Below are 70,331 nucleotides of genomic sequence, written 5' to 3' on the forward strand. Positions count from 1 at the left end.
CTTGTTATATACCACCAGAGTAACTGTGTGCATGGTTTTGTCTGCACAACTRTCTTTGGATATCAAGTTTTCTGGCCTTTCATGATGTCTTTTTTGTCATCTTTCTCCTCAAGCTATGGCCATCTGTCATCATCTGAAAGGGACACCTATGTAGAGATGTACAATTTCTCCAGGAGCAGGTTTAAGAGGCATGATGCCCATTTGCCTAGCTAGGCAACATAAATATGTGGTTTCCTTTGGCGTGGAAATATTTTCCYTTAGGAAAATATTTTCCATTTACAGTACTTTCTCTGAGCAAGACATCATCCTTGAGATGCAATAAGGTGGCAGCACTCCAGGGAGTTTCAATTCGGAGGAGATGGTAAAGAATTTGGTGATTTTTAAAARTGCTGGAGGAGGTGCTGTTCCCCTGGAAACTCCTGTGAGGTAGAGACTGTAAGAGAAGTGAGGAAGTGAGCATTTTACCTGTTCCAAAATAACCCTGTTGTGTGCAGGAAGATATTAAAAGCACAATGGAAACAACTTATGGGAAGAGTAGAGGCTGGTGCCTGCTAAAACATTCACTTTTTTTTYCCCCTCCAGCCTAAACAGTAAATAAAAGAGACCAAAGCAGCCTAGTTCTTATTCCAAAAAGAAAGGAAGGCAAACAGTGTAAATCAAGAGTAGCATAAATCAGATGCTTACACTAAGTTTTATTCACCTTAAAGGAATACATTGGATGCAACTGAGTTGACTGGGATGCTGAGAAAACTGGTGCAGTTAGTCTGAGTTGTGCTAGGATCGCAAAGCACCTTGCAAGCTGCTTGAAGGCACATTCTTTTCCCCAGGCCCAACACTGAGGGAACAGAAGGGCCCTTTTCCCAGCTGGGCTCTTTTCCCAGTTCTGCCCTCTGCGGTGCTGTGCTGAATATACTTGGTGCTGCTGAAGGATGAGCCCAGCCAAGTGTTAAACTTTGATTAGTCTAAGCAGGGAAAAAATGTTAAACACTTCTTAAATTTTCCCTGAGGATACTGTGGAATTAAGTCAAAAGTGCGTATTGGTACTGCTCTGCCTAAGGCAGTGCAAGTGCCTTCTCTGGTGAATCACTAGGTCCCCAAAGCTTTTGCGCTTCCTAAATGAACTTGGAGTATTTAGAGGGAATCCTGCCAAGTACAAGGACAGTGTGACACCACCAGGCTGGGTGTCTATTGCTGAGGGTGTGGGGTATTGCCCAGAACTCCCTAGGATGCTGCCATTTGGGATCTAATCTCCAGTGTTTGACTTTTCACTGTGCCTAATTCACCTCATTTTCTGGCTGTTGTATTTTCTAACCTTTCAAAAAGTGTTTTCTCAATCTGTTGCCTGGTAGCTCTGGTAGCCTGGTAGAAGATTGAGAGAGTTCTCATAGCTAAAGGGTCAGCATGAGCAGGACATGGCACAAGGTGGCTCTGGAGAAAAAGGAAGATCAAAATGGATGGCAAACTGCTGTTACCTTGATGCTAGGCACAAAGTTTAGGAACAAAAATTCTGCAGGACRAAGATGAAGGAAATGGGGCCTGTGTACTTGGATAAATCTAAGGCTTTCCTGCAGCTATAGCAGCCATGTTGCTGTGTACTGGATGAAGACCAGGCCCAGCTGCTTTAATGTGAATTGCCTGGCTGCTTTAATTGGATATGGGATTTTGAGCCTGAAAGTCAGCTGTGTGACAAGCCAAACATATTCAGCTGCTACCTCCTTTACCTCTGCTTGCCCYGTGCTGTGTAGATGGCATATGTGTTCTATGCATTAGGATCATCCACGGAATTGACAGATACTTTTTTTGACATAGGAGGAACAAGTAATTTCTTATGTTTAAAAGTGCTGTTCAGACTCTGTGTGAACTGCAGCAAAGGTACTATGGCTTCACTCACTTCAGCCTCTTCTCTGGGAAATTCTTCCCAGGTAACAGCAACTGGCTAATAACTATAGAGCTGCAGGGCTGCTCAGCAGCAGCAGGAACCACTCCTGGATATCTTATAGTCTGTGATGTGACACTTGCCTTATGCAGTGCCGTCTGTGTCCCTCTGGACCTGCTGAGGGACACTTGTCTTATGTTCTGATGACACATGGAGCTAGAGGATCAGTTTCCATGAGGGAATGTTTTGAACTGGAAAGCTACTAGCATGGCTGTAAAGGCAGCTTCAGACAGGTCCTGGCACACTGGGCTTCCTGCTGCAGTCTATGCTGAGGCATTGGTGGGAGTGGTGATTTCCTGGAAGATATTTCTGATCTGCAGCTTCCCACCCCCTTCCAAGAGGATTCCCCTCAGTGAGGACCACTTTTGTATAAATAATCCGATTTGGAAAGGAGCAACAGTACCTGACTTGAGCCACTGCTGGAGCAAGAAGGACASGGTCTGGAGTACAGAACTACCAGCAGAAGCTGCAGTGAAACCTGCCAGCTCTGAGCCATTTATCAAATCATGAGGCARGATGAATCAATAATATATTGAGCTGGGGAAGTTCATCTGCATCCAGAGAATCATAACAAATTAAAAGGAAATAAAATCAGTACAATTCCACAGACTCTCATTTTCACAGTGGAGAGTAATTAAAATCCACAAGCCAAATTCAACACTGGAAAAACTCTCCTGAAGCCAGAAGCAGTGTACAAGGGCATTGTTTTTTCCAGATGCCAACTGCATGCTACAAAGAGCAGTAGGAACCACAAAGTGAGCAGAGGAACAGGAAAGGCCAGGAGTGAGTCATTCTGTTCCTTGTCCTTCACCCTGAGGAACTGCACTCCCTGCCTGCTGCTTTTGTGCTTGAGGGGGTTGAATCTCAGAAACTCTGGACATTTGCACGCAGGGCTCCCGTGAGTCATGGGCTCCATGGGGTCTGCTGGCCTTTCCAAGCCAAATATGCAGAAGTGCAGTTTATCAGTCCTTGCTGGCATCCCTCTCCTGCCTCTTCATTCAGCTCTGAGCCCCGCTGCCCTTTCTTTTCCCCACATCTCAGCACTGTTCCTGCTATATCCTCTTTTGCATTTTACAACCCCCCTTCACCCTTTCCTGACTTAAGGAATAGAGGCTTTGGACAGAATCATTTTGGGGAAATCCAGCTAGCAAAAGGTCAGATGGACACTCAGTGTTCTTGTCCAGCCTTCAAGTTTATAATGAACCTCTATCTCTCGCAACCCACACTGAGCATTTCTTCCATCTATGGAAGTCCTGCTGAGGCCTGGGATTATGCAGCTGCTAAGTACTGTGTATGGCAACTCCAGTCTGCATATATACTTTGTTACTGGGGTTTTTTAAACACATTGATAACACTGCAGGTATGATCCTGCCCCTCTACTCAGCTCTGSTGAGGCTGCACCTGGAGTATTGGGGGCAGCTCTGGGCTCCCCAGTATAAGAGGGATGTGGAGCTTCTAGAGTGGGTCCAGTGGAGAGCAACAAAGATGATTTAGGGACTGGGACATCTCTCATATGAGGAGAGACTGTGTGAGTTGGGCCTGTTTRGCTTGGAGAAGAGAAGACTGAGAGGAGATCTGGTCAATATGTATAAGCATGTGAGGGGAGAATATAGGGAAGAAGGGGCTAAACTCTTCTCAGTGGTGGCCAGTGATAGGGCAATGGGCGTAAGTTGAAACACAGGAYGTTCCATCTCCATATGAGGAAGAACTTCTTTCCTGTGAGGGTGACAGAGCCCTGGAACAGGCTGCCCAAGGAGGTTGCGAGTCTCCTTCTCCAGAGATCTTCAAAACCTATCTGGGTGCCACCCTGTGCCACRTGCWCTAGATGTCCCTGCAGGAGCAGGGGGTTGGACTAGATGATCTCTAGAAGTCCCTTCCAATCGTAACCAGAGATAATGCAGTGTAGCTTGACATTGCTGCTTTACAAAGGGAGGAAGTCTGGTCCYGCAAGCGGAACCAGAGGCTCAGCTGTATTTCTAGATAGCTTGGCCTTGTCTGCTGCTTGGAACAATAGCAATCTCTGGGCTTGGCTGTGCCTCAGTTTCCCTTTCAAATGTTAAATCACTCTGTTAACATTCGCTTCTGTAGCACATGCAGWTCTACCAATAAACGGCATACTACTTCATACATTTCATTCATACATTCTTAAAAGCATTTAACATACATATATTTACAGTCACACATATATTCACAGTCATCACAAAATAYCTTATACCATTTCATCAGGAATAAGTGCCTGCATCTTTTAACACATTTCAGCAAGGGCTGCAGAAAGCCTCTGGAAGTTTGTGACTTCAATAAGTGCCTGTCTCGGGGCAAACCTCTCTCATTTCTCTGCCTTCCATCAGAACACAGCAGGCTGTCTTTCAGTACAGAAGGTCAGGATTCTYTACAGGTCTAGGACACCTTAGTAGAGGAGGAGCAGTGTGAGCTTCTACTGTGTCATTCAAGCGGGTGTGCTCATTTGGCAGGTGCATTTACTTTTGGTATAAGATTTGAGGGATTAATTAGAGTCAGAAGGAGAACTGAAGAAAATAAGAAATGTTTGAGTAAGAGGAAGCTGTGTTTTAATAGACCCTAAGAAGGGAAGAGTATTTGTCTGCTTGTGGTGGAATGGGAACRTTATTATTAATGATGTACTGTTTAATATGTGTAATTTGTCTCTGCTGTTACCACACTGAGTTGATTTGTATCACGCTTAGATATTCTCAAAGGACCTACTCTTTATGGTAATGTTAGCTTGATGTATAGTTGGAAGTTTTGTTCTGAATGTGGTTTTACTCAAGAAAGGCTGTCTTAATGTGCTACWGTCTTTACATGAGGTGAGATGCAAGTGCTCTTGTGCTGTGAAAGTGGTCTGAAATTGCCTATTAAAAAATGCAGACTGTACTAAACAGTGCAAAGGAGGTAAACATGGCCTGTCCCTTCCCTGAGGAAGAGCTCTTGGATATCCTTCACGTAGSAGGAATCAGGAGGACTGATTCCTCCTTCCCTTAGCCACCCCCAACCAAGTCTGCCTGTTAAACTACCAGAGTTAGAACAACTCATGAAACTATTGATCCTACAAGAGAAGCAGTGTGATTGAGTCCTAGGGCAAAGATGAACATGATTTAAAACTTTTTTTAACTTGTCTCTCACCTTTTAACTTCCATAGCTATAAGCTGGGAAGGGAGAAAAAAGGCTTGCAAAGGAGCCACAACACTGTAAGTGACAACACCTCAATATATGGAAGACCAATATACCCAGGCACYGACGCTCTATTAGTCTAGTGGACTCTGCTTTAACCCAATACTGTTTGTGGCTGCTACTAACTCTGCTCCAGTCACACTTGCAGCTGCTGTTTTGCCTCTGGGCTTCTTTGCAGGGTGAGTGTCTCAAGTGGGATGCCTGAAATGCAAAGATACTCRAGAAGAGCAAGAATGTGACCGGAGCGGGTTGTAGGCAAACTGTCCTTTAGACAAGCTACAAAGTCAGCAGACAAATGTGTCACAGACGGCCAGACTAGGAACTGACATGTACGAACTCTGCACTAGGTCTGAATGAAGGGTTCTTCCCTTGCTGCCAGAGGATCCTTAACTCCCTCCTTGGGGTTGGAACCTTGCCATGCTCAGGCAGTCTTGCAAATCACTTCCTTGTGGTCAAAACCACTGTTGTCTTTTCACTAACCATCTAGCTTCCTCAATAGGTCTGCAGAAGCAGTTGGGCTGCTCTGGTACAAACAAATCTGTCTTGACAGGACTGTCAGTGCTGCTCCCAGACCCCAGGGAAGCTGTGGGATGGGTTGCGATGTCAGACTGGCACAGCCCTACAGGCACTGCAATGTCTGGTTGCTCTGCAAAYGCTGCTGAGGAACCATGCGTGTGAACTCCCGTGAGCATCGGCTGGAGCTTTGTATTCCAAAGAAAAAAACATCTTTGCTTATGTCTGTCTTTAAGAGTATTTCAGCTGTAGGCGACATATGGGTGTAGATGCTTTCTCTAGAATTTTTTTATTTTGCAGTATTTTTCTAGGAAAATACTAGCTGCTGCTGCTTGACCATCTGACTACAGTAGGAGATAAGAAGATTTCAAAATTGTCTTTAGTTCTTTCCTGGAAGCAACTCCTAGGATGAGGTGCTGTTTATTCCCAGACTAGGTTTCTAGAGAGCAAAGCAACTGCCTTAAATCTAGTGTCTACAAAGTCTGCACAGGCTCCTGAATTATTGCAGACCTGAGTTGTTCCATAGCTAGAACTAATAATAGGAGACAGTGGAGGAAATTCTCTTTCCCCTTGTGCTTCACCTTGAAGCAGCTGTTAGCAAAGCCAGAAAACTCCTCTGCCCCCCAGTGTATTTAATGCAGCCTTGGCAAACGGACTGCAGTCTGTCAGCTCATGAATATGGGAAATGCCTAATTCTCCAGCAATTTTCATTACCTCAGCCTGAAGGTCTTTCTGTAACTAGTTCCTGAAATCATGTATTTTTCACTGTCCTTGAGCAGTAAATCCTTGCTTCTCCCATTAAGTGATGCTGGTCTCTGTTGCAGTTACACAGACAGTCCTGGGAGCCTCCCTGAGCAAGGCTGGTGCTGCTGACACTGCTACTGATCCCAGCTCTCCTGCGCAGTCCCTGGAGCTACTCACCCTTTGCTGCTGTAACTTCCACCAGGGCAATTTGAAAATAATAAATGCTCGCACTGACCTGGGGCAGGCTGAATAGCTATAAATTTCGGCTGATGGGCTGTCATGCTGTGAGCAGTAATACAAGCAGACATGGCAGCAGAGGAGAATCCCCTATTCTGCGGAGCTCCCTGTCTCCTTTCCTTTCCTGCCTTGGTTGTGAGYTGCCCTCTGCATGCCCACATAGACCAGCGCCTTGCTGTGCCTCCCACCCATTGCTCCTTCCCTTMCATGTATGTGTCAGTCTATTTTTACTCCTTCCCAATCTCACTGATGCTGCCAGCCCTGCCCATCTTCCTGGAACTTGGAGCTACTGCTGTTCCTATGGCCACCAGGCAGCTGGGCTCCTGTGAGCTGCGAGGCAGCTGGAAGTTGAGCTACCTCCAAGGCAGGAACTGAGGGGACTCTGGAGATTCCCAGCGTATGCCAAGCACAAGTAGTGGGTGCATCATCTGAGTTTTAGCTGGTGACATGCGGGCAATAAAGTCTCTGAGCTGCGGGCAGCTTTACCACCGTGCCTGTGTTTGACCTTGCTGTATCAAGCACCTGTGACTGCTGAGGCCACAGTGCTTTGGACAAGGAGAACGTGCTTGTACATGGCAGCATGAGTTGGGCAAGGCCTAATGCTGGTATCAAGCGCTAACTGCCTGCACAGGATAGGTCTGTGTGAGAACTCTTCTTGGGGGCCAAAAAAGTAGTTACAGTAACACCACCATCCTGACTCAGTTGCCTGTAAGCTAGAAAGCAGCAGAACTTTTTTTCTGTTTCTTACCCAATATTAGGATTTTCTTGCTACGAGGTAACTGCATCAGTGTTAAGTAAACAGTGGACTGGGTCTTTGAGTAGTTTGTTCTCTTTTGTGGTTTGAAACTAGCCTGTACAGAACTAGCAACAGGAATCATCTTGACAGTTCATTGCTGTTATCAGAACATCCCTTCTAGTTAGTCCTGTTATAGGGCTGTAAATGCAATAATTCTATCAATATTATGGAACAGCCATGCTGCATGTGCATTAGCATAAATGAGTGCTAATGTGCCAAGGAGCTAATCTGATATGACAGTAATTGGCTGATGCCCAGCAATGGAGGCCCTGAAGCTACGCTCGCCCTCCTCAACAACAACTGTCCCTCTGAAACACTGGAGAGAAAACAACTTGGGAGGATGTTAGTGACTCCAACCTCTTTACATCTTGTCTGCTAGTTATAAATGATGATGCTTGCAACTGCAACACTGAAATGTCTGTTTATTTTTTGGTTAGAGTGTAACTTGAATGCCTACAAAGTTAGATCTTTATAAAGAAGGGTCTCCAGAATACCTTGCAAAATGAGAGCAGGTTGGCCAGGACTCTCCAAGCACCCATCCAGTTATTAAACACAGAAAAGATGTAGTCACATCAAGTCTGTCTTCCTTTCCCTTACTTAAGTGACTACTGGCAGGTATACAACATCATCTACTCCTCAGTAATCTTGTTCTAGTAATCTCAAACAAAACCCAGCCCTTGCCTGGACCATAACCAAGTGGACGCACTCTTAAACAGGCTAGCATTTGGCATCTTCCGGTTTATAGTCACATTAGGGAGATATATATATGTATTTCCTTTTGAAAATATGGCCCTTAAAGAGAGCTAACTCTTTCAGGACAGTTCTTTCAAGCTGTTCTCTCTTGTGGGAGGAAGGCTGGTAGAGAAGACATGCTGGAAGCCCAGATACCCACTACTTAGCTCGTCAGCTCCGTAACTGTACGATGCCTTGGCTAATACAGGCTCATCCATGATGGAGCTCTATGGTTCTACATCAGCACAAATCAAACAATAATCGGAGACTTCTTTTCGTCAGCAGCTCAACAGTCTAGCAGTAAAAACCACACAGGTTTAGACATGTGCAGTAGTATCTCAAAAATCCTGATGCATCAATATCTGTCAGTGCTCAAAACTGCTACTGGAGCAGCTAGTGAATTTAAGAGACAGTGTTGGTAGAGGAACTGGGAAGGAGTACCTTAAGCACGGTATTTAGGATCTGTGTGATCCTAATTGTGGTTCTGAATTTGTCTCAAAGTTTTTTAAGGCTCCGATACGCTTTTCCATCTGTAAAACGTGATCAGTGAAACCTCCCCAGCTGAAGCAGGGCTCTGACTATTAACTGAGGTATGAAGCGCCTGGGGAGCCATGAATGGAAGCCACCTGCCCCTCAGCCCCTATGGCAAACCCTGGAAGCTCTGGAAGTTACCTGCCCCTCMGCCCTTATGGCAACATCACCAAGCAGCGCTGAGTGCTGCTAATCACAGAGCTTTCCTGAGCCACAATGAGCTCAGAAACGGAGGTAGTCCCAAAGCACGCAACCAACAGCGTTTTGCTGCAGTGTGAGGAAAAACGGTAGAAGCTCAGAGAAGCCCCAGGGAATCCTGTGGTGCTCTGCGCTGTTCTCAGAAACCCGGTAACACGTCCACCTCCGCGCACCCAACCCCGTGCCCTTGCCAGCAAACCTGACTGCGCACTGGGGAGAAACACAGCTCAGGGCTGAGATCCGGGCAGCGACTCACGCTGAGGAAGCCAGTCCAGGGGTGACGTCTTCGCATCCTGCTGGGGTGCTTGGGCCCCCTGCGCCGCGATTTTGGGCTGCTCATGCACACTGCATCCCTGCTTGCTTAGGACAAAAGCGGCACCCACGGAAGGCGCTCGACCTCGCCAAGGCGTCTGTCCCTAAAGTTGCCTCCGAGGCTGCTGAATACCGCCCGCGGGGGGGGGGAAAGGAACGGGAAAAGGAAAGGGAAGCACCGGGCGGGCTCGCCGCAGGGTGGAGGCGCCTCGCTGGGAGCTGGGAGCTGTTAGGGCTGTTACGACCGTTAGGRCCGTTAGCCGGCCGAGGTGTGAGAGGGGGCTCGGCAGCGCATCCCCCGCTCGCAGCGATCCCCGCGTCGGGTGCTGAAGCGACCGTTTCATTTCTTTTCTTTTTTAATTAAAACATAAAATATTTTGTTTTCAGCTGTGCGAAAACGTAAAACATTTTACGTTTTAATAATAATAATAAAAAGCAGCACCTGCTCCCGCCGCCGCGGGGAGGGGAGGCGCGCGGCAGGCAGGGCGGCCGCCGCCGCGCAGCCATTTGCCTTTGTTGCAGCGCGGCGGCCGCAAGGTGCAACGCGAGGCGCCTCCCGCCGCGCCGTTACCTGCGGAGCCGCCGAGCTGGGCGCCGCGTCGCCCGCCGCCTGCGTCGCTCATGGCCCCGCGGCCGTCGCGCGGCGCGGAGGCACCGGCCGCCGCCCCCGCCAGGCCCCGGCTTAGCCCGTCGCCACGGCAACGGCGGGCGGCTCGCGAGTAACGGCCGCCGCGCAACGGCCGCCGCGCAACGGCCGCGGGGCGGGGCGGGGGGAGGGGTCTCGGCCGCGGCGGAGCGTTTTTCGGATAGTTTTTAGTTCCCTCTCACATTCCCTGGGATCCTCCATTTTGCATATCCACTTTTTTTCATAGGTATCATTATCATATCAGGTGCGTTGGAAGTCCTTATAAGATCTAATCACCCCTTGCAGGTTCTTTTGTTTTAAATACTATGCGAGCGTGGCTTTGCAAGATTAATTTTGATTATTATCTCTCTGTATCKACCTGTAAGATCTTCACACTCCTTTACACATGACAAGTAGGCTTGCTCCAGCCAGTGGACCTCCTCAAAGCTAAAGGGATGGTAAAACCTGCCCCTTTTACCCYTTTCAAGAGCATGGAACTCAACTGCATTGTGCTCTGCATTTGCATCTCTCTACATSATTAATTTTAGGGAAAACAGTGCCAGACCAAACTCCTTTCCCTTTTAGACAGTAAGAACCCAGCAGACTTAGTAATTAGCATATAATAGCAGAGGGAGCTGGGGCTTCTTCTCTGTCTTGTATATGTGTATGTCCACCTTGCTCCAAGCAAGCAGGTTCTGTATTAGTTGGTACCATGTGTTCAGTGAAGTTTCCTGAYCGGAATTTCTCATTTTTATGGGTTTTAGTAAATGATCCAGCATGGGTAAAGAAATTGTTTCCCTTTAATGATGTAATCAGAAAAAGCAGAACTAAATATTTCAGATAGAAATAGTGTGGCGGCCTGGAGCTCCTTCTGTCTGTTCAACATTTGATTATACAGATGTCTTTCCTTTTTAATATAAAGGGATTTCAGTAACATTGCRCTCCTACAGCATCCTCCACTGAAGACTGACTCTTAACACAAATTACAAATAGCAACACACAAAACCTCCTCACTTAGCTGCACTTTAAAGAGGAAAAGACGGAGGCAGGGAAAGAATTTCCTCAAGGTCACGGAGGAATTCTCTGGCATAGCTAGGAAAAGGTTGCCAGAGTGGCAAGGTCTCAATCTTGGCTGTCACTTGCCCTGAAGCAGGGAGCCAGCCCTGCATTTGGGGAGGGGACATGGCAGGCACCTGTCCTTTGGTCTCCTTGGTGAACCTGGGCCTGTGCATCGGTCACTTGCTAAACGATCTCTTTATTAAGAGTTTTTCAGCGTAGTCAAGGATGCCTGGAGGGTGACTCGATGTTACTGTGCCCCTATGAGCAGTAGTAAGGAGAACTTGGAGACCTATTGCAATGATCTTTACAGCTCCCCATGCAAAGAGCTCATTATTTACCAGCTGTGTTGCTGCCTTTTCTTACATACACCGTTTTATAAACAGCCCCGATTCCACTACATGGGAAWTACATGGGAAGAGCCTTTGTTTTTCCCTTGTGCTCAATGTACATGGTATTTGGAGAGCTGACAGATAAAATAACAAGTGTCCATGTTTCCTGCTTCCCCAAGCTCAGTGCTCCAGTTGCAGTTCATCTGAAAGGCCATGAACCCCCTTGGATCTGACAGCCTCAGGCTCATGCCTGCATCTCTGCTGGAGATGAGTATCCCGTTGTTCACAAAGTCCAATTACGGCTAAAGCTGGGAAAAAGAACSATCTGTTTGTGTAAACAGATACTGCCAGAGGAAGCAGAGGACAGTGCTTTGCCTCCTGCTCTGAAAGGGCTATGATTTTTTTGGATGCATTTGCTGCCMTCTTCCTGCTTCATGACTCCCTGGTGACACCTGCACAGTGCAGCAATCATTGTTCCTTCTTCATCCATCAGAGGATTCTTTATCCATCAGAAGATGTTGTATTCCAGATTGTTGTTGCTGTAGGTGTAGCAATAATGGTCCTGCATCACTTTACTTAAGGGAGGGAAGAAACAAAACCACATGACAAATTGGTCCAATTTATAATGGCAAGAGAAACCTGCAATTCAGCGAAATCGCCCCCACAGGCCAGCTTAGGCTTCGTCAATATTTAATGAACGACCTGAATGCAGCTGCCTTGGCTGCTCCAGCCTCACCCCTGTCCCTCTCACCTCAGACAGAGCCTCAGCAGGACGTGAGGAGAGGGAAGGGGCCATGGTGCTCAGGGATCTCTACACGTAGGTGGCTGGTCCAAAGCTGCCCCGAGACTGGCATCTGACAGCTCCTTCCAGCTCTGTGTAACATACTCAACCACATTTATCTAGACTGCAGATAAACAACTTGGAACTTGAATTCCTCCAGCAAGGCAGCACCTTCCATCAGACTGTTGTTTGCTTAAAAAAAAAAAAAAAAAAAAAAAGTAGAAAATTGCATATTGCAAAGGGGAAGTTCATTATCCACTCCAACCACAGTGAGTGGCAGAGTGGCCATAAGTGCGATAAATGTCTTTTTGGTAGGATGCTTCTACAATTCACCTGGTATTTGACACTCGCCATCCGGGACTCATCTCCTTACAAAAAATACATTAAGCAAAGCATCTTTGCAGACATCSCTCTGTGCTAAAGAGCAGTGATAACGAGGGTGATTAGGAAGAAGCAGGCAGCACAGCGCAGGCTGTTCCCCAAACCCTCTGCGGCTGCAAAGCAGGGGGCATGATGTACACAACGTGTGCAAAGCACCAGTGTTTGGGAGCAAACAGCTGGTTTGCTGCAGTTCACCCCAGGTCCAGCACTAGAGCTCCCTAACGGCTGCAACTGCAGCTGCCGCAGCGTGCRGCGATTCCCCCGCCTCTGGGGACTGTAGGGCTGCCTTATTATGGCCAAAAACTAATAGCAGCTCTATGCTGAGCAACATGTAATTCAACAAATGTGCAAACGCACTGGCAAATGCTTAATGGATTGTTCTACCACTTAGCTGTCCCAGGAATGGGACCCAGAGCCAGGTCAGTGCCTTCCACATCCCAGCTCCCATTACAAAATTTAACCCAGAGCATGGCCACTCCTCTTGGCAGCTGTCCAGTTATTAACTTTAATGTATTGGCTGCATCTGAATGGCCTTGGGCTGCTGCCCACTATTTATTTGTTTTCCATTCATCTCTGCTAAAATTAAATCTCAGAACCTTCAAAAGAGGATGAAAAACAAACACTGAGCTAGCACTGCTGCCCACATACAATTGGCAAGAATCACTGCGGTTTTTATTTCCTCTGCAGYGAGGCAAGATCTAACATCCAAGACKCCYASAGTMTCTCACCTAATAAATACCTTTATTAGTAGTGCAGGCACCTCCACCACTAGCTCTGGCCTTGGCAGCTCTGTAAGCAGCAGCCTTTGGCCCTTCTATTGGGCCACAGTAACTGTGGARGCCCCATGCTGAGGGATTTGCTGGATTCCTGTCCGTGACAGTGCCTGCATAGGTCAGGAAGTCTAAGCTGATGATCCAGGTGGTCCTGTGTAAGATTTGGGCTGTATCTGTATTACAAGGCCCCGTACTAGCTGTTTAAAGTGCATTTTATTAAAAGAAASATACAAATCCAAGAATACCTTTCTTCTTCCTCTGGCTTGTGAGAATTATRTGATTCAGCTTCCTTAAACTGAACAGGACCTTTGTCCACTGAAAAGCAGGAYTGTGATTTCCTTTTCTTTAAAAACAGCCTTTTTTTCCCCTTTCAAAAATTTAAGTGCTCTTTAACAGCATGAAGGGTCCTGATCAAAAGCCAAATTGCTCTCTAAGCACCTGCATAGGCTTCCAACAGCTCTAACATGTTCTGCAGTGCCTGCTTCCTTCTCATTGCTGCATAGCTCACAGAGATCACAGGTTTGTTTTGCCTTCTTCTAGTAGTAATTCAAAATAGTTTTCATTTGTTTTTAATCAAGAGGCTGGTAGAGATTCCTAAGGCCAAGCTGTGCCAATGCCTGAATGCAGTTAGCTGCAGTGCAGGGCTCTGTAAGCATCTAGCCTAGCCTGGACTTGCTTTGTTCCTTTTTATGTCTTGGTTTGTTCTGTGAATGYAAAGTCAAAGATTTTACACTTACAATGACGCAATTTCTGAAATACTTTCATTTACAACCACAATACTTCAATCTACTGCAAAGTGGATAAGGATTTACTGTAGATGCACAGGAAGGCAGGTGGCAGGTTACAGAAGAGATTCTTAATAAGCTCAATAAAGCATACAGAAATAAACCTTTAGTCTTCTTCAGTGCTTTGTCTTAGCATCCAAGTGCTTTCCTTCCTTAAAAACATGTGCAACTCAATGCACAATGTAAGGAGTGAGGCTGGATGAGTATGGAACAGGTTCTCCTGCTTGTTTATGCAAAGGATTTCCTTCCACCCATATACAGAGTTCCCAGTTCTGCAGTCAGGGCTTCATCAGGAATGACATCACCCTCCACAAATTCATCTCCAAGCTTCTTCCACCATGGCCACCGGGTGTATTTCAACATAGTGATGTGCGACTGTTTGGCCTTGGCAGCTACAGGGCCTGACCTGCTCATGAAGATGCTGAGATCTTTTTCTGTGCTCTCTCCAAGCCCTGGAGCATCTGTAACCACAAGGAGAAAAGTTTTTAATGKTTAGTTTCTTATGCTGAAGTTTATGAATGCTTTAAATCAAGCAGCAGCAGCCCTACCCGCCCCCTCTCTCCTGGGTCACTCCTTTCCCTGTGCTGACATTAGTATATTATGGATATGTGCTAAAACAGGTAGGAGAAGCCATCCAAATTAAGACTAAGAAAAATAAAAAAGCAGAAAGGCAGAAGGATGAGGAAAGCAGGACTGCCTCGCTTGTGGGCAGCACTTGCAATCACCAAAATAGATGGCTTGTAAAGCTGTGATCCAGGAGGCAGAGGAGCTGCTGTTAGTCACTCTTGGTGCAGGGTGACATCATTGTAGTGTTTCCTGGTGCAGTGTCACTGCGTCATCCCTGCTTGGGGCTCCACTGCCCCAGGAGGCCGCGCTGCTGCTGCGTCTGCTCAGGGAGTGATGGGCTGCAGCGATGCAGCGCATGACAGAGCTGAGCAATGGAATTCTGTAACTTGCTGATTTTTCTCCTGCTTGGGTGCTCTCTGGTGGCTGCAGTTTGCTATTCTGCTCTTTCACTGCAGGCTACTTTCTTTCACTTGTCTGTAATTAAGGTGGTACAACAGTGAATTTCTCTACAAATACAGCCAGATCAGTGAAAATGAAGATCTGACTCCGATTGCATAGCTCGGATTTTCCTCTTCAACCAGAGAAGGTGAAAATATATCAACCACCTATTTACTTACAAAACAAGAAAAAAAGAAAAAGACAAAACAAATATAGTGTAAGGGGTTGTGTAAGATCATCTTCTTGGAGACTTTAATTACAGGATCGTTGCTTTTGTTGCAAACATATCAGAGAGATGCTTCCAACAGAAGAACAAAATATAACTTGAGAAGCAAGCGTATATACACATGATCTACAGTAATAAATGAGTAATCTCTAATAAAGAGATTTGTATCTCAAGAAATGGCATATGGCAAAGGAAGAAAAACCTTTCAGTTTTGAAATAAAATTTTACACTGTTCACAGTATGACCCTGTAATTTTCCCACTAAACAGTTTAATCCAAATGGTAAGTGTAAGCAAAACTATGACTCTAGAGTAATCACGTACTCATTAGCAGCTCCACATCAGTGTTGACCTGAGCCAGTAACGTCTCTCTCCGCTGTGCTGCTCTCCGATCCAGACTGCTCCTCAGCAGGAACTGAGCCAGCTTTTCCTGAGCCTGCACATGTAATTCTTTACTCATTTCTTCTGACATTTGAGAAGCCTGGAGGAAAGTAACAGTTCTTCACCATTAAGAAGTGGTTACTTTAAAGCTTTTGTGGGTAAATATCTAAATAAGAAATGCAAATGCTGTTCTTAATTGTTAACTTAATCATTTGTTCCCTGTGGAGCTCCTTCCAAAGCTATCCATCATCAAGTATATATAATTTTCCAATTACAGTTTGTTTTCACCAGTTTTATTAGATTAATGGTTAAATCCCCCAGTATCCTAGTACCTTGCTCTGGAACAAGCAAGATTAATATATGCATACCTCACACAGATTATCTTGATCAGAATTTATGAAGCTGAATATATTTCATCTCTACAGTGTGTTATGTTGCATGAATAATAGGAATAATGAAACGACTAAGAAACAGACCGGATGCAATTTGATGTAGTCATCCACCTTCTGCTTTAAAGCTAGTCTCTGCTCATCAGCCAGTCCTTTGGTGTCTTTCCAAGGAGAGAGCGCTCTTTTTTTCCTTCGTTTTTCTATGAATTTACAAGCCTTTAAAAAGAACAAATGAGAATATGATAATCACCCATAAGAAATTCTGGTTCCTCATTTTGTTYGTAATCAGGCAGTTAAAGAAAAAAAATCCTAGCACTGCACCTGCTAAAGCACAGCTTTATCTATAATATGGAAGAGGCTAGATAGAGGCAAAAGCATGATAGTCTGCAAGAATACTAAGTAATGAGCTAGAATACTAATATTCACAGAACTACAGAGGAGCTGAGGGTGAAAGAGACCTCTGGAGATGACTAGTTCAACGCCCCTACTCCTGCAGGATCTGCTAGGTCATGTCTCTCCCATCTTTTTTTTTTTTTAATTTTTTTTTTTTTTTAATCTCAAAGGATAGAGGAGCCTTCAGAACCTCTCTGAGCAGTATGTTCTAGTGCTTAATGACCCTCACAGTAATAAATTACTAGTTTACCTGAGGTCTGTAAAAAAATAAAAATCCAGCCTTTGGTTTCATACTGGCCGCTTCTATATTTTAGTTACAAGATTGTATGATACTTTGCGACTAATCTAAGATACTTGGGGCTCTTGGTCTATCTTCTGAACATTTTTTGCATAAATTATTCCTAAATTGCCATTAAGCAAAGTAAGCAATTGGTGCTTTTTGGAAATACTGTAATAATTCACTCAGTCCAATCTATTGCCAGAACAAAATTTATACACTTACTGCTCTCTGAATGGTGACAGCTGCTTTATATTCCTTAAGAGATTGCTTCTGTTGATGAAAATATCTTCTCGCTCTGTACCCTCGCCAGAATCTCTGGATAGTTAATGCTGATTTTTCCTCCATTTCCTGAATGTGCTTATCCATCTGACCTGAAAACATGACAAAAATCCAGAGTGGACGGTGATCTCTTAACAATTTACATCTTGACTCCTTCTACTAGCCCCTACCAGAAAGTTTGGGTGCTATCAGCTAAAAAAATCCATCTCCATTCTAAATAAAAGGCAAAGAACTGGTCGTGGGCCATTTCTGGARAGGAACTGGAGCCACACTGGAGCATTACAAGCACAGAAAACTGGATGTCTCTTTCCCCCGTGCTGTTTTTGAAGACAGCAAGTCTCATGCCATGTCTTTGACCCAGTTACTGCTCCCTTGAAGAATTAGCATGTTCTCCATCAGATAACTGGGGCAGAAGATACAGGAAGACTATAGAGCAAACATACATATAAGATTAGGAAATATATTTGGGGAAATGTTCATAAGGAGACACAGACAATTTAACCTTCTGATATAGTTTAACATAAATCATACTGGCATGGATTATCTCCAGCAAGGCCAGCTGTCGTTCATGGAAGTGTCTCATGGCCCTCTGTCTCTGCAGTTGCATTTCCTGTTTTAGAGCCTCATCTTCTTTCTGTTTTTTTAAATGTTGCAGCTCCTGTTTTCGTTTAGCTCTGCAATACACAAATAAATTAAGAATTTAGCTTAAATTTTGCTCCTTTTTAAAAGTATCTCACTTTACATCGAATGSACCAGCAGTACAGTTACCACAAAGTTCCTGCAGGATCTCTCCAAGCAAGTAGAGATCACCAGCAAGCTAAAACAATGTCCACACCATTTATAAACATGTGAACTTCTGAACTAGCTGCTCAATTTGGCATCAAATAAAAAGATAAATTAGGATAAAGTTGTAAGGATGGGGCATTCTCAGCCAGCATGAGCTGCATCAACATGCGTTTCACCTGCCTTCCCCAGCACATACTAATACTTTTGTACAGACCACAGAACTACATCCAAATGCTTTGATAGCTTCTCTTCTATCAGAAGAGACTAATTTACTATCTTGGGATATTGGGACCCCAGCTGGGCCCAGAGCTGTAAATTCTGCTCTCTAGCAGTTTTCTATGGACAATAAAAGGAGCTTCCTAAGCATTGGCAAAGGGGAATAAACGGACACAGCACAGCTCTAAGGGGTGGCAGGAAGGAAAACAGGGAAAAAAAATGCATTAAACTAGTAATAACATCCAGTAATTTTGATGATATTACATGCCCTTTACCTCTCGACTCACAGTTATCTGAGTTGTCCGTGTATTTTCCATCACTAGTATAAATTAGCTGTATCTTTCCCATCAACCATAGTTTTCCCTCAGTCTTTGCAGCTCAGTGGGGAAGAGGAAACAGAAGCTGTTTTATAAATGACATGCTCTGGATTTGAAGATGTGGCCCTAAGTAGTTAACAGCCTTCACCACAGTTTAATAGACCCTAATCCTTTTATGACAGTAATACAGACTTGAAGCATGCCCACACATCGACCTACAGACATAGATCATGATAGATGTGATTACATTTGAATGGTCCTAAGGAAACTAGAGGTTTTCAGCCCACACAATTGAGCAAATCATAGCTATAAATCTTTGAATTTTTAATCCAGACACCTATTATACTTCTAAGCAGAACAATGTCACAGGATCAAACAGGACTTAAAAYGACTTTTTCTTAATAAAACTATTAATACTTTTCCTCAGAAGTCTTTAGAAGCTCCATTAGGTGGAAAGCAATATTTGGTGGACTTTTCATATGTGCATCTGTTAAGCTACCAAAAACATCTGTTGGTATTTAAAAGTTTCTTTGATATCAATTATCTCCAGTGCAGTCTGTAAAATACACACTCGTTTCATTCTCCATTCCTCTTCATGATAAGCCATATTCGTTTGTTTGCACAAGGCCACACTGTGGCAGGGAAATGTCTCTGATCAGAAGTAAAACATACTAGGATGAGATTCAAGCTTCCTTCAGCAATTCATAGCACAGATCAACCTTCCTCTGATTATCTACTTACATATTTAAAACAGTTTAACTTTTGAGGCACACATGACTAATTAGACCTATTGACATTTTAACAGTTCTGTAATTACTTCAAATCCTTGAATGAATTTTAGGGAGAGATAACAAGCTCTAATATTCACCAAGTGGAGATTTCTAAAACCACAGAGTTTCAGAAGTGTTTATCTTGTAGCTTAAGAACCTCCATGGCAGCTGCAGGTGAGCTAAGTTTTGTGTTTCATCCTCAGCAGCATTTAACCATACTTGCTTTAAAACAGATCCCCACCACAGAGCTCCATAACTATAGCCTAATTTTGACTGCTAAGAATTCAAAGGTTCTCTGGAAAACTCGTCTAAAGCTGTGCTTACATCGATCCAAACACTGAATTTATTTTTCAGCATAATGGTCTAACTGCAGGCAGGAATTGGACAGGACAAAACCCTCGGCATTTTACAGTTGTTGAACAGTACTCTGTACATTGAGACTGACTAAGCCACGAACAGGCAGCTTAAAAAAAATGAAAGGAATGGAAATATGTTAACATTTTTAAAGTCATCACACACACCAAGCCTATTTAATGATTCAGGAACTACTTAAGAGACAAGCACTGAAGTCTGCAAAACTGAAAAGGAGACACAAGAAATTTAAGCAGCTAGTTCACTGCTGACAACCCCACCCCGTTTCCTTTCCTTTCCTTTCCTTTTTAAGACATTATATCCCACCCATACTGCAAGTCTTCTGGGCTATTATTCTGGCTTGCAGACTCGCCAGATGCCTTATGGGGGCAGAAATATTAACCCAGAGAAAGAACAGGGTGGAATAGGAAGGAGTCATAAGGATAGCGATGATCAAGGCAGCACAAAAACCAAAGTGACACGTCCTACTGCTTCCTCCTGCAAGTCTTCCAGAACCTAAAGATTACTCCTATGTAGTCAAATAACCTTTTAATGCCAGTCTAGACAACAAATCAAACTGTCTGCTCTCTAACAGCATGATCAGCATACAAATCATTTAGCCAAATCATGCTGTATGATTTAGTTTAGACTGGACACTGTTTAGTATGTGCAAAAAGGGTGGAATAAAAACTTATTGCAGAGTCTGAGCTTTACTTAAATTCTTTTACATATATGAAAAGAGCACACTAAATGTCTCAAAAGAGAACACTGTCTCAAAAGACTTAGGAAAGAGACATGTGCTACCATTTCTGCCAAAGTCCTACAAGATTAGGCAAGATGAGCATTTCTATGCAGCTTTATCCTTCCGCAGTGCTGCAAGCCAGACGATATTATTTCTCGCTGAAGTGACTAAGACTTACTCAAGATTTCAAGCATCAATGCAGCACACTGTCCTGATGGACTACAGTACTTCAGTACTTTCTTTAGCACTCTGCCATGACCACAGGACAGCTCCACATTTAATTTATGGTGGAATTTTATAACAAGCTAACTGTGAACATGAGTTCTGCCACCATTATCTCCTAGTGTTCTTTAGTGTGATTCAATGCTATACTGTCCCACAATATAGTTTCCTATATGATTTTTTTTTAAACAAAAAAAAAAAAAGAAAAGCAACACACCTAATGCACATAAAAGCATTACACAAGTAAGTTATTCTATGGAGCAGAGGAAGTTTGGCAGCTAGGAAAAGGACAGTTGGAGCTTTTGGCATCAGAGTACCAGTTTGGTATTGCTGGAAAAGCACACTGTCTGCCTGCTTCTGCAAAAAGAATCTGCAGTGAAACAGCTCATATTGACATTACAACACTTGCATGTTTCAAAAATAACAGCTGTCTGGAAAAAAAGAGGCATCTTCAAGACAGAGAACCTGTTGGTCAGCCCAACCTCATTTCCTGGGAGATGAGAATAAGTCCTCTTGGGAAAGCATTTCCAAGCACATGGAGAACAGGGAAGAGAATGGGAGCAGTCAGCACAGATGTATCCCAGGCAGACTGTGCTTGCCCAGACTGCCTGCTGTGATGAGATGACATCTCATTTCCCATCTGCRGCCAGAGGGAGCACTGGATGTCATTTACCTTGACTTTAGCAAGGCTGCCAGAGTCCCCTGCAGACTGGAGGGTGGGGCTGACACTCAGATAAACCTCAAACGAAAAATGGGTCAACAGAAACCACAGAAGCTCAAACAGAAAGTCCTGCACCTGGGACAGAACAACGCCATGAATCAGGACAGGTTGGRCACAGATTACCTAGGCGGCAGCTCCACTGAAAAAGACATCTACAAGGTTCTTGTAGATGGCAAGTTGAACATGAACCAGCAGCAGGTCCCTATGAAAACAAATGTAGCTGCAGTGAGCTGCACTAGTAGAAGTGAAAGCAGCAGGGCAAACGAAATCATTATTTCCTTTTACTCATCACTCATGAGGGCACAGCTTGAATATTGCCCATTTTGGGGCTTCCCAGTACAAGACAAATATTGACAAACTGCAGCCTGATCTAACTCAGAGGCCAGCCCACCTTTGAGCAGGAGGTTGGATCAAATGACCTCTTAAGATTTTCCTGTGAYTCTGTTACCAGAGGAAAACCAAGGTAAACCTTCTTATTGGATTTTCTCCTGCATACTTTTTACGAAGCAACGTTGTTTACCTGAAGCTCCTTTGTAAAGCAGTCACTGCTTGAGGTAGTTTTTTCAGTCTTTTCCTTGTCTGAAATCCCTTCCATGTAGCCTGGATTAAACAAGCTGCTTGATGCTGCCTCTGAAATGAATAAAGCAGGATTTTTTAAAAATTCATTGATAGAGTGAACAAATAAGGCAAGTTTTGAAAATGTGAGACAAARTGATAAAATAAATCCATTATAAACATATATAAATCACATATAACTAGAATTTCACCCAGAAAAAGCTTCAATAAAATTCAGCACCTGCATTTCTTCTTTTCTATCAGATTGTTCCAAGTACAGCAAGTCCAAAAGTTGACTGAGATCTCTGTCAAATCCTTTGCCAGTCCACTGCTTGCTTAGAAGCAGCTTTAGTCCTAGAAAACAGAAGGATTTGGGGGGGGGGGGGGGGGGGGGAGGGGAAGGGAGGGGGCACACAAGCATACAACACTGAGAAGTTGATCTTTTCTTTTCAAGATTTCAAATTAACATTTGTCAAGCCAAAATAACCATCTGATTCCTTGTGTAAAGGAGCGCTAGGCTGAGGACTGCCTCTGCCATTGCTTAGGGACTGTTTATTGCCCTTGTCCCCCAAGTCCAAGGCTTCTCACAAGTAGCTCTGACCATCAATGATAATCAGAATATAAAAGCACTAGCAAACATTAGAACTTTTTCCTGGTCTCTATGGACATGGGGGCAGACGTCCAGCACCCAGCTCTCCCTGGAGCAGCACAGGTACCTGCTACCCAAGCTCCATCAGTATTCAAACCTTCCAGGAAAGGATACAYCCTACATCACATGGAAAGATGTGAAGCAGATTGAAAGTGACAAAGAGGAACTAAACCAGGTAAAGTTACCTCCCTGTAAAGAAAAAACAGGAAGCAAAAATAGGGACAGCATCTTAAACTGTAATGAAAATGAACAAAGTTGAACAGGGCAGGGATCAAGCAGAACTGCAAGTTCCTTCTGTATTGGAGAGCTCTGAATTGAGACRACCCGGTGTATTTTTACACATAAATTACACATTTACACATAAAAGCAGAAGGAGAGAGATTAGGCCCATGCATGTTTACAAACCTTTGTAGCGAGTTGTGAGCAACTTGACAAGTTGCTGGGAAAACTTTGCAAGTAAAAGTAGCAGTTTTGTAGCCGCATTTCCTATGACAGGATTGGTGGCAGATGAAAGCTTATAAACAAGTTCATCCAAAACAGAGTGAAGAAACTTCTCATCAACACAAAGCAAGACAGGACTGGATTAAAATAAATAGAGATAGAGAGAGAAGTTATAAATGATGAGCTTTTCAACACTTCCTATTAGAAATGTCAGACACTGAGCAATTAGCTGCATCAGTGAGCAACCCAGGATGGAAAGAAAAGGATGTGAACAGTTTTGTGTGTATGAGWTGATATTCTCATGTTAATTCCAATTAAAATCAGAAAACCAATGTTACCAACTCATTCATGACTGCCAGTGACTCAGGGACTGAGGCAGTACTAGCACTCAAACGATTCCCATTGCTTCAATTTAATAATGRGATAAAGACAATAGCAAATTTTTCTTTTCTACAACACAGACTGTAGAAATGATMACAATTTTTACATTCAAAATTATTCTATTTTACAAAATGGTAATAAAATGATTTTTAAAATTCATAAAGAAAACAAGAATATAAAAGCAACTAACCTATTGACCTTCAAAATATTGTGTAAAACAGACATCATTATCATTGCTGTTTCAATGTCATCTGTTATTAACAACTGTAGGAAATGATCATTTTGCAAGACTGCAACACAAGAAAAATAAACAAAAAGTCAAACAATCTGAACCACTGAAGTAATGATCTTTATCTGTTTTTATAGCAGTTTTATGGAACCCAGTTTCTGCATACACACAGACTGAAGAGATGAACTGTATTTTAACAGAAAACAAACCAACCAACAGATTTTTTTGAAGACAGAGAATTACAGAGGGAAATTACAGTAAAATACATTAGGATATTGTTCGTCTCCAAAAGACTAAAAGGGTAACTCTGTAATATCTTTATCTTTAGTGGATCTTTTCCATTTTAGCTATTGTTGCTTCTGTTGAATAATGAACAATTCAAAGGGATTGTTCTAAGAGCATTCCAATTAAATAGAAGAGAGATGGAAATTGGCTTAAGACCTATTCTTCACAATTGTAGATATAGTAAATCAACTTTGGGGTGTTTTAYGAGTTTAATTTTCTCTTACCACACTCTGTTAGTTGAATATGCCCACCAAACAGCCAGCAGATGGCATCAGTTACTGTATGGAAACAGTGTAAAAAACCTTTTTTTTCTTCATCCTGAACAACAACAGAAAAAGAAGTAAATGTATGTCTACCTTGAGGACTATAGCTGATGTAGCAGGAAAATCTGTGTTTCTGGAATGAAAGTCAAGAAAAGAACCTGTAAATCATTCCAGCCCAAAGATCAATCAACAAAGTACACAAACAAAGCAGCCACTCTTGAAAATATCATAATAGGGATGAAAAAAAACTTGCTTACTCCTACAAAAACACTTGATAGCACAAGGGAGGTAAGTTATATCATAAATTAAACCTAAAAGATGGGAAATAAGCTACTTTAAGATTAAAGCACAAAATCAAATCATGGAAAGTAGCCAAAGATACAGTTCAAATGCAAAATGTTGCTAAGGGCAGGCACAGTGAGGCTTCAGATTCAGTTCTGTATTGTAGTTCTGGGAGTAAAACTCAAATCACTATTAAGCTAGAGCTTAATATATGAAACAGATTGTATATTCATTTGCTTGTGATAACACTTGACCAGATACAATGACCAGGAAGAATTCATGTTTTAATACATGAACATACGTATATGGAGAGTCAAAAATCTGTTCTCCAAGAGCAATTTACAGGCCACTGGAAACCTAAAGCCTTAGTGTGTGGGCAGGTAAGAGTCTTTTGATAGTTCAAACCTGCTGACAAATGCTATTATACAGCACTCAGACATCTTCCTCATTAAGTGAGCTCCCACAAATAAAACACTGGAGAGGCTAGTCCTATATCTGAGCTATAAGTCCAAACCATCTGTCATGGTTTTGCACTATATTTGGTTCCTTCTGACAACGATACACAAACAAAACAAAAMMAAMAAAAAAAAACCACTGTACTAAGTTAAGACATAATATTATCTCTTCTGTGTTTTGGCAATATATTAGTTTCTGGTAGCTATTTCAGTACTTCCCTTGACATCAAGGGCTTGTACAGAAATCAAGTGAGGCAGTGAGACAGATGTCTCCTGGTAGAGTGGGATTTCCAGAGCTCCATGAAATAAGCATCAAGTCTGGGTGCCCACTCACCCCTAAGACCACAAATTTTAAAAGCCAGAGCACTGACTATAACTCAGACTGCATTTGCATTCAAAAGTAATTGTTGGCCACAAGCATAACTTAAATAGCACGTAGGCTGAAATATGTAATAAGAAAATGTGGGGGAAATTACGTATTGTGGTAAGAATTGAGTCTCCTGGGATGTCTTCCAGGAAGTTTGCTTCTTAAGCAGTACATATACATGCATTTTAAAGGTATTGAACTAACAGAAAGTATGCTATTTTCGTGGTTTTTTTTTCTGAAAAGTGGTGATACATGTAGCACCCAGGATTTTATCCTGTAGAAAAATTTTGACTAAATGTAATAAGTCAGTGCAACAAAAAAAAAAGGAGACATTAAGGGGAAAATAAAGAGAAAAAGGAAATTAAATGAATTTTTCAGAATCTGTGAGGCAGTTATGGAAATTATTCTAAAATGTCTTTGTTGATTCTCTAACTCTGAATGCTTCAAAAGCACGAGGAAATTCAGCTGGACAAAACTTCGTTTCTCTTCAAAGAAGGGTTGAGTTGTGAGAAATTACTCATATCTACTAATTCACAAAGTGTCTCTTGGGGATTCCAGATGCACCAATGCAGAATCAGAAATTTAAAATTCGCTGCAGAAATTATACGGCAAAACTGATTTCAATATTTCCAACTTAGGATTTGCTACCATAAGATATCCCAAATCTTACTTTTTTTTTTTTTTTTAAATGAATAAAGCAGTAAAAACAGAGCAGCTGCAAAGACTGAAGTAATTACATGCAAATCAAAAACAAACAAAATCTACAAAACCTACAAAGATTGAGAGGCTCCCTTTTTTAAGGCATTTTTCTTCTAGCAATTCTCCTAGCAGCCTTTTTAAGAAACAACCTGCAAGTAGTAGCTAAACAATTCTAAACGACTGTATAGTAATAAACTATTTTTTGCACACATAATAGAACAAATGCTCCAAGACAACAGATTTCAATTTCTATGCTCCAAGACATAAGGAAAAAAATTGTAATTTCTGGAAAATATAATTTCATAATACAGTGTATCTAGAATAATATCCTACTTACAGAATAGAAGAGCTTGGAAAGTTTGCAGAGGTGCTCTACTTTTTTTAAGCTATAAAATTTAAATACCTTGATTGCTCGGATGAATCGTGCTTGCAGTCGTCTTCCCAAAAACAACAAGTTGTCTATGGCTGAAGGAAGAAATTTCTTGTAAAATTCCTCAGGATCTTCTTTCACCTCTAGTCCCACACAACAATGACTGAAATGGGGGGGGGGGGGGGGGGGGGAAGAGAGAGAAGAGAGAGAGAGAGAGATAGGAAAAAAGCTCAACACGGGTACAAGGCAACCTGAATAGTTCAGGACCTCCTGTTTGAACAGCTTTGAATTAAAGTCATGTCATCAGAGGGGAAATGCTTGACTGGAACGGGACAATTCAGCATTGAACCACAGTTAACTGCTGTGACTGTCTCCAAACCAGCTGCCTCAGAAGGAAGAGCAATCACGTGGAGGCTGGAGACTGCAAGCACCTTGTTACTAATTACAAAGTAATAGTTACTACAGCATGTATTGGTTTAAAACATAGACAAGTCACTTTCCCTTCCATCTCCATAGGATCCATTCAGGTCTGTTTCACATGAGAGCTTAGGGCTCTGAYGGTCATTAGGAGGAAAAAAAGCAAAACAGGAAGGTAGACATAAAGCTGATAAAGTGGATGCAGAGCAGGCAACAAAAATATGCACAAGAAAAAAATCCAGTTGTTTTGTCTGTAACTTTCCTCTACTTGAGGAGTGCATGTGTGCTAGAAAAGAGTTCCTCAGATCTGAGTTTTACAATTTTACATGGTCATTTCTGGAAGACCRTTCATAAGAAATGGCTCTGTAAGTTTCACAACAGGAAGATTTTTCATTCTATACTCTGCACTGAAACYAGCGCAACAAAAGTTTTCAAAGCTATTTATGAATTCTGTTTTCTGACATGTTATCTGAGCTTTCTTAGCTTGCTGTGAATGTGTACATGCAAAGCTCTGCTTACTAAAGCCCTCGGAAAGCAAAGTCCAGGCATGAAGCTGAGATTTGTGTAGTTGCAAAAGGACATTTTCACAACTAAAATTTCATTTTTCTCTGGAAGTTGAAATAACTTAGATGATTTAAGTATCAAATAGCTCTGGCAGTAAATCTCATATCTCTTAGTTAAATTTCTAACAGTACGAATTCATATTGTTGCTATGATATACAWAAAAGATGGCTAATTTTGTCATGTCTTAGAGTGTTGCTCTCAAGTTAACCCAAAATCAGATACAACTTGGGAAAAGCCTAGAARTTAATTCCGTTTCCTGACATTGAAAACCAAGATTAGATCATTGGATTTCAGTTTACTGTTGTCTTATTTGCTAGCTGTGAATGAAACTAAATTATGATCTTATTAAACCACTACATCAAGCTATCTGTTCTGCATTAATTGTATCTTCTATTGTTTTTGAATTTTAAATGGATATATTGACTCAAGCCAAGCTGTTAGTTATCCAGCTGAAGATTTTCACAAATGAATTTTAAATTAAAAAAAAATTGCCATTCAAAATTTTCAATTAATTGACAAGAACTGTGACATAGATGAGTACTGCTTACAAGAATAAAGTGACCCCAACACATAATCTGCTCCCACCAGTTTGCCCAGCTCAAGGAAACACAATGCAAATGAATTAAACAGGACTGATCAGGCTATACCTGACCCCTCTGCTCTTGACTGCTCGCTGCACTTTAACCCTGGCCTTTCCTGAACAACAACCCTCATTCTGCATGGGAGCCACTGCACTGCAGCTCAAAAWGAGAAAGAGGAAAGACCAGAAGGAAACAAGAAGAAAACTTCTGGGCAGTTTTTCTTACCTTAGTATCTCTGCTAGCCGGGCAGCCGTGGCCCAGCCTCCAGGCAGCCGAGAGTAGTCTTGTCTCAGGACCAGCACACAGTACTGCGTAAGATCATAGTAGTGTATTTCTTGCCTAATTTTTTTTGATTCTTTAGATCCCGAGGAAGCACTATTTAAAATTTCTGTGGGGAAAAAAAAGCAAGAAAAAAAGTTAAAAGGAGCATATGATTCTGATCCAAAGGAACGATTGTTTTTTAGAAAACATAAAATGTGTGAAAATGATGAAATGTGTACAAACACTAAGATCAGTGTAATTCTCAAAGTGGTAACACTGAACATTTTRTCAGCACTCCTACAGCTACAAGTACTTGTTAGATTGCATGACCATTAGAAAGGACACTTGAGCTTAGATTTCTATTTTTTTTCCAACATATTCAATATATTTTTTCAATATATTCAAGTAGTAAAGCATGCATTATCTGGGATGTATTCCATCTGTAAGAATGTCCTAGGCCAAATAAAACTACAYTGAAAAGCCAGGTGAAACATATAAGCTCCTTATAATTATATCCCAATTTAGAACAAGGCCTAATCTGTTTCCACTGTTTCCATGGGCAGCAGACRTGAGGCCAGGGGGCAGATGAGGGGTCTCACACGGGAGCTTGTGATCATTTTTCTGCACTAAGGCTTAAAAACAGGATACTACCAACCACTCTCAGCCCCTCTGGATCTCAACCCAAAGTGCTGGGTCAAGCTGTGAGATTCCTGCCAGCATTAGCACGGGTTTTACAAAAATGGTGTCAGCTGGGAGGGATGGAGGAGCTGCCCTCCATCCCCCTCCCCTCTCAACCTCCTCCTGTTCCCAAGCCCAACGTCCCCCATGTGCAACAGTCAGGAAAAGCTGCATCATCAGACCCATGGAGTTTCCAGCCCTCTGAGAACTATGGAGAAAGCAACAAATAAAACTACTGAATTTAAGGAGGCAGAATAGAAAAATAAAATAAAATAAAATAAAATTATTTTATTTTATTTTAATTTAATTTAAAATACACCTGTTCACAGTTCCCCATCTCATTTCTTTATTCTAGAAAAGCTGCCATTTACCCTTCAGCTTCAGGAGCAACACTGGGACGTCCTCATCTCTGCTCTCAGCCACCTGTCTGGCCAAGAGCAGCACCCTGGGGTCCGCGTTGGCCATAGGAGGCCGAGAGAGGCCCAGGGCCGCAGCTGCCCGGCTCCCTCCCGCTTCTTCACCGTTCCCTCCGGTGACCGGGTCCTTAACCTGCTACTTCCCTGCGACCACCCCCGTCTCGGCCTCGGGCCGCGGCTCTGCCCCGGGGGAAAGGGCTCGGGCAGGGGGGGGGCGCGGCCAGAACGCCCCGCGAGGCCGCGGGAGGGCCCGCGTCACCCGCCCCGGCCGCCAGGGGCGCCTCAGGGTCGCCCTCTCCCCCGCTCTAACGGTCGCGCGGAGCCGCCCCACTTGCGCCGCTCGAGGTGGGGGGGGAGCGCGGGAAGAGGAGCCCACGAGCGCCGCTTCTAACGAGGGGGAACCGCTTCCAACACCCCCGCCCTCTCCGCGCTGGTGGTCGCTGCCACTCTCCACCAATCAGAGCGCACCGCTGAGGAGGGCGGGCGACGTTTGCATATCCGCGTGCGAGCTCGCACCGCCCGCCGGCCCCAAGAGTGGAAGCCGCAGCGAGGCCCCACCCCCTCGGGCCAATCCGGGCCCGCGTCGCCGGTGACGCAACCCTCGCGGGGAGGGGGGGGCCGCCAGCGCCGGCCTGTGAGAGCGCGGCTGGGCGGGACCTCCGCATAGCCACGCCCCCTCCCCGGCCGGGGGCGGGGCCAGCGCGCGGCGCCGGGCGATGTTCGGCGGCGGCGGCGGCGGCTCCCGCCATGGTGTGAGGCGAGCGGCGGCGCCGCGATGAGCGGGGCGGCCCCGCCGCTCTTCGACCCCAAGGAGCGGGTGCTGAAGCTGGGCGAGAGCTTCGAGAAGCAGCCGCGCTGCGCCTTTCACACCGTGCGCTGTGAGCGGGGGGGCCGTTGGGGCCGTTGGGGCCGTTGGGGCCGTTGGGGCCGTTGGGGCCGTTGGGGCCGTTGGGGCCGTTGGGGCCGTTGGGGCGCGGGTCGGCCGAGCGCGCCCGGGGCTGAGGCTCTGGCGTTGGGTCCAGCCGGCACAGGCTAGAAGCGGCGTTCTTGACGGCGCGATCGCCGAGGTTCAGGCCGCGCGTTCCCCGCGGAGCGAGCTGTGCCCCTCGCCGGGTGCCGGGGGGTGGGAAACGCGCTCCCCGAGCGGGCAAACGGGAGCGCCCTTGGTGGCCGCTCTGCAGCCCCCCCAGGGCAGGGGCAAAAGCGGCCAGTGAACTGGAGCAAATGGGGCTCTTGAAACTTTAAGGAGGACTGAAGATCTCCCGGGGTGTCTCCTACCCTTTAGATTTCTTGCTGACTCTTGTAACTTGGTGATTTATTCTGAAACCTGTTTTGAAATCTCTCATTCAGGCCAACAAATGAGACATAGAAACTGGCACATCTGTCAGCACTATCACGGGCACATGCAAAATATCCTTTCTGACACCGGAGTTTGTGTTACAGATGAGTGGTGAGGCAGACATCTGTTGGTTAAAAATTTAGTATACAAGTGCACACATGAACACTGAGATCGGGATTTCAGTTTTCTAAAGCTTTAACCACCTGGTGGCTATATTTWACGGCAAAGATCTTTTCTAGTTTCCTATGAGAAGCTCCACAACTGTTTTATTCTCCTCCCTCTAAGATGCCGCTTGGGGTTTTGCCCTCAACACCGGCTTAGCTGGGGCTGCTGGCGGTGTCCTGAGCTCCAACGTCGCTGCTGCCTGTATGTGCCTGCCTGTGCACGGCTGCTTTTCTTGAGCAGCTCGTGTGTAAGTTGGAGCTTGCCGAGCCCCGGGCCGTGCCAACTGGCCGAAGGTTGCGAGCAGGATGGTTGAACTGGGAAGCTCCCCATCTGTAACGGAGGCCACGGGCAGTGGCACGTGGCGTGACGGGCTGCATGGCTCGAGGCGCTGCGGTGGGGACACTCTGTCTAATGGGGCCCCTTCGCATGCCTGGCCCTCTGTGTCTGTCCAGCTGCAACTGGGTGTCTTTTTGCTTAAAACTTGTTTTGAGGGATACTTTAGATGCTGGAAAAGGTAAAACGGAAAGGAATTCTTTTTTTTTTTTTTTTTTTGGTCATTTTGTTTATTGATCCAAAATAAAAATAATGCAACAGAAGTATTGGTAGGCTTCTGACATGCCCATTCTAGTAAACTGAAATGGGTGCTTTAGTCAAATATTGGGGATTCACATTGTCCTTTGCATTTACAGTTACTTTTCTATATCTCATGTGTTTGGACTGGAGTTATCAAGAGTTGCTACTTTGTTTTGTTTGGTTTTTATCCTAAAGCTCATTTTGTGAGAGTTTTTTGTCTTTATCCCTTGCAGCCTAAAAGTGCTCTTTTATTTTTTTACTGAAAGATGTTAACACTTAGACTGAATATTGACTTCGACCTTTACTGACTTGCAATCGGATCTGGGAAATGGTAGTACACTAGCCTATGCCACTAGACTATGCCTTAATAGACTTTGAATTTGCAGCTTTGTGATATTAACCCCAATATGCTTAGAAGATTCCAGGAAAGCCTGTAGATAATGCAGTTTCTTCTTTTTTAGATGACTTTAAGCCAGCATCTATTGATACATCCTGTGAAGGAGACCTTGAAGTTGGCAAAGGTGAACAGGTGACAATAACACTGCCAAATATTGAGGTGAGTTGGGTGTCTAGAAGAGCACCAGGCATAAGGAAATGACTTATTCTTATAAGTATATACAGAATACAGAAGGATATAAAGCTGTTTCAGAGCTACCTGTGTAGCCTTTAAAATATATTTTTAAAATTGCCTAAAAAGTAGATTTACAAAGGATCTAAACATTAAAGAATTGTGCTGTGACTTTAAGTGTTCCCTGTATTGGAAATATGCTGTAGCATGACCCCGACGTGTTGTGTACATAGAAAAACTTCATGTGGATGTTGGCAGTACAAGTTTCCCCTTGGTATTTACTGCTGTAGTGCAGTTCTAAAATGGGAAAGACTGGAAGGGGAAAATTTATTACCTGCCATCCTTCACTGCTCTGCTGATACTGTAACGGAAACCTCTTTTGGTGAGAGCCTCACAGTGAGCATGGAAATAAGGATTTAATCATTTTCCAACTAAGCTAAGTGAAATCATGTCCCTGTTAGTCACCAGCTACTCTTGGTCATGGTTAGCATGACCGAAATTTGAATTAACTGATGACAAATTTTTAAAGGTTGGAAATGATCGGTGGTAATGGACTTGTTATTGCTGTGATAGATTGTGTACTCTTTATAAGGAAAAGACTATTGCAGTAGCACTGATTGGACTCTTCTGATTTAACAGGGCTCAACTCCACCAGTTACTGTTTTCAAGGGTTCAAAGAAGCCTTACCTAAAAGAATGTATCTTAATTATCAACCATGACACTGGAGAATGTCGCCTAGAGAAACTTAGTAGCAACATCACTGTGAAAAAAACAAGGTGGGCGACTTGCATGAGAAAAAAATATCCTCTCCTTTTTGTGGAAATCATTTTATTGCTGAATCTAAATTGGGATTTTATTGCTGAATCTAAATTGGGATACAATTCCACTCACTTTTATCCCTAGCCCTTCTCAATGGAGTGAAAAGCCTGTAGTTTTGTTTGTTTTTCAGTGTACTAATGTAGCTTTTGAGTATTGACTAGCCTTTCTCAATACAGTGAAAAGCCTGTGGTTTTGTTTGTTTTTCAGTGTACTAATGTTGTAGCTTTTGAGTATTGGCTAGTAGAAAAAATAGGAATGGGTTTTCAAATTGAAAAAAAAAAATGCGTGTTGTTGAAGGAACTATTTTCTAATGCATTTCTAGGGGAAAAATCTGTTAAGTAGGTTGCCTACTGTCTTCTGACTTCTGTATGAGAAAATACATAAGTTTTTGAACACATTGCAGTAATACTGATGTTCAGTAATACTGAATGTTGAAAAGTCATTGGCACTGTATTAGAAAATCAAGTCTTAATGCATTCATATGTAGTTGTATGCCGGTATGAAAATGCACCTAGAAATCTAGTGAGGCGGTTTGGAAAACCATGACCAATAATTTCATAACATAAGGTACTATTTGCACCTTCTGGAATCATTTTAAAGTGCTTACTTTTTGACGCAGAGCTGAAGGAAGCAGTAAGGTCCAGTCTCGTATTGAGCAACAACAGCAACAAATGCGAAATGCAACTAAGATTCCAAACAATGTGAAAAATTCTCCACCAAAAGAAAAAATGTTTCCATCTTCTCCTATGGATGATATTGAACGAGGTAAGCAAACTCTATCATGCAAGTTCCATYGTTCACACTGTCTTATTTCTCCTGAGTTCTGTCTTCCTGAGTTTGAGTAAGAAGAGGATTTGGTTGTACTGTAGCACTGGAATCGACTTGGTCAATTCCCATTTGACATTACGCCTCACTCTTTTTCTGCACTCCACAGCTGCAACATATAGGTTACRGTGCTTTTCAGCTCAAAATACATTTTAAATTATTGGATGAGACTTATAAAACTGAGGTTCAAATGAAAGAAACGGCTAAAAGCCAGGATGAATCAACCCTCAAGCAGTGTCATATATGTATTCTTGAAAGACTGATTTAGTGAAATTCTCATATTTCATTGAGTCGGAGCTTTATTTTCCTTTAGAGAACAAGAAAAATGACAAGTGGTAATTACTTGCTGTATCAGTGCTGACAGGTGGCAGTTTCAATYGACATCTGCCTCCCAAGATATTCTGAATTCCATTAAACAGAATTCAGATGTGTCATTATGAGATTTTTTTTCCCTATTTGGTCTCTGACCAGAAGTCTTATACAAAATAAAACTGGCTGCCAACATATATCAAGTTCTTTTGTACTGCCAGTCCAGTTTTGTACGCTACTAAAGAATGCAGAATATTTAAACAGGGCTGGAAGTAACCTGTTAAGGTCATCTAGTCCATCCCTTTGTCCTAAAGTAGGATTTCTAACATGATTATTTACCTGTTCTTAAAGTCTGCTAGTTGCAGATTCTGTGTTCTCTTTGACAATCCACCCAGAGCTTTGCTSTCTTCGCAGTCAGGGTTTTTCCTAATACCTTATCTAATACCTTATGACATTAAGGCCAGTATTATTTTCATATTTATCATGCAAGTATAGAACAGGTTATTGCTTTTTTTTTTTTTTTTAAGCAGATCTTAATGTCCTCGAAGCTGCTATCATTCTCTGTGTGTGATGATACCAGCTGTTTCAATATTTCCTTGGAAACTTTCATTCTCCTCTGGATGGACTCTACTGGTCCAGAAGTTTTCTGAAGTTAGTGCCTAAAATCAGTTAAGTGGTTTAGCTAAGATTTTTGCAGGGCCAAGCAGAGCAAGAAGAATGTCACACAGGTTTTATTTATTTTTAAATGCAAAGAATCACTGAATTGCAGAAAGCTGAGACTGGCAGGCACCTCTGGAGACTGTTTAGTCTAACCTATGTGCTCGAGCAGGCTGCCCAGGATTGTGTTCAGTCAGTTTTTTTATATCCTCGAGGATGGAGACTCCACAGCCTTTCCAGGCAACCTATTGCAGTGTTTGACTAACCTAAGTGTGGTGAGGAGGCTTTCTTTTGTTCTAATGGAAATTCCTGTTCTTTCAGTCTGTGCCTGTTGCTTCTTCTCCTGTCACTGGGCACAACTGGGAAGAGTCTGACTCTGTCCTACTCTTGTCTTTACACCTTTCTATCAGATGCTTATAAATACTGATATGATGCACCTTGAGACTTTTTTTTTCTCCAAGATAAACTGAAGAAAAAAGTTCCAGTTTCTCCAGTTCTCTCAGCCTCTTTCCATATGAAGGGTGCTGTTGTCCCTTAATTATCTTTGTAGCCCTTCACTGGACTCGTGCCAGTCACTCTTAGGCCTTGGTATAATGTTTGTCACTTCTGCAGCTGCATGATAAGTTAGAACTATGTTTAGTGATCCACTGAACTCATGCACTTGGTGCAGGATTGTTGACTACTAAATTCCATGTGGATGTGTAATTGATTATTCCTACTTAAGTGTCCTACCCTGAGGTTAGTCCTTTCAGTCTTTTTTCTCTTTCTTTCTTTTCTTTCTTTTCTTTCTTTTTTTTTTTTTAAGATCGCTTTAAATATTTAAATTCTAAATTTATTTTCTAGTATATCTGCAACCATTCCTTTCCTGCTTGAAAATGTAAATTCTCTCTAGCCTTTTTTTTCACAATTCTAGATAGAGATCTTATTCCTTATGTGTTGGTATTAATTTTTGGCTACTTGCTTACAGTATGTTTTTTTGTTTGATTGTTTCTTTGTTTTGCTTTGTTTTTAATATAGTGAGAGTAGGAAGGAAGGGGAATTAAGTAATAGGGCTTTCTGCCCCAGACAGATAGGTTATAGATCAGTCACTTTGGTCTTTCTTCTCCCGAAAGCCTAGAATGGATAATCCAAGTTACTATGTAAAACTACCATCATCTACCATGGTTCAGTGGTCTGTTTCAGACTTCTTATTTTAGCAGTATCCCTGTACTTCAGCCCAATTATTGTGCACTTTTTCCACAATACTGAATATCCTCTATATACTGGACTGCAACAGGTATATGTCATAAATGCACAGTGTGCATTTATACAATGCACACTATACAATCTATACAATTCTATAYAATTGAATAGTATAGAATTGATCTATACAATTGTATCCTCTGTAATGCTTTGGTCCCGTGAGTTACTTCACCTAGAGTACAAGTTCATTGAGTCATAATTTGCTGTGTTAACTTCCAGGATTTCTGGTCTACCTCTTGTTGTTCTAGTGCTTTTTTTCCCAGGCTTATAAAGTGAACAAGGATKTGGTGAAATCCTCCTGCCGTGTTCCTTTGGGTCTTCTGTATGCTCAGCTTGGTTTTGAGCAAAATGTCAGGCTGTCCAAACACATGTTTTGATTGCARTGCTAAACTGCCAGGAGGCATTCTGAGTTCAGTGAATCACAGATGTTCAAGTTCATCTTGCAACTAACTTATCTGTGTGCTTCTAACTATTTTTTTTATTCAGTGGAAGGCATCTTCCAGATGCAAAAGCAAATACAGAAGACGTGCTAGTTGCAGAAGTCAAAGGGTGTGTGGGATGTTCTACTTGTGGAGTGTGGGTTAGCACTGGGCTTCACAGTCAAACTTGTTCTAATGCTTGGCTTGAAAGGGAGAAACTGCTCTCACTGTGGGAGCAGAAAACCACATTACAGGCCAGATGCTCACTTAGACCCTTTTTTCAGTTGTTACTGTGCATAAATCMAATGTTCTCTAGCACATACCTGACTGCTATTGACATTTTTGTTCTTATATTTCAACTATATTGAATGTTAACAAGAAACAATTATTTTTTTGCAGAGCTAAAAGCAGAAGCCAGTATCATGGACCAGTTGAGCAGCTCTGACAGTTCATCTGACTCTAAAAGTTCTTCATCCTCTTCATCCAGCAGTGAAAATAGTTCTAGTGATTCTGAAGATGAGGAGACGAAATCTTCTCTTCCCATGTCAATTCCATGTCTGCAGCCACAGCCTGCTGTATCTGCCATGCCACCACAGGCTGTCCCTGACAAAGATGCCAGTCATAACAGATCCCAGGAGAGTAGTGGTCATATGATGAATACGCTACGTAAGTATAAAGGCTGTTCTTTTCTTAGTACACAATTCCAGACATCGAGGTTCTGAAAGGAAACCATATTGTTTTTAAGTATGTCTCTGTTATAATTAAAATTGTGGGAAGTGATGCTAGGCCCTGATTGTTCAGTAGAGGTTTGAATTAGACACTGGGATAAAAGTTTCTTGGCCCCCAGAGACACTGAATTAAAGCTGATGCAGTTGAAAATATTTCCTAAGCTCTTCTGGCTTCCTCCCAGTTATATACATTGGGACTACAGAACAGTAATTTTCTATTGGAAATATGTGGACTAACAGGGCACTCCCAAAACATATGATTATAATTTCTTGGGTAGAACTATGGGAAAAGTACTATCCTGGTAATACCCTGATTACAGAAGAGACAGTGTATTTTTAGTTGCTTTGGTTGCTATTATTCATGGCATTGTTCCACTGGACAACATGGCAAAACTCTCAACATGGCATATAAAGGAAGGAGGCTGTTTGCTTTTAGGGCATACTATCTTATTTCACCTATTCAAAGAACTCAAGAAGTAATTCAAAGAATTGCAAACAACTGAAGAAGTAATTCAAAGAATTGTTGTTCCTTTTTTTCAAAAAGTGCTTACTAGGTAGAGAATTGTTTAAGTTAGGTACCTAAACAGAGCAGCAGGAGTATTTGGGTGGAGAAACTGTGAGTATTTAGCTGTGGTGACTCTGCCTCCTTAATTACATGCCTAGATCCAGGCTCCCAGTTTGAAGGGATTCCCATAAGTCTGCATTGCTAAGATCTTTACAACTTTATCATTTATATGTAAATTGGTTATAGTGCAAGCTTGAACTCTGGCAGTCTGCTTGTTTGCATTATCTATTAAGTAATATTTTTTCAGTAACTAATATTTAAATACACAAGTATCTGTGTGATTTATGTACTGCATTAACAGAGATAAGATTAGACCAAAAAATCCAGTGATTTCATGTTGAAGTTCTAAATGCTGTTTTCAATCTACTGCCACCACCGAGAACAATGTCTCCATGTTTAAAATTTCCGTAACTTTAATATGTGACTCATTTCAACCTTTATTCACAAATAGGATTCCCCACACAGTGTGCTTTAAATAAGCATCCTGAAAATGAGTCTAAGCTCTGTCCCCAGTGACCAAATCCCAGCTGGGAAAGTTTCCCCTGAGGAATTCCTGTATGAGTACTGGTGGCTCAGGCCATTAGTCCCAGTTGTCTCAGTGGGGAAAAGCGCTGCTTGACAACATGAAAACTGGAGCAGGGGAAGCAGGTGACTTGRTTTGAGAACCGTGTAGGCAGGTGTATCCTCTCAGCAGCACCGAGCCTCAGGCTTGAATATCTGAGCTTGCCTCGGTGTGTACCTTAATCCTCTGTACTTCTGTTAAGGTTACACATTCTTAACACCTTGTGTCCCAGCTTCCTGTGTTGGTAACACTTAAAATACATTTCAGTGAGGCAAACTTTAAAAAAAAAAAAAAAAAAGAGGAGAGAAAAAAAAAAAAGAAAAAAGGTCATTTTCAAGGCAAAGGTGTTGTTTTCTTGCTGAGAGAAGCTGGCAGGAGAGAGGGGAAAATAACGGGGAAACCTGGAGAAGCTGGATGGATAGCACATGGTTCTAGCTTGGATGGCAAATGAGTTCTCAGTCAGGATCCTCTCCAGTAATGCCTTTCCTCTCAAATACTATTTAACTAAAATAAAACACTGAAGCAGCAAATGTCAGCACAAACACTTTGCTCATCTAAGCCTGTTTTGAGCTTTGACTACCTATATGCATGCCTATAGAATCAGATTCATAGGAAGTAATAGGGCAGCTTTTTTTTTAAACCTTGTACATACAGAAATCATCATAAAATCACACACCTGGATTTCTCTAGGAAACGGCAGGGATGCCTACCCTCAAAATACTACTACTTTTTTTTTTTTTTTTTTTTCTTTCAGAAGTTAGTTACATAGGCTCAGGACTTGCATCATGATGTAATTGCAAGTTCTGCACTAATCAATCTGCTCTTAATATTTAATATGTCTGTAAATAATTTATTCAAACAAGAGTTTTTAAATTTTTTCTAAGAAAAAATCAGCATAAATTCACTGTTCTAGTGTTTTATACACAGCACTCAATGCATCTTTTCTTGATGCTTGGTGCTGATACATTAGTCATGAAATAAGCCAAACTAGCACAGTGAAAAATTTAGTGTGACAACTGGCAAGTGTAAAACATGATTTTTTTCTTTTAATTTCCCCAGTCTCCAATAACTTGCATGAATAAAGTTAAATGTAATATAGTCACTAATTCAGAAGTCTGGGAAATGTAATTTGCAATCTATTTCACCATCTTCATATTGCTAATAAGCAGTTGGCACTGTGAAAATTGAGTTAAAATTTTATTTTTCAATTTTATTGCCAACTTRTAAGTACAGTTGAGTCTACATGCTTCTTCAGAGTCCTACTTAAATGAATGCTGTAAGCTGAAAACCACCAGTTCTAGGTTGTGTTACCCTGCCATTTTTCTGAAGGTCTRTGTTTTTTTAGGAGGCAGCAATATAAAAATGGACCCAACAGTCTTGCCTGAAAACAAATCCTCATACTTTGTTCTGGAACTCAGAGTTCTTCTTTTTCCCATTTGTTGACTTTTAACGAGTATTGGCACTTTAACACTTGCTGCRAACAGCCTTCTTCACTGCTGGTACCTTGCACAAGCAGTGTTTGCTGCTTTGCTGCRGGGAATCACGTATCCCTTTTTAAGCTTTACTGATAACACGCTGTAAAGCAAAAGAAGCCTAAATGCAGCCTTAAGGATGTCAGTGTTACTTGCAGAAATTGTCTKCTTGATGACACTTAGCTTGGCCCTCTTGTTATGTTGGCTTGCTTTTGGGAGTTGGGAGCTCTTGGGAGTTCCTTTTTTACTCRCCTGCAAAAGTGATCACTGAAGGGTGCTGCAACTGAGAAAAGAGCATGTGAAAATGCTCTGACCAATTGGGTTCTGAAATTTTTTGGCTGTTGAGACCATTTTTGCACAGCCCTCAGATTGTTTTTCATGGTGGTTTGGCAGGAGAGGTGTGAATAAAACCATAATAGCTGGAACAAATTCTTTAAAGTGAGTGGGAAGTAGCTAGGTATGCTGAGAAATCTTCCTAGCATACTGCTATTTTTCTAGTTGGTTATCTGTTATCCTGGAAAGATTCCCCTCTCCTATCCCTTGAGCTTATGGACATCTATTGCAAACATAATGCATCCTTTCTTCTGACTTCCCCATTTTAAAATAAATATAGTCACCAAATGAGAGCTCCATGTTAAATTTCTTTTCATGTTTTGCTTGTTCACTTGCTCCCAAACCTGTTTGACATAGTAGGGCACTGATACATCTTTAAGTGGTACTTCAAAGAGCTGCTCTTGATTGAGACACTGCTTTGTTTTCAAGCACAGCCCAGTAGTATTCACATGCATTGAAAAACGACAACAAAACAACAACAAAAAGCCTTTTGTTTTCTTACAGAACTAGCAGTTTTCCCATTTAGGTAGTGTGAAGATGTGGGTAACAAATATAGGTGTTGCTTGCTGTGATCTGGCGCTATTAAATCAATGCATTGGTGGCTAATAATGTCTTTCCTAGAGGAAATGYTAAGAGTTTAATATCACAGAAATGCAGTCTCACAACAGTTCTGTTGCTGGGGAGGTAGGTTTGCCAGGTTACGTGTAGTCATTCACATTTGGCATGTTTTGATAGCAGTTTTTGCAAGCCTTTAATTGAAAAAGGAGCATTTGAGAGAAAAATTCTTGATAAAGATTAATGATGATTTTCTTTTTTTTTAAGGAAACGACTTGCAGCTGAGTGAATCTGGAAGCGATAGTGATGACTGAACAAATTTTGGGCCTTAAATGCATCACTTTTTTGCTAAAGTTGTCTTGGCATTTGTTTTGCACTAAGGTTAGATTACCAGAGACTGGAATGAATGTCATCAATTTTGATAATGAAGACATCTTAATTTTCTACTGACACAYCTGCAATTCAGCAGCATTGATATCTTGTCAGTGCTTTAGTTCTTTATCTTCCAAATTACTGTATTTACAGTAAAAATGTGTATGATCTGATTTTGATTATTTTTGCCTCAGCCACCTGTTGTACTTGAAGATTTGTAACAGCTAGTTACTTTATATAAATAGTTATGGAATAGAGAAATCTGATATTTAGGGAGGCAAGTTTCCTTCCTGTCTTTTAAATATTTAATGCTGACCTTGCAGCTCTTACTTGTACAGGGTGATAGGGAGAACAGCTAAATGAGGTCTGCTGTGTCAGCCACACTTTTTGTTCAGTTCACAGTTCATATCTTTAAGGAAACTGCTGAATAATGTGGTCCACTAAGTGCAGTTGCAGTTTACAATTGTTCAACACATTGCTGAATTCTTAATTTCATTGTATTATAGAACTTTATATTTCTCAACCTAAGATTCCTAAGGGAGCCTGACTATTCTCTGCCTTTTTATGCAGCTTGAACAGGCTGGTCTTTTTACAACATTTTTTGTATCTAAATTTAGATAACTGCAGAGAGCAATGAATTTCTTTCACTTAATTCTGTAACAGAAATCAGAAAATTTCTTTGTAGGAGTATAAAGTAATTTAATAAAGCAATATTTATCATTATGGGGCTCATTGACTGGTTAAGAATTTTACTTTCTACTTATAGTAGTCATGCTAGCCAACAAGACAACTAATTTAAAAACAAATAAAGTAGTAAAATGGTAACCAATGCACATTCCTCACCCAATCTGCAGGCCTGAGATGTTTGTTGCTCTTGCCTACATTGAGACAAGCACTAGCCAGAGCTTGTTAGATGATTGCAGCAACGCTGCTATGGAYTTTTTACAGTACCACTGCATTTTGTTTTAATAGATTGTATCCAAATGTCATGGTAGGAAATATTGCATTACAGAAGAGAAAGTGTTTATGTAGGCTTATTTTTTCCTCCTTTGAATTTAAAGGTCTGAAGAACCTCAGGTAAGAGTCGACCTTTCATCCTGAGACTAGGAGTTTGTAACTAACAGTGGCGAATGTCTGTGGGATGAATATTGAGGAGATAAATCTCTGTTCAGTCTTGCACAGAAGCCTCTTTGCTAGACTGCTGGTCAAATCCCAGCACAGTGACTAAGCTGAGGATAGAAATCTGTATCTAAGCCTGAATGTCATGGCATGAAATGCACGCTCAGTTAATGTATACAATAGATGGTACTAGACAAGCTTATTCTCTTAACAACTGAGAGTATCAGCCTCTAGTTCCATCTAGATGGATTAAGAGGCTGTAAACGGGTCTGCCCCTTACAAAGGAACTTTTGTTGGTACCACAAGACAAAAGTGAAATATTCTCACTCGGGTTTGTTTCCCGTGTGATGGCACTTGCCCTTGCTCCACATCAATTAATAGCATTATAGTCTTGCCACTTCCCAAGGTTGGTATCTTAAAAGGCAGATTTTATGTTAGGTTTATACTTTGATAAGTAAAAAGCTCAATTTAATGAGTTTGAATGAACAGGTCAGCCTAGAGAAAGGGATATCAGTCCTATGTGACAAGCACTGGAAGATTCTGTCATGGTTGAACCTTTTGCAGAGGAAGATTGTACCGACTCCCTGATGGAAGAGGACTCCTTTACAGCCTAGGAAGAAGATGTAGTCAGAGCCCTGTTGCTGCTGCTTTTGTGCAGCTTTGAGGCTCCAGCTTGAGTTCTGTCCTCGGATAATAAGAGGGCTTATCCTACTTGGAAGACTTTCACCTTCTTACCACCACAAGCCAACTTTTTAGGAACTGTGGGTTGGGAATAGCTTATTTCAGGAAATGCCATTTGAGGAACATTGTTGGTATTGGAACGCTGCTAGAGTGCACAGCTCTTGGCACCTGCTGCTAGTTAAGTCTGCTAGGGCAATGTGTAGAGCTGAGATGTTGTAGAAAATTTTGAGGCAAAAGAAAGGCCTGTGAACTTAATAGAAAAGACACACAGGAAAATAAGCTGAAGAAGTATTTGTTTCTTTGTGGCCTGTTCTGTGCTCACTGTTGAATTACTCACATCTCCTACTGGATGTGTCATTATGAAATGATAGCAGTCAGGAAGTGGTTGCAGGGAGTWTTGGAAGAGGATGAAGTGATGTATTTTATCAATAGAAGAAAATATCCATTTTTTTGTTTTGTTTTAAATTTTTTTTCAGACCCAGATTTGGAAATTCTTTTTCTATAAAATTAATTTTATTCCTTGTCCTGTAAGCTTAACTAGAAACAAGTAAAATTCTAGACAGTTGTGTCACAGCTACGGGTTCTTGTGACTACTGTAAACTCTGCCTATTTCAGAATATTCTTATCAAACATGTCTGAGTTTCTTGCCTGACTCTCAGCTACTCTGCCTTTGCGCCCAGCAATATAAAGCATATGCATGTGTGTGTATTTTTAAGTGGTAYGCACACTTAGAAAATAACGAAGCACAATTTTTGTTGTGCCATTATAGTAAAGTTATGTGCATGTTTTGGATTTCAGAAGCATCTGCATATTACTGATTAAATCCAAAACACCTTCTGTGCCAAATGCAACTGAGAATTTCAGTTTTTTGACTATTTCAGGGCTGAAGACTCCTACRACAGCAGCTCATCTGAGCCTTTTCTCTTTGCAGAACCTGATATGTGCAGAAATTTTCTAGTAACTACAGCTTCAGGTTTGCAGTGTTCAAAACTGGATAAGTCCTGAAATGGTAGTAATGTTCTTGACAGTTACAAATACCTTGCTTAATAGTTTTCAATTTTTGTATATAAACTTTGCACATCAAAAAGATCTCTGTCCTACTCTTGCTTTTTGCAGACTCTGCCTTTGGGCGGGTGGACAGGCTAAGGTGATCTCTTCAGAGCAGCCTTGACACCACTGTGTTCCATGACTTACACTAGGATTATCATTTCCTTGGGGTTTTATGTCAATCTGTACTACCCTTTGGAGGTCCTTGTCCATAATGCTGTAACATGCCTTTTGGAGGTTCTAAATTATGAACATCAATCTTAAAAGTCAATTCTATTCATTTTTAAGCTGTTTGACAAGTGATGATCTTATTTTCCACATAATTTCTGAAAATCATTTTGATATTTAGGCATGAGTTATTGAAAACAGCTGGTCAAAATCATGACATCAGCTGGGACGTCAACATTAGCTGGGACACAGCACACTATAGAATTTACTATTTAGGCATTTAATATGATCAACTTTATTGTATGAGCTTTTTTATTTTGAAGAGAGATGAGAATTCTTCAAATTAAAGAACTTCAGAACTAGCCTCTGTGCTGACAGGATTGCTATTCTCAATCATCTTGAGACCAGAGCAACAGTATTTCTAAAAACTGTGAGTTGCTGAGTCTTTTGACTGATTACTTGGCAATCAAACGCAAACACATCACTTCAGATAATAGTTTGGTTTGGTTGACAAAATTTTCTGTCCACAATCATTGTATCTTTCTTGGCCAACACTTTTTGATTTTCTTCAGAATTTCTGCAGGAAGGTTTCTGAGAACAGCCTAGAGTTAAGTGTTTTTTAAACAGAAGAGGTAACAATTGCCTAGGCCAGGCAGAGAAGAAGAGGCCCAGATGAAGAAAGAGYGTATGGATTAGCTCAGGATGGTAGGAGGAACAAGAAATCCAGATGAGGAGGTACTGAAACCCAGGCACGGGCTGAACTAATGAAAAGTGCTAAAAGAATCTGGTGCCCTGACTTTTACTTCTCATCTTACAAACACTGGTTCTGGAGAGGAGACTCTTGAAGAGTTTGTACCAGCAGGGAGAACTACTCAGCTTCCAAACAGACACCAGCTTGATATGTCACAGGGTTCTCATAAAAACTATGGTGCCTCTGGGAACAGTGGGGGCTAGGGCTGTAGTTGCTTCTGTGGCTTTCCCAATCCACAGAAGAAAATAGTGTGTTTCTCATATTTTTTTTAACCTGAAAAGAAAGTCTCTCTGCTGTGGTGAGGAAGGAGTGGAGRTTGGAGGCAAAGATGAAGGGGGCCTTTCATCCAACAGAGAGGGCTTTTCTGCTGTGTAACACGTACCTGGTGAGCTAGCAGCTGAGACCTCTCTCAACTCGCTTTAAAGAGGGCCCTTGTTACAGAACCTGTTCTCCATCTCTCCTCTCCCTATGTCATTTTTCCTATGCAGCTTGGGTTTGCCTCCTGACAACTCATACCTGGCATGTTTCCCTAAGTGCTTACACGTGACAGAGGGTTATTTGTCCCCTCTAGGAGATGCGGCCTTCTTCATGCAGTTGTCTAAAGAAACATGGAGTGTCTTAGAAAGGTAATTAAAGAAGACCAAGCAACAACCCCAACTATTCTTTAATCTCTCCAGTTTCACTTCCACATGCTGTGTATCTTGTTCTACCAGTTGCAATGCTCTTGCAAAACAGTTGCACAATGACTTCCTTGTAGCAAGCAGCAGAATTTAACTGGAGCCCTCCTAATTGGCTGTACCTTCTTTAAGATCCTCAAAGTATTGAGTTTCCAGTAAAGTCTGCAAAGCTCCCCTTCTCCCACACCTTTTCATTGCCACAACTTCTGGGATAAATGCTGGTGGACATTCTCATATACAGCTCTCCTAGTGATACAGGTGCCCACTGCAGCCTGAAATGTCAAGCCATCTTCTAGACAGTTTCTTTTTTTATGCCTGCTTTGCTGCAAGCCATTAATCTGTGAAAAGATCCAGGCTTTTACCTGTGTTTTGATACAACTGTTTATGCTAGTGCTAAATTCCACCTCTGAGTGTTCCTAAGAGCTAAAACATTTTGCAAGGCCAATATCTAGTTGAGCTTGACCCTTTGGATAAAAAGATATMTTTTTTGGTGCCAGTATCTGATTCTGCTGTAATAAAGAGGGAGGAGATATGTGTGACTCAAACGCTGGGACAAGACTCTAGCACAAGCAACAGCAGATCAGAGGTGCAAATAAACTTTGCAGTAGCATCAGCAGCTCCTCATACGGGTACATCTGCTTCCTGCAGGAAAAAAAATGGTCTCATTCAGACAGCTTGGCATTAGAAGAAGGGACAGAAACAGCAAATAAAAACAGCAAAAGCACAAGGTAATGGGCCATTCACAATGTTAGGCCAGAAAAGTTATTTGGGAATTYGCAGTTCTCCACCAACAGCTCTGGAAAGGGACCCTCTCCTGCCAACACAGGACAGCACAACAGCCTCCACTTCTGTACTGCATTAGGAGCTTTTTTCCCCTTGTGTAAGTTACCAATAGTAATTAGGTTTTTTCATAAATACTTGCCCATAAAAACATTGGCCAAGTGTGACCTCAGTGTTAGTGGGGAAAACTCCACTCTGATCAGCAGCTATGTACTGCTCCCTTATTTGAGTGGCTCTCCCATTTATGAATACAGTTGGGCTTTCCCCTAACATCCTTCACCAGGATGCTCATCTGTCTCTGTGTTTAGCTGTGGACCTAAGACCGTTAAACTATTTAAAAAGTTCTCACCATGAGTGTATTGTAGAAAGTACCACCTGGAAGGACTCAGTCTATCGAACTCAGTGGGGACTTTTTACCCCCATTAATTTGTAAAACAAAACGTCTGCTAAAAGCTTCRAACCCATCCCTGCTTTTGCACTTCCTGTTTGACTCCCTGCTGGTGATGAAACAACAGCTATTCACAGGCAAATAATTGGGATCCCTGAGAGAAAAACTTGTTAACTTTTTAATAACGTCTCAACTCTTCTTGTAACCCCATAGAGAGCCTTGGAGCTGAACAAGCCAAAGAAGTTACCCTGTTACACCAGAGCCTTTGATCCGAATGACCTCTGTTCTGAAGCTAGAAGTGCTTACACTGCATAAATCTCTAAATTAAAAAAGAATAAAATAAAATAAAAAAAAATGAATGCAGCTGCCTATGCGCTATTGCAGGATGATAGCCCTCAGGTGGCCTCTGTTAAATGGGAGCTGCTTTGTGAGGGAGGTTGGTAAATAACCAGCACCTGTGGGATGGGTTTGATGGTGCTGGTGGCTGGAGATGATGCTTCTCAGAGGCCTCCAGAGCACCCCTGGGTCAGGCATGTTGGTTATTGGAAAGGCAGCCCCTTCACTGTTGCTGCAGGAGCTCATGAGCCTCCTGGCTCTCACCAAGAGGCCTCGTGGTGCCGCTCRGCTGTCGGGGCCGCCTGGCAGCTGTGTGTTCCTCACCTCGTGTGGCTCCAACAAGGAGGAGGGGTTGCACAAGCGGTAAATATGTTCTCTGAGCTTAATGAAGGCTGTAATTTCAAGCTTGCTCATGCTTCTCAGGGCTTTCCAGCTCTCGGGGATAGGGACGGGGTGCAAGGTCAGGAGGGGAAAGTTATGGTTGCTCCACAGTGAAGTGAGGTGGCTGTTGGAGGCTGCGCAGTGGCTCAGAGGCAGGACTCCTCGCTGCCAGGCTCTGCTGAGGTGACAAAACCACACCACCAATGCTCTGGCCAGTTTCCTGGGCTGGGATGCGCTCTCAGACAGGGATACCATGTGGTGAAACCAGGCTCAGTGCCTTAGGTGCAGCAAGGAGATGCCCTGAAGGCATCAGGAGGTCCTTGCCAGAAAGAGCCACAGGTTCCTTTATCTCTTTCTTTAGTTTGGCCCAGGGCAGCCCAGGAGATGTCCTGCAGATGTGCAGTTGTGATGAGTGGCAGATCCTGTGACCATAACCCATGCAGATGGCTCCCTCACACCCTACTCCTTAGATTGCTGTTTTATATTGGTCCAGTTAATGCAGTAGTGTTTTATGCTGTGTTCCTCCTGACCAAAGGCAACCAAACCCAGTGTTTCTGAAAGTGCCACTTGCAGAGAAAGAGCAAGTCAGAAGGCAACCTGACCATGGGCCCTGCCCGTGGTAGTCCCTTATGCCCTGGGCCTGTGTTAGTCACCCATCCAAGCTCCCAGTGCTGTCAGGATACAATCAACCCAGCCACATGGTCTCACAGCCTCTGCTGCTCCCCATTCACCGGGAAAGCAAAAGGATAAAATGCAAATGTTTGAGTCCCAACTGAAGGGTGGGTGAGCAGGCTCAGGTGGGGCTCTGCTGACTAACCCACCCCAGAAGCAGGCACGCATTGCTCCCATTTTGTGCTGAAAGAAATGAGTCTTTTAAGRGGCTGTGCTGAAGCTCCAGGGAGTGCTGGAAGGGGCCACCAGAGCGGAGAGGGTCTAAATTCTGATCCTAGGCCACCCCATCTACATGATACCCTGGGCCAGGTCTGTCTGGGGTTTGCATGGAGCGCTCACAAAATCACAAAAGGATAAATGGCAAAATGGGATATATCTTTGCTGCTGTTTTATCTGATATACGCAAGTGGAATCCCTTGAGGGAGAAACAATTTACCTGTGGCCCAAGGTGACTCATTAGAAACTGTTTCAAAACAGTCAGTATTTTTCTGAAAAGGCATGTCCCGATGAATTTGGCAAACGCGCAGTTTCAGATTACTTTATAGTCTGCTTTGTAAAATTGTTTGCAGGGTTAATGACAGTTTAGTACAGGTATTTCTGGTTTGAGCTTGGTCATGTTTTTAAAATTTCTAGTTCATAAAAACAAACAAACAAATAAACAAATTTTTAAAGGCCCTGAAATTAAGGCATGGCTTTCTCTGATACCTTCATCTGAGGCTTTCAGAGTATGATAAAATTAAGCATTGAATTGTGAGGCCTTGTATAGTTTGCATAAGATTTATTCATCTTCAGCCATAATTCAGCCTCCTCCAGAACAAAGTATGATGGCTTTTAGTGAGTGGTAGTGCCAAAATAGTCTTTTAGAGAGGCAAGCTATAATCCATCTGACACTGGGTTTGGAAGAAATTAGAGGGTCAGAATATATTTAGCAATAAAATAATTTACCTGTTCAGACACACTGACAAACAGATGCATAAATACAAAAAAGAAGCGTGGCTTCTTATCACAAACAACATGTGTGAATGGGGTCTGAGACCTGGCTGCTTTGTATTTCTAGGAATTAGCTGGCAATATATTAGCTGTGCTAAGATAAAACCATGTGTTTGCAAGGCCTGCTGTTATCTCTCTTTTGTGTGTGTGCTGAGATACAGCTCTGAGGAAAGAGCATTTGGTACAGTAGATTCTGGTCTTGACTTCAACAGGATGAAGAAAATTTTACAGCAATTTTTAAGCAAAGAGATTGTTCAGTGCGAGGGAGCAATGGTCAATAAATTTCATTTTTCATTTACAACAGCTTTGAATGCCTCAGGTTAATAAAGTGGATTTAAAATTCTACCCACATTTTAAATTAATTGCATCATTCTCACAACTTTAATAGAACCAAAATGACAACTTGAATTTACAAATACCCAAGTGGCATTCTTCAGCGCACCAGAAAGYTGTCATCTCACTTCCTCTTGAATTAGATACACACACAGCTGCATCTGCAGTCCTCATTCTCCGCTTATTTCTAATGATTGGTGGGTTGGTCCTTCAGCACTTCACTCCTTTGATGCCAGCAAGACAGYTCCTCCCCACACACCACTCCAGCTGGGCTGCCAAAGCAGGAGGTAAAGGAGCATCCCTCCTCCTGGAGGTTTGGCTGCCTGGCTAAGCGSCAGCTCTGAGTGCAGCTGAGGGCAGCCCCGTCCTTTGGTGACCTTGGAGAAAGGTCTCCAGATGGTGCTGTGGGGAGGCCACAGCCAGCGCTGGCCTCTTTCCCATGAAAGCTGCTTTTAAACTGAGCCTTTAACCTTTTGGCTCCCACCTGAGTACCAAGAGTTTCAGTCTTTCCCMAAAGAGATGCATTCAAATGCTGATGAGGCACACACAGAACCTTACTGGATGCTGGAAAATGTTTGCCACTGGGGGATTCGAGTGTGAGACAGAGCATGGTGCTGTATTCAGAAATGTTTTGACTCTTGTTTTACAAGGGAATCTGAAGCAATTTGATTTGGGGCCTCTTCCCACAATGTTGTAGTCTTAAATTTGTTATTTTAGCATGCTGCATACTTTTTCTTCTTGTGCAACCACAGTTTGATAATTATGGAGGAAGACAGACTGTTTACTCAAGGCCCTGGATGGAAAGCACTGAGTTTGTCTGAAGCTTGGAGCAAGAAGCTGACCCACCAGAGATCATTTCTGTATCCATCAGGACTCACTGAGCTCAGACAATATCTCAAGGTTTTGGCATGCAGCAGCCAAGAGCAGGACTTTTTATTAATATATTTCTTAAGATTTGCCTGGGGAAAACAAGGTGCTGTTAGATTCTCTAACCACAGTGCTGGGAATCAGGCATCTGGCTGTTGAAGTCTACTATTAGAAGGCATTAAAGGAAAAGTTTAAAAAAATAGAGTGGGGCATTTTGAAACTTTTCCAAATGGAGGTGTTCTCCTGGGGGGGCTTTGGCAGCTGTTATCCAAACAGCCAAACTCCAGCTATGTGTGTGTATTCATCAGGCTGCTTCCCCATCAGATCCCACACAGCCATGCCTATGGGCTCTGCGAGGAGGCTTCTCCCTGCCGAARGAAAGTCCATGTTTTGTTCTTCCAGGAAAGTGTCTTAGAGCTCAGGCAAGGCCCCAAGCAGAGCAGTTGTTAGAGTTTTGCCATCTCCAAGGGAAAACTGATGTTCAACGTCTCTGCTCTTCTCCTGATTCCTGTTTTATGAATGCTCTTGGTATTTCAGTTTGTCTTGCAATATTGTCTGCTATTGTTGAAAAATTGCTCTGCTCTTGGTTCATGTGTACACATCCACGTCTGTGCGAGAGAGATGTGAAGAACCTGTGAAGGGAACCATCTCCCTTCCTCAGCTCCCGTGCAAACTGCTCTGACTCCCAAGGACTCGCTTCCCACGGGTGGCTATTGCAGATAAACAGGAGCACATTTCCAAAGAACCAGTCATGCGGAAAAACCCTTTATGCTGCATTTCTGTTGTTTGTAAGTGGATATTTTCTCCCGCGTTTCCTGATGGCTGTCGCAAGCATCTAATCCCGTCTGTCACATCAAACCTTCCTTGATAGAGCTCTTGTCAAAGCCTAAAAACACCCTGAAAAACAAATCCACATTGCTGCCATTCGGTGACTGCTCAGCAGTGTTCCAAAGAGCTGGTCATCATTGGTCAGCAGTGACATCCACGTGCAGGGCCACCGAGAGCGTGTTGGCCCTTGGCAGCTTGGTCCAAAGCTAGGGCAGATACCTCAGAGCGAGGCCTCGACCTATACAGGCCTTTTGCTCATTGGTTGCCCATGCTGCTCCATCAGGTGCCAGAAAACTTGCTCTGTAACTGACAAATGTCCTGATCTCCTCCATTTATGGCTTAATTCTGCCAGCTGAAGTTCCTGCTTCGCCTAATCCCAAATTGCATGCAGGGTGAAAGTTTCCCTGGCGGAACACCAGGTGCCAGAGGGCCAGGGATGTGCTCTGGAAGTGATGCCTGGCTGTGGCTGATGATGCAGTGGATAGGCCATGGACAGCCCGGGCCACCATGGAGGCCCACTGGTGGAAGGGACCACCTGTGAGAGGCCACCCATAGCCCAGGGACACCCATGGAAGGGCTGGCAGTGGATGGGCCACCAGTGGAGGGGCCACCCATTAGGTACCGCTGGTGGCTCAGGGACACCCACAGAGGGATCACTGCTGAAGAGGCCACCTGTGAAAGAGCTCTGATAGCCCAAGGTCAGCAATGGAGGGTCCACCTGTGAGTGGCCACCCTGGAGCCCGTGACATGGTGCCTGTCTGAGGCACCCTCCATGCTACCAGCTGAGAAAGCCATGCAGAGCCCCAAGTCTCAAACAAGGGTGTTTATGTTTATTTATTTTTATGTCTCGGTGAGGAAACCTGAGGCTGGCCTTAAGCATTGGCCCTGCAGGGGCCACTTTCCCACCCGCCGCCGCCGCGGGGCCGGCGCCATCTTGTGGCGGGAAGCCCCTTCTTTGCGTGGACGTGGTGGGACGTGAGCTCCGYTCGAGTCTTCGTGTCCCGGATGGATCCTAGAAGACGAACTGCCATCTCAACACTGCTCTGAGCAGGGAGGGAGAGATGGTGCAGTGCCATCTTGCCTTTTTGCACCTCTTCTTTTCAGATAGGGATCGGCTTGTGCCAGCCAGCTTGGGTTCGGGCAGACCTGGACGTGKCTGTGGGGGCATGGCCAGAGTCTGGGGGGATATTTGGTGCGGGTTTGCCCAAAAAAAAACCCTCAATTTGATGCTCCCTGAAGAAAAGGGTGACACATTCACTAGATGGTGAACACTGAATGTGTTTGGCCTTCTGTGGAACAAGATTTAGCAATAACGCAGAGATTTCACAGACCTGCCGAGACTAGCATTAGAAAGAACACACTGAGTCACCATTTCCCCAGTTCATGCAGRATCAGCCTCTCTAGAGGTTTCTGTGTTTTTTATCCAATGGATCAGAAAGAAATCAYATCCCCATGCCCTTTGCCCCAATCCCAGCTGGATCTTCGTGGAAAGAGGTAGTTTGTGCTCAGAGATGTAAGGAAGAAAATCTCCGTGGTATCTATTGAGAAAGGGGAGATTTGCAAAAGTCAGTTATGGTTTCCTAGCTAATATATTTTATGAGAGAGGGCTGGTCCAGATAAGCTGCTGGTCTGATGCTGTGAAAATGTGTAATGAATCTTCTGTGAACTCTCCACACAACTTTGGAGTCACTTAGTGCCTCTCTCTGCATTCGAAAGGGGCTGRTGCTCCCCATCATGTCTTCATCTGTTTTTGCAGACTGTAACCTTTACACTTTCAGGCCTGTCACTCTCGAGATGTGAATATCCCATTTAGCACAACATTAACGTTGCTGGTGCTTTTAGGTACTACTCTGAGATGTCTGCTAATGACTATTCCTTGCATTAACCCAGTGGTGGCACTTCTGTTGAATCGGGAAACCATAAAAATAAATCTCCTCTTCCCAGGGGTGTCTGTGATTCAAGCAGAAAGTAGCAATGTGAGAGATCTCCCTGACTTGCCGCTGACTCAGTGTGACTACAGGCAAGTCATTTCCTCTCTTTGGAGAAACTTCATGTCTCTGAAAGCTGGAGGAGCAGGTATCTAACATGAACAAGTGGTTGACAGTGAAATTGCTTGTCTAGAGGTCATGTGAAGGAGTGTTTTGTTCTTACCTAGTCCGCTTTTATCACTTGCTACATCGAAGAAGAAAATGGCAGAGGTCATCAGCAGAGAGGGAGAGCTTTCTGAGGAGTACTTAATTCACTGAAAAATACAATTTTGTGGAATGTAATTGTTTGTGAGCCTGGACCTTCAGTGAATTGTTTGGACCAAAAGTGTAGAGAGGGAGCTTATTCAGGGAACATTTCATTCTGTCAGCCTCAGAATCAAATGTGACATGTTTTGTAGATTTCTTTTTTTAAATTTAAATCACTACAATCTCTAGGAGAGAAGTAGTGGAAATGAGATGTTTAATGTGATCTGGACAACGAGAGGGGCTGGAAACTGAATGAGAACTCTGAGAGAAGCTTCAAACTGCCTTGTTTTGGCATCAGCCTCTTTTATGGGTTGCAATCGTTTTTGGCTCAGTTGCCATCTCAAAATCCCAGAGTCTTCAGCGTGATAAACCTGAGCCGATGACAGGACTCCCTGACAATTCCCTTATCTCGGAGTTACAGAATGCTGCTGCTCTCACTAACAGGGACGAATTTGGCATGCGCCTTGGGGTGAAGCRGAGGAGCAGCAGCAAGTTTCAGCCAAAAACTGCTTCAAACTGGTGTCTCTTTCCCTGCAGCTCCCCAGCTGGCCGGGCTCTATGTGCATGATACCAAGTGACCCACGCAGGGCTGCGTGCCCTGCTCTGCCACTCCTAGCGAGCGCCAAGCATCTCACACCCTGCACTGAGAGTGACTCAAAGCTTTGCTTAACTCTTAGCAACCCTGGGAGGGAGACCTGCTTTCTAAGACCAACAGTGCCAGATTGGAACCGTTTTCAATTAAGATAAATTGTGCTGCATTCACGCTGCGTTCTAAACTGTTTGAATTGCAGATGGATTCTGCTATGGAAAAGCTTTTAACAGGAAAACCCTGTCTATCTGTCAGTTTGGTAATGAGCCCCAAAGCCCTGAAGGAAGAGGGAGAAAGTGCTGCAGTGCTTTCCCAAGCAAGTGGTGACAGTGGTGACTCTGAGGTCTTAATGTCAGGAAATGGAAAAGGTTGGTTTTTTTTTTTTTTGGAACTGAAGGAGAGTGACTTGGTGGCTACATTCAGTTGTGTTTGAGTGTACTGAGGGGGAAACTGAGGTATCTTCCTGTAAGGACTTGCTTATTTAGGGCCAGGAATGACAGAATGTCTTTTTAGCTGGAAGACGTGAATAACATCAGCTTCAATGCCTGGCTTATCCATCAAATAGGGAATGTCCATGATGAAGGAAGCTTTCCTGCTGACTGGGTTGGGTTTTGGTAATGTTCCTGACGCAGGAGGCAGCAGTGATTCATGGTGAGCGGTGTCACTTCTGTAGTGGGCTGGTGCTGGCTCTGTGTCCTTGGACTGCACATCTCTAACATCGCTTTTGCAATGGGCACATGGAGGGTTAGTGGAGCAAATGCCAGTCCCCTGGCTGGCCATGCAGTGGCACTGGAAGCAAAGCTAAATTCCAAGCGTGAGCTCCGTCAAGGTGCTCTCCAGCTGCAAGGGAGGTGCTAGACAGGCTCTTCTGCCCGTGCTGGAAGGCGGAAAGTGATCTGGAAAACGGAGCTGTGGGAGGTTGTGTCGGGTGCGATTTGCGGAGCACAGGGCGACGTGCTGAGCCCTGCAGCGCGTGGGAGCGCGCGCTGCCAACCGACTGCTCACAGCTTCCCGCAGCTGCCTCTGCTGGGGTGCGTTTCACACCGGCTGCTGCTAAATGGAAGTTAGTGCCTTTGTTGCTTGTTCGGTTTGTCCTGCCAAGTGACTGAGACTTCAGCTTTCTGTTCTGTAAGACAGGTGTATTTTCAGCCCTCTTTTTCTTCTCCCTTGCCTGTCCTGTAAATGAGATGCTGATGTAAAGTGCAGGGAAGCAAAGAGCATCGGAAGGCAGAAGCGTTGTTAAAAGCAGCTGGGAAGAAGGGAGGCAGTGTGCAGCAGAAAAGCGTCTCACTGCAACGAGTGACAAAGGCAAAGATTGCCTATTGATCCTCTAAATGGCAGAGTATGCACAATGCGAGGAAGGGTCTGAGCTGTTGTACTCAAAGTGGATGAAAATATTTTGATGAAATAAGGCTATTTCATTTTCTGAGCAAAACTGCTCAGAAAATACTTCTCAAGAGGAGAGGTAGTTTTGATTAAAGTCTGCTTGGATCAAAGACATACAGACAGACAATTACATACCCCATTACAATGGATAGCGTGAGGGTTACAGCACTTCTTTGTGGGGAGGCATAGATGTGAGAAACTGCTGAGTATAAGCTGGGATCAGTGTATCTTTACTTTGTGCACCAGGTTTGGGGGCATTTTCAGGTAGGTGATGCTCAACATGTTTTACTGGAGCTGTTCCACTTGTCTAGTGTGCTGGAGTACACATGCATGTCTTTCCAAAAAGGTTTGAGAGGCTTTGATTTTATTTTGAAGTAGCATTTTTCAAAGTTGCAAAAAATGCTCTGTATTGGGATCCCATTTCCTGTCCTGCACTTGTTTTGCTAGACAAGCCACAAGACTGAAATGCAGGACTTACTTTACAGTGTGGTCATGTTAATGCAATAGCTAATGGACCAGGACAATTAAACTCCCAAATCAATAAGTTTCTCCAGTTTCCAGGTAAGTTCTAAATTGGGATCATTACCCAGAAGACTTGCTGAAAATCTCTGACAATACATAGGCACAAGTTTCCTTTTAAGCTGTAGCAGGCAGTATCTGTTAAATAACTAGGCAAGCACAGAACACGCTGAACCCTTGACCTGCTCAAATTAAACAATGTTCTCCAGGTGAATTAAAATAATCCTTCTGGATGGGAAGACTTCCTTTCTGCTTGGCTTTGATTATCAAGCACTGCAAATACAGTCTTTCAAATGTGTGATCCTTTCCAGTGCATCTTTTGCCTTGTTGTCCTTGGACAGTATCTCCTGCTCTGCTATTGCAGCTCTTCCTCTTCTGTATGTAGGGGTAGAAACTGCAGGAAACCAGAGCCCATGTACTGTGGGTTGCCACTTGGAGCTCCCTATGGCCAGATACTCGCTGCCCGAGGGCTACCTGAGTTCAGATGTGATGTTGTGCAGGCCGTGCTTACTTATCATCTGGTTGTGCACCTTCAATCGCCTCAAAGCTCATGGTGTCCTTAAAAAATGCAGGTATTGCAACTATGTCCCCTATGTTTTTTTACAGTTCTGAACAAGAAAACAAAGGGACTTTGGTCAGGGTCTTTGACCTTTGCATTGACAGAAGAATTTTAGGGCTTTCAGCATGTAGTGATCTACATACTGATATGGGTCCTCTGGCATGTGGAGTGCTCTGCATCTACCCCCTGTGCAGAAGTGACGGGCTGTGGGAGGCAAACAGGACTGGAGGAAGCTTCTGTGGATAGTGGGGTCCTCTGGAGGAACTGTCCTGTGAAGACCTCTGGTTTTACAGAAGCAGCAGGCAGAGAGTCCCTGCGACAGGCAGGGATGGAGCCGCAGTGGTGTGGTCTGTCCTAAAATACAAGCCAAACATTCTTGGGACGTGGAATGCAGTTTTGTTTCTTATTTCTTGCCAGCTATCACCCTTCTTGTCAGGTGGGAAGGTAGAAACCTGGGCTCCCGCCTGTCGCAGGCCCTGCTGTCTGGGCCGTTGCATCAGCATTCCCCTCACCTAGCAGGTATATTGCTTTCCTCCCCTGCCGTCTGGCTCAGATTGATGCTGTCATTTGTGCATTGAGACAACTCGCGCCTATAAATCCTTCCAAATGCCCTATTATTAAAAAGGGATCTCGCCTTCAGCTTTGGGGTGGGGAGGAGGGCTATGTTTCTGTTTGTTAGCTCTGCACAGGCAGGTGGAGTCTCCAGGGGCTGGAGATAATGCTCCGATGTGCGGGGTGATGATGGTCAGGTACTGGGTTGCGGGTGTCCAAAGGCATCTCGAGGGCAGAACTGTCAAAGGCGGCAGCTGGGATTTTTTACAGCCGCTCTGTGATGGCTAGCGACCTGGAAGCGGGAATTTAGGACTTCCAGAGGATGTCTCTTGCTAGGGATGGGGATCTCCACTGAGGATGGAGAGAGAGGGATGTAAAACCAGAGCTTAGCCCAGTGCAGGGCCATCTAGGGGCACAGGAACAGCCACTTCCTGGGCATGGTGGGCTCTATCCTGAGCTGATCAGCCGCTTTTCAGCCTGTTCCCTCCTGCCTCCCAGGGGCCCTGCTTCTACAGGGAAGGGGAGCTGTGGACCAGCCATGCACCAGGCTTAACGTGCAGGCCAGGCTGAAGAGACATCTCTGAGGTGGAACATCTCTGTGCACATTTGGCACTATTGAATGTCCACTCCACCTCTGAACCTAAAAATTCAATGCTGAGATAAATGTATATCTCTGCCCAAATGGATTGAGTTTCCCTGGGTTCTGGAGATTTCTTCCCCATTTTTTATTATTTCACCTCAGGCTGCAGGGTCTGTTTTAGGACCAGTGTAATAACTGTCACAAGTTTGCCGGGCTGACAAATCAGTATGGTGCCAATCACAGTTATAGAGACCCTGGGACCACTTCATCATAGCAGCTTCACTCCAAGGCTCCCYTTAATCTTTCCTAATAAAATTTAAATGACAGTAGCTGTTCCAGTCATGAACCAAGAAAAGCTTCTCATATTATTTCCTCCCCCTCCTTTATTTTTTTTTCAGTGTTAGGTTCTCCATTTTGTAGTAATTTATCTATGACAGCTGATGTCTTCCAGAGCCTATTACATGTGTGTGAACCAAGTGGCACTTCTGTTTAGTGACTGACTTCTCTCAGCAGATGGGTGGAAGATTGCAAGGTTGGGCCATTGCCACCCCTGTCAGAATCCAGGCTGAACTTGCTGAAGCTTATGGGTGGTTTTGACCAGAAGTTGTTATTGAACTTGGATTTGAAGCAGCCTCTTSCAACCAGCCTTTGGAGAAACAGTTCATCCATAGTAATGAAGCACCTATCTACCTTTCAGTCCTGCTTGAAGTGAGGAGACTCGCATCTCTTACATGCATCCACTTTTCTCCTTGCTCCAGAAGAAGAAAGTAGAAGAAGAGCCTTACAAACACCCTCTATCTTTCCCTTAAAACCTGAGTGGTGTTAAATGCCTGCCTGGCTGGTAAGAGGGCCTTGCACTTGAGGGGAAGGTAGGGTGGTTTGTAGTGTCTTGTAGATTCTGCAGGCTAAACAGTTCATGGAGTTGGACTAGCCCGAGAAAAACCTTGCTGGCAGCAAAAGTCAAAGCAAAAGTCAAGTCTCTCTTGGTCATCCTAAAGTGTGAAGGGTCAGGGAGTTGTTTGGAAATCCTGTGGCTTGAACCTTGAGCTGGAGGGAAGGCAGAAACCCATGTGAAATAACATGTGAAATCCGAGGAGGTGGGAGTTTGGGACTGATGCCTCTTCACCCTGTGTTAACTTCWTCCCTCTGGGTCTGTACTGGGATGGCCTCCTGGAGCTCCTGCACCACCACAGACCCCCTTGTGACCACAGGGCTTCTTCTTTCTTTCTTTTAGCAACTGGCCAGTTCACATACATAAGGGCCTGGGCCATAAATTAGAATTTAGGCATCTTCCATCTCATTTCAGAGTGCCTGCCAGAGAAGGCGGTAGCTGGGGCCTTGTTAATACTGCAGTGGTGAAAAGTCAGCYGCTCTGTAGCAGAGACAGGCTTTGATTTACGCAAGTAAAACTGAGATCAGATTGAGGCCCTTGGACGTCAGTGTCAAAGGCCTGCAGGGATGTGTTACTTTTTCTTCCCTGCTGATGGAAATTAAGTCCTGGGAAGATGGGTAGTGTGGTCTCATCTGATTTTTTTTCTGGACTAGTGTTGCCTTCAGAAACTCTAACTGGCAGTCAGCACCTCTCTGCTTGGCAGTCTCAGCTGGAAGGACAAGGAATGAATGGGCTGGGAACAACATTTTTTGGCATCTCTCAGTCACACTTATTACCTCATTTAGCTACAAGAGGGGTTGTTACCACGAACATCTGTTTGTCATGTCTAGGTGGAGAATGAGGTGACATTTAGAAGACGTGGTTTACATCCAAGTCTCTGTCGCTTTCAAGGGCCAATCGCAAGCAGAACATCTTTGAAGAAGCTGACATCTTTGGTTATGTTCCACATTTCAGTACTCTGTGCCTCTTCAGCAGCCATACATCTTCCTACATGATTGTTTGGCTTGTTCCCACCACCATCTTTGCTCTCTTAGGAGGATACTTTGCCTGGTATGTCCTGTGGAGATCTTGCCCTTTAGCAGGGTTTCATGTTCCAGGGAGACTTGGCCTTAGGAAACTCTAGCCAAAACCTACTGCCCTGAAGAGTTTAGGTGGAATGTTCAGAGCATCATAAACTGTTTTTGTCCCAGGTTACTTGCATGTTGGTTTGTTCAGAAAAGGCTTCCTATAATGATATTTATTTTGCTGACTGTTTGCAGTACTTCGAAGATTTTAGGTGGAGATGAGTCTATAAGGTACCCTAACATAAAATGCTCTCTTTTGGGCAAGGTTACTCTGTGACACACTGCTACTCCTAGCTGGGATTCCTGAGTGGGGAAAAAAATGTTGGTAGTAAGATGACGGTTCTGGAGGTTCTGGAGGTTCTGCTGCTGCTGGGAGGCCGCTGGGAGGGCCTGATGCAGGGGTGCACTCTGGAGTTGTGGCTGGAAGCGTCTGGGCTGCCTGTTTTTCYGCCCAGTTACCTCCAATCCTTATCTCTTTCATACTCACCTAGGTGGTGTGATGGTGATCTTGGGTCCTGTTTGTTTAGGGCTTTGCTATAAGCTATAGCAGGAAATAAGAGAAGTAAGGGAAAGGGCTTATATATTTCCCTTTCCTGTGTGGGATGTGTCGCACTCTGCTTCAGTCCTTCAAACACCTTTTGCTACAGCAGCCAGCACAGCGACCAAAAGGTTTCCTTTGGAGTCATGCGTGTCACCTGTGTGTTGTTCTTCCCCAAGGTTTGCGTCCTGCATCTCACATGCAAAGCTGGATAAYGGGGGACTGGTCATTGTCCCCTCCTTAAAACATGAATCTGAGCTGTGCTCTTAAATATTGTAGGACTCTAGACAAATCTTTTTTCTTCCTTGTGTACCTGGCTCTCCTTTGACATGAAATGGGGGAGGATCTTCTCAATTTCAAGGGATCACATTGCTTTTGGCTGGATCTAAGCCATATAAAGATTTTACAAGGTGTGTGGAGCTTGCTACACACTAATGCCATTCAAGGACACTGTCTGTGGTCTATTGCTTTCTGGCATGTCCCCTCAAAACCTCATAAATCATCAGTTTTGAAGCTTCACAGACCCTGTGGGGGTAACAGAGGTTCAGAGGGTTATTACAACTCCAGTGATACCTCTTTAAACCTCTTTCTGTTTTCTTGCTGCATTTTAAAGCCTATGTCCCACTGCCTGTCATTTTTTTAGTATATGCGAGTTGGTCCCAGCTTCTAGCAGAAAGCACCCAAAGTCCTGTTTATGGAGGACTGCAGTATGAGTTATTACCTGCAAAGCTTGCAGTCAAGTTGTGGGTTATAGCACTAATTAAAGCAAATGTCATAGCAAGAGCACGCTGACGTTGTTAGAATTAATGGCCCAGAGCATTACTACTTAATGCACTTTCTGAAGTTAATGGAATTGTATTAATTGGGATCTTGGAGGGACTGAGGGACACAGAGAGCACATCACTCGTGAGCAGCACCTCTGTTATTACATTAAGGCTGGAATAGCATCCAAGTTCCTTCTGCCTTCTGTGCCCCTCTTGCACGGCCGTTTCCCAAGTGAGTAGCTCTGAAGAGGCTCAGGGGAAGGTTGTTTGGACCTAGGTTAAAAGGTGAAGAAGCCCTTTCCAGATTCGGTTGCAGAAGATCCCCCTGTCCCCAGAAACCTGTTCTAGCAACTGCCAGACTGCCCCAGCACAATCCTGAAGGGACAAGGAGCTGGGTTCAAAAAGGCTGTGTGCCCTTTGCCCAGCAGCTGGTTCTACAGAATCGACCTCCCTGGGCTGAGCTTGCTGCTATGAGCGCAACCCAGGACATCTTGTGAGGGCGCAAGCAGAGAGCAAAGCATCTGTTAGACACTGAGCCCTTCTGCCAGCTCTAGTAGCTGTGAGATGGCACTGTGCATGGTGAGACCTAATGCCAGGTTCTTCTGTAGAAAAATTTAGATTTGATGTAGTGAAAAAGCAAATCTGCTTTCCTTGAAAACTGCTCCCCTCAAAGCTGATGTTTCTCAGTAGAAAACCCCATTTTTTAAAAAAAGCTCTGTGCAGTTTAGTTAAAAAAAAGYTTCCTACGAAGGATTTTGTTTCCAAACCAGGCTGTTCTTATTTTCATCCAGATTTGTCACATGGGGAAATAGTTTCTAAGTAGCTCTCATAGAAAGTAATTAACCATAGAAGGAGAGTAGATGATTTCAGAAGAAGGGAAGCACTCATTCTCTCTAGATAACAATATTAAATCCATTGTGAACTGGGAATGGGAGTTATTATGACACTGTAAAGTGGCTGTACCATTTTATCTCTGTCCAATTCCTGATTTAAAATATACTTAGCTGTGATAAAACTTCTTTTTTCTCTAGTAAGAAGAATATAACTATTAATTGTACTTCACAATATTACTGAGATCTAGCTTCATGATTACCATTGCCTGCATTTACAGACTTCCACATTATCTCCTGGATTAATAACATGAATACATTAATATTTGCAGAAAATAATGATGATTTGATGTCAACTAATCTCCCATTATGTGGAAGTTGAAACAACAGCATCGTTGAGCAGGTGCTTCCTGTGCGGGAGGTTCCCCATCAGGTCTGTGCTGGTCTCATTCCCCTCTTGGACACTTCCAATAGAAAATTCCTGTGTTCAGAGGAATTTTTGTTTGGATTTGCCAGCCTGACCTTATCCCACAGAGCTGCTTTGCTCCTAAACAAGCACCAAGGGCTCCTCGCTGTTCAAATCCAGCACAGTTCTGTTTGAATTGAAAGATTCCTCTTCCCCTAAACAGAGTGTGTTGTAAAAGAATCAGCGACGTTTGTTAAATGGAGAACACACAGGGCAAGGACTCCATCAGCTCCGAGGAGACAGTGAGTGATGGTCTCTTAATGTCTGAGAGCTTTAAAGCTGCTATAATATCCTTCAAAGCCAAGGCGGCGTGGTGGGGCCGCTCAGGAGCAGGSCTTTGCTGAGCGCCTCCAGACTTGGGCAGCCTCTGCGAGCAGGGGAGGGAACCGGTTGCTGTGCAACATGCATCGGCGAAGAGGCAGGTTTATTATTTACTTGTGAGCGTCCCGGCGGCACCCATCACTCAGCTGGTTACGGTGCCTTTGCAACACTGCTTTGCCTTCTAACTGCGCCTCCTCTGCCCTCTTCCTGACRGAAATCAATGGGCCAAGTCTCGGTGCTTTGAGGAAGGTAGAAGAGCCTTAACCACAAAAGAGGGAAGGGAGGGGAAATATTTGCCTCTAGTCAAGTGGCAGCCTTCAGGAGAGCTGAGTGTGGGTGCTCGTTTTGGATCCCTCTGAYTTGTGTACCAGTGATCTCTGCCCTTGGATGTCCTCTTGGTCCTTGGGCAAGATCTTCACTTGCTGAAGACCATCTGTATGGAAGGCTCAGGAGAAGGGTCAGGGCAATGACTACATTCCTAGACCTGGGTTTAGTTTAAACTGAGAGTGTCCCGTTGATGTGCAGAGCTGAGGAGCACAACTGAGAGGAGAAGTCTGTCTGATGCACATGCAGGACCTGCAAGGGCTCCACGCTGGTCAGCATTGCTCTTCTACCATGCCCAGCACAGGGATGAGACCCCTGACCTCTTCTATACACCGAGATGCACGTTAGGCTCTTTGGAAGTCGGCCGAGTAACAACTATGTGGAACAAACTGTACATTTTCAGCTTCAGGCTCTGTGAGACAGGCCAGTGGAAGCAGGATGATGATTTATATCTTTGAAGCTGTTATTTACAAGCAGTCATGTTCTTCATCTCTCTGTAGACAAATTGAAAAAGTAGTAAATTTGCCATATGTAATCCCTTGAGCTAATGCTTGTGGGAGGTGTAATTYAAAACATTCATTTGTCCTGGAGAATTGAGCCTCAGCAGCATTACYGGGGAAATAGGTATGAAAGCTGAAAATAGGTGGACACACTCTATACAGTCCTTACTGTAAAAGATTTACTGTCCATGTAGGTACAACAGAAAAAGCAGGAGAGAAATTGGGTCTCCTGAGTGGCAGGCAGGTACCCTGCTGCTTCAGCTGTTGATCACTGGCACTAGTGACTAGTTGAGGACCAGCTAAGGATTAATTGTGGGTCACGGGCAGTGATCTAATTACTAAATGGGCACGACAGCATGGGGCACTTATGCCCTAAGTGATCATCACATAGGCCTGAAAGTGCAGCCCCAGCTTTTAGTAAGCACAGGGCTACTAGCACTTTGGAATTGGTCTGAAATGTAGTTCTGCCTTGTTTCTAAGGGAAACAAACAAACAAACAAACAGACACAAACTTGTGCACGTGTATGTGGGAATGCAGCCATAGAGTGAATAAAGCTCCTGTAAGGTTCAAAGTGTAGGGGAGATCAGATCTTAGAGTATTTGCACTTCTTCCTTTCTGCACATTTTTATGAGGGCAGTTGTGTTTGGTAGGACTCACCTCCAGGTAAAAGGGTTTGTAAGAGCAGGGGTTAGTGCAGGACGGTGCTTTTCCTTTGCAAATAGCCCAAGGTTTTCATATCAACATCATATATCAACATCATTGCACAGTGCCTGTGCCTTACCACCCAGACACCTGAGCTAAAGGAAGAGGTGAAATACAGCTATRTTCTCTGTCTGATTTCCCTGCAAATCTCCCTTCAGTGTGGAAAAYGGATTTTACAGGCTAATGAGGAAACCAACAGATTTAATTAAATGGATTGGATTCTCTTTTGGCTTGAAAGGATTTGGTGCTGATCGACAAGGAGGGATTGACAGTTGTGCTGTGGTCTTGCTGTGTGAGGCTCTGCCTCAGTTGCTCCTTTCCTACCTTCCTGATAGTGTCTACTGACCCTGCAAAATCATGAGTGTTTCTTAGGATAAATGAGAAGCAGCAGGTACTATGAATCTCCGTTGCCTGCCATGGCACAGAGGCGGAAGTGGCGACGGATTCATAGGAGTCCTGGTCAGGGATTAAGGCACAAGTCCCTCCCTTCGCTTTCCTGCTATACAAGTGCCACACACTCAAGTGGCCTTGAATACTTTATTTCTTTCTGAAACTTTAAAGAAGTAGAGGAAGAAAACTTCACCTGTTTGTACCAAATTGCCTGCACACCCCGAGCCTGCCTTTCTTCATGATGTGCCAGGATCTGCCATTCCTCTGAGCTCTGATGTGAATGGAGCTTCATGGCAAAACTACCCCCGTCTCATAGTCCTGTGGCTGGCGGAGCATCCACTTGCCTGCCTGCCTCCTCAGCACTGATTTAGTATCTCAGGACTATGCTAAGACCTAGTAATATTTTCTGATACTGCACAAAATAGCTCTTTCATGGGGTTCCTTAGCTAGTCCTGCTGCATATTTTARAATAGCTTCCCTAGACCCTGTGCTCTTTGTTTTGTTATCTCCGTTTCCTGTGCAGCTGCTAGGTGTGTTTGCTCCTTCACTGAGATGTTTCATGGATCTGGAAGGCGGTGGCTGCTGCATATTGCAGAACCTCTTCTGTTGCTGTCTGCACATCATCTAGCCCTGTCCCCGTGAGGGGTACGGTCCCTGTCACAGCACCGAGCCTCTCCCTTCCCGGTGAAGAGACAAGAGGCAAAAAAACGACTTCATAAATTCTCCTATTTCATCACCTGCTATCTGCAGTTCACCCCTATCATTTTTTAGTGGAGTAATTGTCTTGTTTGCTTTCTGTCAGGTGCAGATATATCTATGACGCATGGTGCTTTTGGGGAACCTCTCTGTGGCTCTGATCTTCAATATCTCTTTCTGCTTGCTTAATAATCCGCCTAACTCACTTTTCCTTGTTTTTATAGGTCCTTTCAGTCCCCTTGCTAGGTAGTTCATATCTTTAATACCATTCTCCTTATTGCTTGTACTCCTCTACCTTCTGGCTTAAATGCATGGTGTCTAATGCCCCCAGTCTAGACTTGTGTAACTAACAGTGGGCTGGTAGCAGGAGAATCAGTAAGTTTCTGGAGTCATCCTGGCTTCTCTGCCCCCAAAATAATTTGCACTGATGCTCAATAGGCCCTGCTTGCAGAGGCCCTACCTTCCTTTTCTGTGGCCTGCTGTCATTTCAGGAATTAACCTCATTTCTTATTAGGCTTGGCTGCTGTTTGGCCCAGTGAAGCTGGTGTCTCCCACGTGCGGATGTCACCGCTGTCCCCAGGCAGGGCTGGGGGCACTGAGGCTCACGTCTGCAGAGAGCCTGGTGCAAGTTCAGGGGGAGCAAAGGGTAGATCTGACTGTGAGCAATAAGGCATGTGCAAATGAGCAGAGCTCTCCCTGTAGGGACCCTTTTCCATCCTTAAGTGTATAAAACGCRAAAAAATCTGAAGATATGGCAGCACTAAAGCTGGGAAGAAATCAGGAATTTTAATACTGATTGGAATGAACAGTGGAAAATACTAGGGTGTTCTGCAGATTAGACTCCATCAAAGACAAGCCCGAATCCTTGTTCWCCTCCACAGACTGCTTTTATCTTTCTTGTCATCAGTTATATGTGCGAGATTGGCTTTAGGTGGCTGAAAGTCGTCCCTGGCTGGGTAAGCGTGTGAAGGGTGATGAAGTATGTGATTTCTTTTGCCCCGGTATCAGGACCAAATTGAGGGCAGGTTTCATCCCCTGTCGCAGTCTGGCGGCACGTGCTTGTCCCAGGACAGTGGCAGTCACTGCTCACTGGCCGCAGCCCTCTCACTGGGACCCTGGGGGCACCTGCTCTGCRGGATGTGCCCTGGGGACATCAGCAGAGGACAGGGAGCAGAATGTCCCCAATCTGCCCCAGTATCGTTCCCAGGCTCTTCACAACAATCTGTGCCAAAAAAGAGAACTGAATTCTAATCCCAGATGAAGAACTTTTCCTCTGATCAATACATTTGCTTATCTCCACATAGAGATTTCTGGATGCAATTATGTTCTTCGGGGGAACACAAGACTGCTAGCCGGAGGGGAGCATCTCCATGGACAATCTGTTAATAGAGTGAAAATGAAAATCCAGGGCCTTTCTTGTTCACACTGAGGTGGTAACACAAAGTGTTCTTCTTTTCTCTAACCCTCACCTGATTTCTTGCCTTGCCTTTTAGTCTGTGACACTAATGATGCTACGTGATCCAGCAGGATAATTTTCTAGTGAAGACCCAAGAGAGGCCAGATAGCTGAAATATTATGAGGTTATTCAGAAAAGCAGAATGCTTGAGGAACAATTATGGCTTTTTTTTTTTTTTTTTTTTTTTTTTTTAATGGCAGAAAAGGTGCACCAGTAGGCTTCCATTTTCGTGGTGCTCAGAATTTAGATATGCTTTTAGGATCTTGCAAGCACTGGTGTGCGCATAGCACATCCTGTGCCAGGTATTGCTGTGCTTTATTGCTGGCATTTTGAAACCTAAAAAGTGAAAATATTGCAGTAAAAGGGACAAAGACCAAGTAAGACATAAGGGCATCATAGTGAAGTAGTTGTAATTTTGACATTAAGGGAGGAGCAGTGAAGGCTTTTGCGCTGAAGAGGAGAATGATGCTGAGAACTCCTGGGTCCTTTTGTATTCAGAACCAAAACATGCAAGCAAACCTAATTGCCTTTTTTCTTGCATACCATTACAAAAATTAAAAGATGTAGGGAACAACACAGTGCGTGGAAAAGAGTAAAGTATTAAGGACACTGTTTTGTGAGATTTTACAAGCAAAATTAATTTCAGTTGGCTTGCAAGTAAATGCTGCCACATGGCCTCAGGGACACATTTTGGTTGCTTAGAATATGAAATGCATCGTGCYGTCATGGAGGTGTGTGTATGACTTGCTGTGGTTAATTATTTATGTGTGTGTTTATTTTGCTTTACAGGAAGAGACAAAAACAGAGGTGGGTGTGATCTTAACAGTGTTCCAGAGCTGTATTTCAGCARGACCTTCGCACTCAACTCCTGAATCTGCTGGGATGGGGGTCTTCTGTCCTGCATACAAGTTGTTTAAGTGTAGTCTGAGCAATTCTCCTAAGGTAGTTCTGCTAAGGCAGAGGTTCAGGATGAGCAGGTGAATTGCCTACTGGAAAGGTCAGTCTTTCCAGTGGCTACAGAGACCATCTCAATGGGTCAATGCTCAATGACTGCACCTTAACTTTTGGACAGATGTGAGAGATATTCCACTCCTTTTGCCATAAATGCAAATATATTTAGTGGGAATTATCTAGCTACCTCTATATTTAGGTGCTCTGGCAACTCTTGGGCTCTGTAGACTCCACCTTGAGGGTGACTGGGAACAAGATATGAATGCCACTTACTGCAAGTAGCTGGAAATGTCTGCTCCTATGTGCTGGAGAAAAAAAATATCTTCACATGTGGGCATTTAGAAAATAAAATGGTRAAGTGGAATCCCATCGTTCTGATTGCCCCCTTGCTTTACATCTTCTGATRTCAAATGTATTCTAACATCAGTCATGAGAACTGTTGGCTTTGGAGTTAATTCTGAAAGTGCCTTGGAACACTGTGCACCACTTTTCCTCTGCTATACAGAAATAGCTTCTCTTTTGAGTATTTTTAGGCAATCCTGGCTAGACCCAATGGGTAATTTGGGAAGGAAAACAAGACAAGCATCACAGGGAGATGATCCTTTCTGAAAGGATTCTGAAAAAACCYGCCTGGATGCCACCCTRTGCCACATGCTCTAGGTCTGCCTGCTTGAGCAGGAAGGTTGGACTAGATGATCTCTAGAGGTCCCTTCCAACCTTAAATATTCTGTGAATATTCTGTGAAAGGATTATTTTCTTTATTTCATTTTCTTTTCAAAATCCTCCTTATTGTCTTCCATTCTCAACTCCTCAGCAGTTTCAGAACAGGTAATTAAAAGTTCATATTCATTTATGCCTGATGCCCTAGATAGTTCCTGCTTCCGCTTTCAAAAGAAGCTAAAATTYCCGAGTGAGGCTCAATGGAGAAAGTATTAGAGCAAACTGGGTAGATACAGATCCTCTGGAATGGAGGGATGTGGAAAGCTTATGTAGAAATCACATCCCCTGACAAGACTCCTTAGGCCAGACTTTCATCATAGCCTGGGAGTCAGATGGCTTTCCGAGTTACACCAGGAGGGAGCAGCTCTCATCAAATGATACATCTCAGTATGGCATCTTTGCTTGCAAATTGCTTGATACCTCTGCATTTCAGCTTAACTCTCTGCAGAACAAGGACAACACAGTGTTTACTCGTCCCAGAAGGTAAATATGTGGGGAGAGTAATAAGTTCTTGAGATATTCGTGTCATTGCACATTAGATCAGGACATACTGTGCACTGAAGCTCATGGGCTGCTGCCTGTTCCCTCTGAACATGCCATTTCTCATGGCTGTTTCTGGTAGCATCTACATAAGCATTCTGGATTGAAGAGGCTGTGCAGTTTCCTGAATGAGACCATCCCATTTGTGAGAGGTGTTTCTGCTCCCTGTGATATGCAATGAAATTTCTGTACTCTACCTTGTGACTCTTGATGTCACATATGCAGTTTTTGTGTGCATGCACATACATGGTAGAAGACTAAATAGGCTTCATTATGCTATTCCTTAAGCATAAGGTTATTAAAATGTGAGCTCAAAGAGGTAAAGCCAGTTTYATAACTCAGGTAGTAATATTCCGTCTATTTAATAGGGCAATTCGTTGATCTGCAGCAGCAAATTATACTTTTTTTGAGTATTTAAGTAATACTTCCACTTGGTTTCCAGTTTATGAGTCAATTTAATATTTCCCTGGGCTCACTAGTGCTGACTGTACAGAACTTCTGGTGCTGGGCATTTTTTTCAGCATAGAAGCTTGAACAAAGTGTTTGCTTTTTTATGCAGTATGGGAATAKTATTTCCTCACAGAAATCTCCCCTTTGTCCAGCCACAACCAACACCATTGGGCTATGTCCAATTCTCTCGAAAAAATGTCAAAAGAATGGATTATTCTAAGTGAGACATATTATAGGATGCCAATATCAGGACTCCCTGGCCTAAATGGGCCACAAGCCTGAATTTCTGAATTTGGTCTGAACTGGTCACCATCTCCTCAAAAACACCGAAAGACTCAGTGCTTCTCTTGAATAATGAGGAGAACTTAAACACAGGAACTGGGTGCCTGGAAGAAAACATCTCAGCGGCAGCCACTGAACAAGAATTGCTGCTATCTCACTATTTAACTTTAAATGGTTTAAAGAGGATACTTATGACTGTAAAACTATTTTGATTTTCCAATTATGATTAATCTTGGAATGAAAAATACTGCCGCTCTCTGCACACGTCCCCTCACCWGTATCCTTAGATGATGGCTGTTAGGACCATCACTGTGGGACCCTTGTGGTGCTGGCTGCAAGTGCCCTGTTTCTGTCTTTTTGCAGTCATGGTCATGCTAGAAATCCACAGAACACTGGAGCAAATTCCTGCAGAAAGAAGGATCCCTATTCTAATATTCCTTGTTCTCTATGAATCTTCCTTAGCTAAAAGCCCACTCTGGGCTGGAAACATGTTTATTGCAGGATATTTCAGAACATTTTTGAGAAATGGCCTTTAGGTGGCAGCAAGAGTACAAGAATTTTTAGCCTCTTAACTATGCTGGGCTGCTGTATTGGAGTGTATAAGAGCAAATGTAAAGTCAATTTTACAATCCTCTCACAGCCTAACACACATTCATTTTTATTTGCATTTTTAGAGCACGTTACCAGAAGTCCTGAGCCAGGACCTGTCTGTCTGGTCCTTTCTGTACATAACCCTTGTGTGGGGGACAGTCCGGATAGTAACTGAATGCGGGAATGAAGCAGTCCCTTCCCAGCTGATTTCCGAGCGGACTCAACATCGCTGTCATGTAACGTTGCAATGGAGAGGGAAAGGCCAGGAGCTGGGAGAGGAGACTAGTGAAGACCACAGTTGTCGCTTGCTCACCTGTTTTACAAGTCAAGGTAAAACTAGTATGAGTCCTAGTGCTGTCGCACTTTCCCATGTGTGGAATGCCGCTTGCTTATCTTCTGGGAAACTGAGATACTTCTCTCTGAATCCCCTCATTTTCAGACCCGTCCTTCAGGTCTTGTTTGGAAGGAATTTCCCAGGTGGTGTGTCCGTCACACTCCCTTGTAAATACTTTGAAGCTTATGGTTTGCATGTGGGATAAGGAAGCCTGCAAAGTCCTTCCCCATCACAGACTGGAATGCCTGGGGTCTCTCAGGAAGGGGAATTCTGGAAGTGTCATCTCTCTGAACTCCCTAGGGTGCCATTCAGACACTTTTCCCCAGCCATATATGTGCCAGTAGCTCTCAGTACCCCGAAGATTTGCCCTGGCCAGGCAGGCTTTACACTCATGGAAGACAAGGGAGGGGCTGAGCTCCCACTACATCCTCTCCCTCKCCATAGCCTGATGGGGTCCCCGTGGTTTAGGGCCACAAGCCATTGCCCAGGTGGTGCCCTCTAGGAACCCTCTGCTTCAGATCCGTCTACTCAGCCTTATCGTGCCTCAGTCTCACCATTTCTCAGTGAAAATCCCATTTTCCCTGTGTATTGGACCACTGCCTCTCCAAGASGACCTTGGAGTGGCATCACTGATAGGACTGTTTTATGGGGAGCGAGCAGATCTACCTGATTTGTACCTTCACGTTGACTTG

At 43.6% G+C, this 70,331-nt stretch overlaps 2 protein-coding genes and 1 long non-coding RNA gene across 8 annotated transcripts; 1 reads left to right on the top strand and 2 right to left on the bottom strand.

Annotated features, from left to right (window-relative positions):
- Positions 1–11,661: 11,661 nt before the first annotated feature.
- Positions 11,662–12,102, bottom strand: LOC112942893. Its single transcript, XR_003248477.1, has 2 exons — positions 11,950–12,102; positions 11,662–11,773 (listed from the first exon to the last, which is right to left on the bottom strand). It is a non-coding gene; the product is annotated as an uncharacterized LOC112942893 (long non-coding RNA).
- Positions 12,103–13,361: 1,259 nt separating this feature from the next.
- Positions 13,362–29,024, bottom strand: IQCB1 (IQ motif containing B1). 5 transcript variants are annotated; one of them, XM_026054130.1, is made up of 13 exons: positions 28,843–29,024; positions 27,758–27,920; positions 26,004–26,133; positions 23,762–23,852; positions 23,211–23,310; positions 22,604–22,776; positions 21,791–21,903; positions 21,515–21,624; positions 17,401–17,543; positions 16,813–16,961; positions 16,005–16,133; positions 15,472–15,628; positions 13,362–14,379 (listed from the first exon to the last, which is right to left on the bottom strand). In XM_026054130.1, exons 1-13 carry the CDS (start codon positions 28,934–28,936, stop codon positions 14,147–14,149), a joined length of 1,785 nt encoding a protein of 594 aa, XP_025909915.1. In that variant the 5' UTR covers positions 28,937–29,024; the 3' UTR covers positions 13,362–14,146. The 5 variants fall into 5 exon arrangements, with proteins under 5 accessions (XP_025909915.1, XP_025909923.1, XP_025909908.1 ...); XM_026054138.1 differs by having other exon boundaries at positions 15,472–15,583; positions 23,759–23,852; XM_026054123.1 differs by having other exon boundaries at positions 23,759–23,852.
- A 590-nt stretch (positions 29,025–29,614) lies between these two features.
- On the top strand, positions 29,615–41,109 carry EAF2 (ELL associated factor 2). 2 transcript variants are annotated; one of them, XM_026044459.1, is made up of 7 exons: positions 29,709–29,765; positions 30,238–30,337; positions 31,426–31,520; positions 32,172–32,308; positions 32,971–33,116; positions 36,203–36,469; positions 40,286–41,065. In XM_026044459.1, exons 2-7 carry the CDS (start codon positions 30,331–30,333, stop codon positions 40,330–40,332), a joined length of 699 nt encoding a protein of 232 aa, XP_025900244.1. In that variant the 5' UTR covers positions 29,709–29,765; positions 30,238–30,330; the 3' UTR covers positions 40,333–41,065. The 2 variants fall into 2 exon arrangements, with proteins under 2 accessions (XP_025899517.1, XP_025900244.1); XM_026043732.1 differs by lacking the exon at positions 30,238–30,337 and having other exon boundaries at positions 29,615–29,765; positions 40,286–41,109.
- Positions 41,110–70,331: the final 29,222 nt, after the last annotated feature.

Source organism: Nothoprocta perdicaria, unplaced genomic scaffold, assembly GCF_003342845.1.
Source record: "Nothoprocta perdicaria isolate Ctin4 unplaced genomic scaffold, notPer1 scaffold_0, whole genome shotgun sequence".
NCBI lineage: Eukaryota > Metazoa > Chordata > Aves > Tinamiformes > Tinamidae > Nothoprocta > Nothoprocta perdicaria.

What these genes read in the sequence shown, in the direction of transcription:
- IQCB1 (XM_026054123.1), bottom strand. Translation starts at nt 28,936, where the DNA reads ATGGCCAACGCGGACCCCAGGGTGCTGCTCTTGGCCAGACAGGTGGCT. An exon ending in ATAGAAAAGAAGAAATGCAG is followed by an intron (nt 21,625 to 21,790) that starts GTGCTGAATTTT and finishes TATTCATTTCAG; the next exon opens with AGGCAGCATCAAGCAGCTTG. An exon ending in ACTACATCAAATTGCATCCG is followed by an intron (nt 15,629 to 16,004) that starts GTCTGTTTCTTA and finishes ACTTTCCTCCAG; the next exon opens with GCTTCTCAAATGTCAGAAGA.
- EAF2 (XM_026043732.1), top strand. Translation starts at nt 29,663, where the DNA reads ATGAGCGGGGCGGCCCCGCCGCTCTTCGACCCCAAGGAGCGGGTGCTG. An exon ending in ATCACTGTGAAAAAAACAAG is followed by an intron (nt 32,309 to 32,970) that starts GTGGGCGACTTG and finishes TTTTTGACGCAG; the next exon opens with AGCTGAAGGAAGCAGTAAGG. An exon ending in TATGGATGATATTGAACGAG is followed by an intron (nt 33,117 to 36,202) that starts GTAAGCAAACTC and finishes ATTTTTTTGCAG; the next exon opens with AGCTAAAAGCAGAAGCCAGT.